We start from the raw sequence: 69293 nt of genomic DNA on the forward strand, positions 1-69293 counted from the left end.
CTAACTTGGTCAACAAATCTCAAGCAAACTTTGAGCTACCCTCTAGACATATTAATCTAAGACAAGTTTCTCCCACTCTCATGGTCAAGAAACAATCAAACCTATGCAATTCTAGACTTGTTCTCACACAGTAAAGAATCTACACAAGCAGGCATTAAGCAATACATCTCAAACCAAACAAGACCTCTAATCTCTTAGCAAGCCTAATGGTAAGCTCTAGATCTAGCCTTATCTATGCTTCCTAAACATTGGTGTGATGCTAAGAAGCTTGAAATCAGACTCTACCCTCTCAGATATAGAATCAGCATTAAGATCATCTACCCTAGAAGAGATCTACAACAATCAAGCTTGACCAAGTCACACAAACCACAAGATCAATCCATCCTAACCCATCCTCAAGATCCTAAGGAAACTACTCACAACAATACATGGTGATCAAAGTCAAAAACCCAGAAAATATTGAAACTTGCATTATTAGAAAGATTAAACAAAGATCTTCAATATTGATGAAAGGATGAAACTCAAATTCTCAATATCTTGAAAGTTATAGAACCAACAAAATATAAGAAACTAGTCTTCTTTCATAAGGAAGTACAAGATCTTAAAAATAAATATGCAAAAGGAATAAAACTAAAAAAGGTAAAAACTAGGTTTAGGGAATATCTAAAAAGTTGCACACTTTGGTGGCTGCATGTACAAGGCCTTATATAGGTGAGGAGGTGGAAGCCCTAAAAATAGAAAAAGTCAAAGTAGTCAACGGCTCGGTCAACTCGACCAGTGCTCGGTCGAGTCCATGGTCGAGCTGGCTTCTCTCGTGCACACTCCACACGGTCGAGTCCATCTACCCACTCGGTCGAGTCCATCTACCCACTCGGTCGAGTGCTTGGTCGAGTTGGACTCTGGACCTTGGTTCTTCAGCCTTAACTCTCTTGCTTTCCCTTCAAGATTGCTTCACTTCTCCTCAGGATTGTTTCCGTGCTCCTTAAGCTCCAAAATCACCTGTTTATGCATGAAAAGATGCAAATGCAATGCAACTAAACTCTAATGCATGATTAGTCCTAAAGCTACACAATAATGGCCTAAATGGATAGCAAAAGATGCAAAAGTTGTGAATAAACTAAGGGAAAACAAGGTAAAATATATGAACATCAACACCCCCAAACTTAGTCTTTGCTTGCCCTCAAGCAAATAATCAAGACACAAGAAGGTAGGTGAGGTTTGAAAGTGGGATCTCAGCTCCTAAAGCTTGCAAATAGACTATCTAGAATCAATGTCCAAGTTACTAGTACTATGATGCAAGTTGAATGAGCTATACTTAAAGACTTTAGACAAGCATATCACAACCTTCACTGATTTGAGCCTTAGACATCCACATGCATTCAAATCAACCATTTCCTTTAACATTCATTAATCAAGAACATGAATCAATTCTATGCAATGCTTAAACTCATTTGGCTTGGCAGTAAAAGGTTTAGAGACAATGATGGTCTCTTTTTAGAGTAGGGCTTATCAATATCAAGGTTCTCTCATAAAAAAAAAATGGATTGAGCTTTAGAAGAATGCTAAAGATAAGAACACTTAGACACATACAAGAACAGAACCTTGTCTACCCAAAGGCACCCAAAGTGTTTATCCTATCAATCTAAACCCAATTGGTCCTAGTGCTACCCTTTAACTTCTTTTCTTCTTTTTCACCCTTTTCTCTTTTGGTTTTAAAGTCTTAGGAGAAGTTTCTTATTTGATCTTTCTAGTGGAATGGGGGATTCTTACTTATTTGCTATGATTCTCTTTTCTTCTTATTCTTAAGACATATAAGCATTTTGCTAGACTTCTCTTTTCTTTCTTTCTTTTCTTTAACTAGAACCATCTTTAAACAACCTTATTCTTCCCATTCTTTCACTAGACTTTAAATTTTCTTAAACATATTCCCCTCCTAAAGACTCTAACCTTTTCTTTCTCTTTTTCCTCTTTTCTTTTTCATAATAGCCAAGTCCCAAACCCAACAAGTGAACCACCTAGTCCTATCTAGTTTGAAAAATGCAAACTAGAACTACACAAGGCTTTACTCTTGTCAGTTCAAACCTAACACTTTCTACCAAGCTCAATCCCAAAAATAGGCCTCACACTCACAAGAATAAACATGGCTTGAAAGAAGGTTTGGTTTAGGGGTAGGCGAACTGATTCTTAATGAGGAAATCAGCTACTTGGATCAACAAGAGTGGTAAAAAGGAAGAAGATGATCCAAATATGTATATGGTATCCATGAGTTTAAAGCATTGCACACATTGATAATTGAAAGTCAATATTAGGTTCTTATAAATAGGAAATGGTTTCAAATCTCAACATGCTTCAATTTAGACCAAATGCAATGTAGGAATTCAAGGCTTGGTTCAATCTTATTCTAACCACTCAACTAGCATCAAAGTACTATTAACTTGGGCATTGATCCTAGTCTAGTGAATAAACAAGCTAATAAGGGAATACTCATCATAGATCCCTAATGCAAGTACTATACAATCCTATATGAAACATGCTAAACAAGATCCTAATGTGCAGTGCAAACTACATGAACACTCTTTTTTTATAAAGATTTTTGCAAAAATTTTTAAATTTTTAGGGTTTTTCTATGTCTTAGATGCTATGCAAGTATTAACATAATTATGCTAAAAATTTGAAATAAGAATCACAAAACACAATGTCAAATGCTATCTCAAACTCTCCCCCAAACTTAAATCACACAGTCCCTTGTGTGAAAGAAATTTGCTTGAGGATTCAAGACTTAAAACAAAACACAACATATGAAATGCTATGGTATATACAATGGTAAGGTGATAATGTTACCTCAAGGATTGGAGAAGAAGCTGTCCACATCCTCCTGCATACTATCAAAGGTGTAGCTGGGGTCCTGCTGGTGACTGGAGGAAGGTGATTGGGGCAGCTCGACAATGCCAATCGACCGTGACTCGGTCGAGTGCATGTCCGAGTGGGGGGGGGGGTCGAGCTGGACCGCGAGTCTCCGTATCTTGAGTCTGGTACTGCTGGTACTGATGGTATAGTGCTGGATCCATAAAGTATTGGGGTGGTATGGGGGGGGGGTAACCTGGATAGCCTGGATAAGCAGCTGGAGGTGGGAAGCCAAATGGTGGTCTAGGCTGGAACTCGGTCGAGTGGCTCCAAGGTGCTCGGTCGAGTGGGTGCTCGAGTGACCCGGTCGAGTGCCTCGAAAACTGTTGTTCTCGGGTACTTGAGCTCCTCTTCCTCTGATTTGGCTCATACATTGAAGCTCTAGCTGGTTCCACAGGGTTTGCAACTCTTGAAAGTGCTCTAGTTGAGCCACTCCTCCTCAAAGGGCTTGATGGAGTTGGTGAAGAGTTTCCACTCTTCAAGTCAGCAACTTCCTTCTTCAAGCCTCTAATGGACTTAGCCATGTTGGTCACCTTCTTCTTGAGCTTGTCAAACCTCTTCCCATGCCATTTGTTCCACTTTTGCAGCAATGTCAACCTCTTGCTATGCTCTCTCACTCCTCTACTATCCCTTGGATTGGGCTCATAGTTCTCAAAGTAGAACTGCTCCTCTACATCACCCATCTCTACATCTCCAACTGCATCAACTCTAGGCTGTACTACTCCATCAAATAAGTACTCATCAGCTGGCCAAAAATCAATGTTGGCTCCTTCTTGAATGGTAGTGAGCTCTTTGTTTGGTAGGATCACTTGTTTCTTCCCAACTGTTGGCAGCTCAAAGTTAAAGATATGGTTTCCTTGATGCATCTCCTTGGCTAGGATGAGTGTAGAGGTTAGGTAGCTGGAATCAATCCATCTTGGTGAGACCCCTTCTCCTCTAAGTGGAATGTTAGCAGCTTGAAGAATTGGAGTAATGATGCCTCCAATGGTAAGTGCTCCTCTTGAACCCTTGTTCTCAAGCTTGCCTACCCAACTTCTCAAATATATCATATGGTCTATCAGCACCATTGCAAGATCAGTCTCCACAGTGCTACCAAGGATGATGGTTCCATTCCTTGCTTGAAGAAGAACTCCATTGAGAGCCAAGTCAATCATCTTTAGCTCTCTCTCATTGATGTTTCCAGTTTCCTTCCTAGCAAAGAAGGTGTTGGCAAGAGCTTTGTGGTAGTACCTCAAGACTGGGCTCCTAATCCTTGAGCTCTTGGAGTTGGAGGATGAGTAGAGCTTGTTATCCCCAATGGTTTCCCACACAGCATACAGTTCTTCTCTTGGAACCATCAAGCTCCTATTGCTCCCAACCTCAAAACCAAACACATCAACCAACTTCTTCATTGAGAGCTCATGCTTCTTCCCTTTGATTGTGAAAGAAATGTGACCAGCTCCTACTACAGCATCCTTCCTCACATATGTGTGCAGCTTGACAGTGGCTAGGAACTCACAGCTTTCCTCTCTATACCCCTCCATACAAAGCCCCATGAACTTGGTAAGGCTGCTCTTCTCAAAGAGACACTCCACATCTTCATCAATGGCAAGCTTCTCCATGGTCTCCTTATGTGGATATCTGGTTCCCAAGAACTCCATCCTCATGAAAGCATCATAAAGCTGCTTCTTTGACAATCCACAAGACTCAGCTTCTCCATCATCCATTAGTTCTTCTTCCTCACTTTCTTCTTCCTCACTCTCACTTTCACTCCCCTCTTGTTCAACCTCAACAGCTGGCCTCTTTCTTTTGGCCCTTGCTCTCCTCATAAACTCACTGAGTGTTGGCTCCCTTTCCTCCTCTGATTCAGTTCTCTCAGGATCTTCCTCAACAGCTGGGTTTCTGGAACTCGCACGCTGGCTTGGTCGGTCACTCGGACGGCCACTCGGTCGAGTGCATGCTCGAGTGGGACGTCGAGTGGACCTTCCAGCATCCTCTCTTGATTCTAAATCAACATCATGACGACCCTTAGAGATTGCAGCTGCTTGCTTGGACTTCTTAGTGATCTTGGAAGACATTTTTGAACAAAAACTGAGAGGAATAAACTCAAAGCTTAAAGTTAATAGGTTAGTGACCCAAAAACTAGAAAGAACTAAGCCTTGAGCAAAAGATGAACTTGAGAGAGACTTTAAAGCTTGAATTTAGATATTTTGAGCAAATGAGAGAGTGTGAGAGGTATGATCTCGTGCTAGGAGTATATAAAGAAGCTAAGGGGACAAGGAGACAAGGGTGGAGCGTCCATACCATTCAAATTTGAAATGGGAATCTTTGACCTGCTTTTCAGCTACCACTCGACCCCACACTCGACCAGCACGTGGTCGAGCTCCTTGACCAATTTGAAATTTCAAAATTTTTCTTCCTTTTCTCCCTCCACTCGATCGTTTAGAAGCTTTGGAAACCAAATGGGCCTTAATCCTTACCCAGCTCGATCGAGTACCTCTCGTGGCCTGGTCGAGTGGGCTTGCGAACCTCCTTGCCCAAGTCCAAATCTCTTCTTACCCAACTACATTCTTAATAAAAAGCCTGTCCAACAAAAACATAAAAGAAAACACATCAAAACTACTAACAAATTAAACCATATTTACAAAGGATACCTTAGGGACTTCCTCCCTAGTGAGCTTGTTTAAAGTCACTAAGCTTGACTTTGATTTCCTTCTTAGACTTGATCTAGATACCAAGGAGGTGATGAAATACTCCCTGGAACCTCTTGGTCACTGTGAAGTTGATCCTTGATCACCTCACCCTTAGCACACAAACCATATTTCTTCTTGATTTTGAGCCTTGGTCTTGCTTTCCTCAAAGACCTCTTGTTCAGCTTTACTTGAAGATCCTCAACCATACTAGTCAACTCTTGAACTGACCTCTTAAGCTTTTCCACAGAATCCTCTTGAAGTGGGAGCTCAGCTTTTGGAGTTGCCTTATCACTTAACCCTTCTTGACCACCTTTGTCCTTGATAGTAAAAGGCTGGTCATCAATGGTGGGAAGGTTGGTTGGATTGTAGATATTGAACTTCATAACTATATCTTCAGCAATGTTCAAGGTCACAAGACCTTCCTTGACATCAATAACTGCTCCAACAGTAGCTAAGAATGGCCTCCCTAGTAAGATTGGATCTTCAGGCTCCTTGTCCATCTCTATCACCACAAAGTCAGTGTGGATCCTTGCTCTTCCTATCTTGATTGGGACATTCTCTAACCTCCCAACTACCTCTCTATTTGTCCCATCAGCTAGGCACACATGGAGTTTAGTAGATTTGAAGTCAGTTCTCCCAAGCTTTTGAGCTATGGAATATGGCATGACACTTGTTGAAGCTCCCAAATCACAAAGGCATTGATTGTAGTGGAGGTAACTAAGTGTGCAAGGCAGATAGAATGGACCTGGATCCTTAAGCTTGATTGGAATGATAACTCCTCCAAGGTCCTCAAGATCCTTCTCATCTTGAGCTTCAGCCTTCTTCTTTGACAAATCAAGCAAAAAGTCTTTGTAGAGAGGATATGGATCATACTGTTCCAAGGCAGGTCCTCTCTCTTCTTCTTGGTAAGCAATGGTGATCTCTTGTATGGCCAACACTTCCTCAACCACAACTTTTTCCTTTAAAACCCTCTCTTCTTCTTGTTGCTTAGCCATCATCTCCTTTCTCTCAATGATTTCCCTAAGCTCCTTAATCTTTTGTGCTTTGAAACGTCCTGGGAATGGAAGAGGTGGCTTGTAAGCAGGAGGAGTGTACTTAGCAGGCTTGACAGCCTCGGACTGTCCAGCTCGATCGACCACTCGAGCACGCACTCGGTCGAGTGGCTGCTCGAGTCCATGGTCGAGCTCAGGTGCGAGCTCCAATTGCTTTTTACAAACATCACTTGGGGCTTCAGTAACTAATGAATTCCCCCAAACTTGAACTGCACTGTCCTCAGTGGCTTCTTCCTCATGAACTTGAATGGCTTTGGCTGTGAACTCCCTTGGATTTTGGACAGCTTTTCCAGGGAGTTGGTTGGGTTTTGGAGCTGAAGAAGAGGCTATGTTACTCTCCATGTACTTAACTCTGGAATTCAGACCCTCAAACTTCATATTCAGATCATTGTATTGAGATGTGAGCCTTTGGTTTAGCTCAGCAAACTGTTTGGCTTCCTCTATCTTCCCTTGTGTTTGACCAATCAACAGCTGTTGTACCATGGCTCTAAGGTCTTGTTCCTGGCCTTGGTTAGTCTGAAACCCTGGTGGGGGACACAACTGGGGCTGGAACACCTGTTGTTGTTGTTTGGGGACATAGTTTTGGTGCTGTTGAGGCTGTTGAGGAGGGTAGACTTGATCTTGTGGGTTGGCCACATTTGTGCTCCTATAGGACAGATTATTTTTCCTAAACCCTCCTTGGTTATAACCCTTGAAACCTCCTTGGTTTTGCATATAGCATAACTCAGCAAACTCATTCTCTCCCTCTTGAACTGGAGGCTCCTCTTCACTAACAAAGTGAATAGACTTTTGCTGACTTAGCAAGATCCTATCAAGCTTTTCATTCACCATTTTCAGATCCTTCTTGTACTTGTCTTCTTGATCAGTTGATGATGACCTTATGGTTCTGTCATAGTCCTCATTGTAGTTCCCATCAGACTGTGCAAGGTTCTCTACTAACTCCCAGCCTTCTTCCACATTCTTGTTGAGGAAGTTTCCATTGGAGGCTGTATCAAGAAGCATTCTGAACTTGGGAAGCACTCCTCTATACAATGTGCTCAACAAAGACTCCACACTGAAACCATGATGAGGACATTGAGTTTGGTATCCCTTGAATCTCTCCCAAGCTTCACAAAAGCTTTCATTACTCCTTTGAGCAAATCCAGAGATCTCATTCCTTAGTCTTGCTGTCCTAGCATTGGAGAAAAACTTGGCCAAGAAAGCCTTCTTGCATGCATCCCAAGTAGTGATTGCACCAGTAGGGAGAGTCTTTTCCCATAAATGAGCCTTGTCCCCAAGTGAGAAAGGGAACAACCTCAGCTTGAAACCATCTTCACTTACTCCATTGATCTTGGTAAGACCACAGATTCTATCAAACTCATCAAGATGATCTAGTGGATCTTCGATAGGCAATCCATGGAATTTATTGGCCTGAATCATTGAGATCAATCCACTCTTGATCTCAAAATTGTTGTTGGCAACAGTTGGTGGCACAATGCCAGCTCTTTGGTTGTGAGTGTTGGGTGCATCTCCAGCACCAATGTTCCTTGGTCTCTGAACCTGATCCTGTTGATCCATAGCTACTATAACCTCTTGTTGTTGCTGAACAACTCTCCTTTGCTTAGCTCCTAAACTCTTGGTCTTGTTGTTGATGTTGTCAATAGGCCTAAGAAGATTGTCCTTTCCTTTAGACCTTGTGTGCATTAACAAACACAAACGATTTTTGCTAGGCAAGCGACTGAGCACAGGCTCAAGTAGGAGGTCAAGTCGACTGGAAAATGATGGTTATAGAGATCCGGCTTCTGGCTCGAGCAGGTGCTCGATCACGACTCGGTCGAGTGGTGGTCGAGTGACTGGTCGAGTGGTACCTGAAATGGAGCTTCAACCCAGAAATAGAAGATTCGAGTACAACAACCTCACAAGCGTATAAAAGAACTTAATCTTAGACTAATATGGATCCTAAATGTCACAAAAACACACTCAAATGGGCAACGGCTCCAAATTGGAACAAGTTTATTTTGTGGTGTGAATGATGATGTATGCAATGGTGAGATATGAATGGAATGATGGATGGGTGTTTCAATTCCCCTTATGCTATTGCAGTACAAGAGGTATCAATCCTAAATGAGTGTTTGTGAACAATTAAGATATGCATATGAATCTAAGTTAAGACAAATGTAAAGATTGTTTGTCACTAACAATCCTAGGAAGAAAATGTAAAATGCAGAAAATAAACTACAAGAACTAACAACTAGATGCAAATGAAACTGAATGATTGAAACAGTGATAAAGCAAGAACAGAAACAAAGACTACTACTAATGAACTAATGCAAGATAATTAATGAACTGAAAACTAAATGTATGCAACTGGAATGAAACAGGAATGAAACAAGACAAACACAAATCATAGACACAGAGTTCTGGGGATGAACTCGAGCAGCACTCGACCGAGTGTAGGTCGAGTGGGTGGTCGAGCTAGACTAGACGCAGAAACAGAGCAATGCAATAAAAAGCAGAGTAATGCTAAATCCAATCAAACAACAAGCAAGCAACAGGATTAAGACTAAGATTTCAATAAACAAAGGAGGTCCTGAGGATGGATTCATGGGATGGACTAATCATTGTGGTTATCTAACTTGGTCAACAAATCTCAAGCAAACTTTGAGCTACCCTCTAGACATATTAATCTAAGACAAGTTTCTCCCACTCTCATGGTCAAGAAACAATCAAACCTATGCAATTCTAGACTTGTTCTCACACAGTAAAGAATCTACACAAGCAGGCATTAAGCAATACATCTCAAACCAAACAAGACCTCTAATCTCTTAGCAAGCCTAATGGTAAGCTCTAGATCTAGACTTATCTATGCTTCCTAAACATTGGTGTGATGCTAAGAAGCTTGAAATCAGACTCTACCCTCTCAGATATAGAATCAGCATTAAGATCATCTACCCTAGAAGAGATCTACAACAATCAAGCTTGACCAAGTCACACAAACCACAAGATCAATCCATCCTAACCCATCCTCAAGATCCTAAGGAAACTACTCACAACAATACATGGTGATCAAAGTCAAAAACCCAGAAAATATTGAAACTTGCATTATTAGAAAGATTAAACAAAGATCTTCAATATTGATGAAAGGATGAAACTCAAATTCTCAATATCTTGAAAGTTATAGAACCAACAAAATATAAGAATCTAGTCTTCTTTCATAAGGAAGTACAAAATCTTAAAAATAAATATGCAAAAGGAATAAAACTAAAAAAGGTAAAAACTAGGTTTAGGGAATATCTAAAAAGTTGCACACTTTGGTGGCTGCAGGTACAAGGCCTTATATAGGTGAGGAGGTGGAAGCCCTAAAAATAGAAAAAGTCAAAGTAGTCAACGGCTCGGTCAACTCGACCAGTGCTCGGTCGAGTCCATGGTCGAGCTGGCTTCTCTCGTGCACACTCCACACGGTCGAGTCCATCTACCCACTCGGTCGAGTGCTTGGTCGAGTTGGACTCTGGACCTTGGTTCTTCAGCCTTAACTCTCTTGCTTTCCCTTCAAGATTGCTTCACTTCTCCTCAGGATTGTTTCCGTGCTCCTTAAGCTCCAAAATCACCTGTTTATGCATGAAAAGATGCAAATGCAATGCAACTAAACTCTAATGCATGATTAGTCCTAAAGCTACACAATAATGGCCTAAATGGATAGCAAAAGATGCAAAAGTTGTGAATAAACTAAGGGAAAACAAGGTAAAATATATGAACATCAGTGTCAAACCAGGCTCTCGGAGCTTATTTAAGTCTGTAGAGTGCTTTCGTAAGACGACATACATGAGATGGTCTTTGTGCATCAACAAAGCCATGAGGCTGCAACATGAAGACTGATTCTTGTAGTTCTCCATGAAGAAAAGCATTTGAGACATCAAGTTGTTTTATCACCCAGTCTTTAGTTGTAGCAGCATCAAGAACCATACGTATAGTTGTAGTTCGTACAACAGGGCTGAAAGATAATCCAACCCTTCTTCTTAATCAAAGCCCTTGGCAACAATACGTGCTTTAAGTTTATCAACACACCCATCCGGTTTGAGTTTGGTTTTACCAACCCACTTGCATCCCAAAATGTTCATATCTTCTGTAGGCTCAACCGAATCCCAAGTATGCAACATGTGAATATTACTTATCTCATCATTAGCAGCATCGTTCCAACTGGGATGTTTTAAAGCTTCTATAATATTCTTCGGTTCGACAGGAGCAAATCTTGATGTGAGGAGAACATATCTAGTGTTAGGTTTATGAATTCCAGTTTTTGCTCTAGTAGTCATGGGATGAGTGTTGTTGTCGTTGTCTTGTTGCTCTTATTGCTCTTGTTTCTCTTGTTGTTCTTCTTGTTGTTCTTCGTCTGATGCAGAGTTATCTGTTTTATCAGTTGTAGAACTTTCACTCTCACTGAGAATGTGATTATTGTCTTACTCGACTGTCTCATTTAGAACCTGATTAGACACTTGCTGGACTGTTGTCTGACCTGTCGCATGATGAGGATAAACAGGTGGAGATGTTGTCTGCTCTGCAGGGGAATTTCTATTTGGAGTTACTGAAGCTGCTTGTCAAGCTTGAAGCAGAGGAGTTTAATAAGCAGGGATTAACAACTTGTACTGTTTGGTGAATGGAAAACAGTTTTCATCAAATACTACATGTCTTGATATGTAGACTTTACCCGTTGGAGGATATAGGCACCAGTATCCTTTATACTGAGTATGATACCCCATAAATACACATTGCAGAGATCTCAGATCGAACTTATGACTGACCATTAGTCTGAGACATGGATAACAGGCAGATCCAAACATGCTCAACATGTTGTAGTTCGATTTTTGATTAAACAGTAAGTCATAGGGACTGCAATTTTTTAGATTTGCAAAGGGAAGTTGATTAGAGATGAAGCTTGCTGTGAAGAAGGCTTCTACCCAGTGTTGGAGATCGAGGAGTATGACTATGAAACATCATTGATAGACAAAGCTCCACTAGATGTCTATGTTTTCTTTCAGCAATCCCATTTTGTTGAGGAGTGTAAGGACATGAGATTCTATGAATGATTCCATGTTCAGACAGATGTTGTTTAAAAAGATTGCTTGTAAACTCTCCACCTCCATCACTCTGAAAAACCTTGATCTTAGTCTTTAATTGATTCTCAACCATTGTTTGGAAAACTTTGAAGATTGCAATAAACTCAGATTTTGCTCGCATATGATAGAACCAAGTGAACCTTGAGAAATCATCCACAAAAACAACATAGTATTTAAATCCTTGATTTGATACAATTGGTGATGGTCCCCAAAGATCACAATGTATGCGATTTAGGGGACATAAAAATCAAGAATCCGAAGAAAAAAACTGAAGCCTACTATTCTTCCCCATCTGGCAAGGCTCACAAATGGAGGTGTTGATGCTCTTATTCAAAACGATCTCCTTGCTGTTCTTAAGTTGTTGAAGAATTTGAGAATTTGAATGTCCAAGTCTATGATGCCATGTATCATCGGAGGCTATACATTGACGGTTAGAGAACAAAGCTACAAATTCTTGATTCCCCAACACATATAACCCACTACTTCGAGGACCCTTTCCTACCACCTTCTGATTTGTTATATCAACAACACATACCTTGTTAGAATCAAACCAAACTCCACAAGGTAGATCATCACACAGTTTAGACACAAATATAAGAGACTTTTGCATAATTGGACATACAAGTACTTCATTTAACGAGAGTTTACTTGCAGTGGAAGCAATGGTAGTAGAGCCAACATGAGTTATAGGTAGAAATGTCACGTCTCCAACCTGAACTGTGTCATTCCCATTGTATGTTGTTGCTGACTGCAGGTTTGTAGCAGAGGAAGTGACATGAGCTGTAGCTCCAAAGTCAGTGACCCAATCATTCCCGTCGGAGATTTGCAGAGAGGAGAACACTTGAGCTACATCAGGTCGTTGGTAGTTGTGGTCAAACCGATTCCAGCAGTCAGTCACAATATGTCCAGTTCGACCACCAATCTAACAGATTGGTTATTCTCCAGAGGCTTGAGGGTTGGATTGATGTTGAGAAAAGCCTCTGCCGCGTGAAGAGTAACCACCACGTCCTCTGTTCTGTCCTGAAGATCTTCCTCTACCACATTAGCCTCCTCTCGACTTATTGCCATAGCCATTTGGTTAAGTATGAAACGCAAGATGTGGAGTAACAGAGTCAGGAACACTGTATGATCGAAGCTTGGTGTCAAAGCTTTCGACTTTAGAGACCACATCACCAAAACTTGGCGGATAGAGCTTGCTCAGAGAGCTTTGAATGACAGTCGTGATTGGATCATAATCACAACCTAAGCCATTCAAGAACCCAGATATTTTCAGGGACTCATCAATGGGTTTGCCAATAGAGCTCAAGGCATCACAAATGGCTATAAACTCACGACAGTAAGCAGCAAAAGACATGTCTTTCTTTTCTAAAACCCATAGACTACGGCAAATAGTAAATTTCCTAGCAATGCTACTCTTATTGAAGTTCTCAGCTAAAAAAATCCAAACATCTCTAGAGGTAGTAATGTTGTGAACATACCCGAGGACTTCTTCGGACAGAGTACCAAATAGCCACGACCGAATGAGTTGATCTGTGCAGAACCAGGCTTCATACTGTGGATTTGGAACTTCCTCATTGTTTGTTGTTGAAGTGGTACGAGGTGGAGCTGTGACAGCACAATTCACGAACCCAATGAGTTTTTGACATGACAAAAGAGACTCAAACTGAGTTTTCCAAAGGAGATAGTTGGTATTGTTGAGCTTAATGGTGAGGGTACTAGTGACATGAATATTATCAGGAAAATGGTACGAAATAGCCATTTATGGACCTGTTAAGGTTTACAATGGCTCTGATACCATGAAGATAAAATGAGAACTTTGAGAAAACTTGATTCTTTATTATAATCTTAGGTTATGTTACACTCTTGGAATACAATGACTTATATAGAGACAGAAGGAAAATTCTAGAATAAGATGAGTCATTGTGACAGCTGTGGAGAACTAGTCATCATCCTTATCTTGCAAGACACCAAATTTGTTATGGAGCAGAGGAGTTTCATGTACAGTCAACTTTGTCTTCACTTGAGAGTGTTGACTAGACTTCAATGGGCTTCCTCTTTGTTGAACTGTTTTGTGGCCCATCTCATATATATCACTTATAAATGCTTAGAACCTTTTGGTTACTTATTCATCAAGCAGGTTTTTTTAATTTTTATCTTAAACTCACTTTTTATTTGTTTCCAAATCAATTATCTTTAGTTACATAAAAATATTGGTTTAATTGAAATTGTATCTATATCATCTACATCTACTTGTCATGTTCATAATCTTTTTGCTCATTTTAGCCATAGGACCCTAGACGTGGAGTCAGAGCCTACCCTTGACACATGCAGGTGAAGCACATACTTGTGTCCTCCAAATAATATAGTGAATATTCAGCCCTTTTTCCCTAAAAATTTCATTGATTCACCTGGTTAAAAGGTAGGATAATAATTCCAAGGGTCAAAGGTTCGAATCTTTTTTAGTTATCGGCTCTGCGTGGAGTCGAAAAATTAGATGTTACTTTACTCCCTTTCCGATTGCTAAGAAATTTTCATTCCCTTTCATGACTTCAGGTACAAGATAAATACATGGTCTATGTAACTATATTCATAATCACACACTCTTCAATAAAGTATGAATGGATTCACCTTTTTTTTTTTTTTTTTTTTTTTTTTTAATTTCTACAATATCATATACTACTGAAAAAAACTATTATTGATGTGACAATGCTTTATCTCTCTTCATATACAATTACTCTTATACCCACTACATATATTACACACGTTATTTGTTTAAATATCATATCATTTTTTTTATTCACATAAACATAAATAACATTCTCTCTCTCACTCCTCTTTTATTTGTTTTCTCATGTCAATCACATGAAAACTTCTATCATTTTTTCTCTCTCTCTTTCTTTCTTTCTCACTCTCTCTCTTCTCTCATGCCCACTCATGTTGGAACTTCTGTTATTTTTTTTGGAACATGTTATTTTTTTGAACTACAAGTAATATTTAGAAAATTTCTCTTTTTTAACACGTTACTCTTTTGTGTAACACACTATTTTTATATGTTAAACGCTATTTAGTTCAATATAACATGTAAAATATAAATATTACATGCTATTTTTAAAAATCTCACCGAATCTTTCACTTTTTCTATCTAACACTAAAACAAAAAAGGTAATTATGTAATTTTACTCCACAAAAACATGGGCCCATTTGTATTTTCCTATAAAAAATGTTTTTATGTTATTTTGTTTATTTTACTCTATATTTGTGCTATTTACTAATATTACCTTTTTCTATATCATGTATTTTATAGGCATTCAAAGATGCATTTGAAATCTTAAGAAGGGAGGGAGGAATTGAGAAGTTTGAGTGATGAAGTATTAAAGATACTGGGAGAGGATCCAAAATACTTTTTTTGTTCATTTTTACTTTATATACTTTGACCATCAATCTCTACTTTTTTTTTTAAATAAAAATTTGAATTGTTTTCTTGATTACCCTACCAATATATTATTATTTTACTTGTTCTTCATATGATGGTTATCCAAATTCTCATGCTACAATAACTTTTAACTTTCTCAATTTACCATCTTTACTTTACCTTCCTCACATTTCTTTCATTGAATTCATTTTTTTCCACATTCTTAAATTTTGTATATTTCTGTGTGGCCGTATTTTTCTGCTTTTTTCATTTTTTCTATAATTTGTTTTATCTTTAAAAACTAAAAAAATGAACTTTAAATCTCGAATTATTTAATCTTTGTAAATTAATGTTGTTTCCAAATTAAATTTATTTTTTTTCCTATTCCGTGTGAATGTTTAAATGATGTTTAACAAAATTAAACTCAGATTTAATATTTTTTTCTATGCATGAATAATAATTAGACGCATGTCAAATTTGTATTTGTTCTAGAATTTTATTATATAAAGTTAGGTTTTCAAAGTTAGCCATTAACAGGATTTTGTCACGTGTCTAGTTATCAATTTGAGATTTTGACATGTGTAAAAGTTAATATTTAATAGAGGATTTATGATAACAACAAAAAAAACAATATATTTTGTTTTAAACAATATTAATAATATAAAATTATAATTATCTAAAAATTAAAAACATTAAACAGTGTTTTTTTAAAAATAATTATAAGGAGATTATATATATCTAATTCATTAAATTTGAAATTTTAACATTATTTACTTATTTTATATTTTAAGTTATTAATTCTACAGAAAAAGGATTAAAAAAATATACAGTAAATTATTAATTATAAACAATGTAAATAATCACTTCTATAGAAACATAGATATTCTCAGTATTTTTCATCTAACAAAATTCTTTATTCAAAAATATTGGTTTCAACTTTGTTCTATTGGTAAAACTTTTGTAATGAGAAGGCAAATTTTTCTTATTTTTTAAACCAAAATTTTCTCCTACTTTCTCCTATTTCAGTTTGGAATATGTAAGATTAATATGTTAATCAAAAAAAATGAAAGATTAATATTTGCGTCTTTTTTCTAATACTGTATTTTAAAATTTATTGTAGTGGTTTTAGATTGTTTTATTTAATTTATATTTTTATCTTTGGATTATTTGAGATTCATATATTACTGTGTTTATAAATTTCTACTATTTTTTTAATTATGTCAAATAATTTTGTTCTAATTTCTAATCCTTGATTGGTTGGTCATAGACTTTTTTTTTCCCAAAAATAATTGTTACTGTTGGACATAATTTTATCATCATAAATAAATAAATTTAGTCAATGCATATTTTATTGGATAAAGTCAACGTAAATATGAATTTATCTTGTAAAAAGAAAAGCTTCCTGATTGGTTCAATGAACTGAGAATCTCGTGACTGACTCTGTCACGGGACTGAGAATCTTGCGACTAACTTCGTCAATGGGCCGAAAGTCACGCGACTAGATCTGCTAATGGACCAAGAGTCTAATGACCGACATCGTTAATGGGCCAAGAGTCTCGTGACCGACTCTATTATAGATATGGTCGGCAAGCCCAAGACATATCCTAAGGGATTAGGGTAAAGGGATCTCTATATAAAAGGAGAGCGACCTCCACGAGAGAGATCATCGAGAGAAAAGCAAGAGACCTAGAACACAAGACACACGACTCGACTCAAGAACGCGGCTAGGGTTTATAGATTGATTCGTTGTGCCTTGAATTCTTGTATTTGAGCTCGAGACTTTGATCAATAAAAACAGCTATTCACCATCTATTTCTTGTTTCCGTAGTCTCTAAACGAATCGATTATTTTTGCCCAAACAGTTACCATTCATTCAATCCCAAAGAGAGATAAAAAATAGAAACTTATCAACCTAACGGTTGTATAAAATAGTCTAATCAAACACAAGCTTACAACAAATATAGATAGATAGATTGAAAAAACATAAATTGTTGTTAATAGATCCATAGGAGCTCGAAAAAGAGACTACATCATGGTGTGTCAAAGACACTTCCACATATACATTGAGAAAATTAACATTAGTTATTGTCAAAATATTTTGTAATGTTGGAAAAGGGTCTTTAGTTTCATCGGTTGCCGGAGCAAGCTACTTTGAGATAACTAAAAGACGTGAACATAGGAGGAGAGCTGAGCCGAGCCTAGGTTCGAGCTGAGGAGGAGGGTCGAGCCGAGGTTCTCTATGGTGGAGGAGGCTTGATGCTAGGTTATCTTTCCAAGGGAAGAAGGTGGAAAATGTTGGACCCAAGGTTATCTCCCGGAAGACGGAGCCAAGGTTCTCTCATTTGTGTAGGAGGTTGGACTCAGGGTTCTCTCCATAAGGGAGGAGGGCAGAGATGAGTTTCTCTCCATGGTTGGTCATATACTATTGTGATAAATTGATAATACATCATTGATTAGTATACTATGTAATATATAATTTATTTGAAATGTTTTATTTTCTAGGTGGTAGTAAAGAATATACTTGTAAAATACATTATACCTAGGTGTAAAAAATACACTTTTAATGGTAACATACATAAAAGATTTGTAAATGAATATAAATTAGTGTATTATACCAAAGAAAATTCATAAATAACGTACAATAAATTTTAATATATTTTGTTAAATTTAATTTTATTATAAAATTTTAAACCCGCACATCAGATGGATGAAAACCAAACTGCAACATGAACGCATAGTTATCCAACAACCTCTTTATACACTTATCTTCATAAAAACAATATAAATTATGATTTGTAAGCGGGAAAATTTCTTATTTGATATTTCATCCGTTTCATAATATAAGACGATTATAGAAATATTTTTGTTTTATAATAAAAAATATTTTTAAGTTTTTATATAATTTTTAGATTAATTTCATATTTTATAATATACAGTCTTGTTTATGATTGGTTGAACTTTTTAAAAGTAGTTATTTTTTAATATGCGTGTTTTAGCTGAAACATCATATATTTTGAAACGGATAGAGTAATTATAAATTTATATTAAAAAATATATTAATTCTAATGTAGTTATTTTATACAGCATATAATAAATCTCAGTTTCCAAAAAGAAAAAAATATTTATACAAAAAAAGAGAAAGAAAAAAAGAAAAAAAGGAAAAGAAAAAAAGCCGTAAAACGAAACTTTTCCAAGTTTCAATGGGCAAATCGGTCATTTGGAAACATCGTAAGTAAATTCTAATATCTCTAGTCAAGCGGCGAGCCTGACTGCAACCGTACTCCTCCACCGTCGCACAAAAAAAAACCCCAAGCCGCACGCGTGAGCTACACGCGCTTCCACGATCTCATCCTCTCTCCGATCATCGCATCGATCACCTTCTCCATCTCCTGTAACAATTGTTTCCGCTTCCCTCAGCTCTAGGACTACAATCACAGCGTCTCACAAAATCCTAATTAGGGTTTGTCACTGAAATCTATACCATCGTCGTCTCGTCGCTGCAGATTTGACTCTCAAATCGTAACATGTGAGATTTGCTGGTTACAAAACCACGAGCAAAGATGGTTGATAAGAGTACTAATAATAAGAAGAGGCTAGAGTTCATCAGTGAAGAAGACATCGCCACTCTTTTGCAGAGGTCTCTTTTCCAAACTTTCGTTTTAATATTCCGATTTCAATTTGAGGCGGCTCGTGATTTTAAACCTCTTTTTTTTTTTTTTTTTTGTTTGCAGATATGATACTGCGACGATACTGAGGTTGCTACAAGAAATGGCTTATTATGCTGATACTAAGATGGATTGGAATGAGTTAGTGAAGAAGACTAGTACTGGAATTACTAATGCTAGAGAATATCAGTTGCTATGGCGGCATCTTGCTTATAGAGATTCTCTTCTCCCTGTGGAAGATAATGCTCAACTTCTGGTTTGTCTAATGTCTTTTTGTTTGCATTAGTTCTCATTGTTTTTTGCATTCTATGTTGACTGTATAGTTGCATTTTTCCTAGGAGATAGTATCTAATGAGTAGCTGTTATTCTTAATATTGATGTGAAAGTTCTAATTTTTTTGCGAGTTAATTTGTCGGATGATATTGAAACTTCTTGCTGAGTAGCATTTAGGTGTAAGGTAGAATGAATTTATGTATCATGTGATAGACGTAGTTTTGCAAATTTTAACGAACTTGCTTGTGCAGAATGATGATAGTGATATGGAGTGTGAATTGGAAGCTTCCCCTGCAGTCAGTGTTGATGTAGTAACAGAAGCTGTTGCGCATGTAAAAGTAAGAAGGAAATCACACAGAATTTTTGTTAGATTCTTGTTTTTTTCGTCTTAATGTCCTTGTCCAGCTTCCAGAGAAGAGCTGATTCTCTATAATTTTGCTTCATAAGTCCTGTTTCTCTGTGACATTTTCTACCGAGAGATATTTCTGATCCTGCTGTATATCTATTTGCCATGCATTCAGGTCTTCTCTATTAGTCAATTTTTTGTAGATTTATGTAGGTGGTTTTAGAGATTGTATTTTAGATATTCAGCATTGGTTTGGTGGATTCTTTATTGAGATTTGTTGACTTGATATCCCTAGTTATGAGAGATATAGCAGATTATGATTGCGTCTTCCTTTTCTTGGATTTTTGGGTTTTCTTATTTGACAAACAGTTAAGCACATGAAATGCAGTAGAATTTTTTTGTATTATCTTCACCAATAATTTGATTCTTCTGATGGCACGGTGCTTACTTTTGTATTATTTTTCTCAAATGTTTTTCTATTATAGTGTGTTTAGACTGTCCCTTTGACCCTTTACTCTGTTATTCTTGATATTTCTATTTTGTTATATGCTTAAAAAATTGCTGATTATGTATGATCATAATCTCAGTTAATGTATAGCAATCATTAAGTGGTGGTTATTGATATCGGCTTATTCTGAATTCAGAATGATCCTGATGCTAAGTTTCCTGTTTTTCTATCATTTTCAAGGTGATGACTGCTTCCTATGTGCCAAGTGAGTCCGATATTCCAGAAGACTCAACTGTTGAGGCTCCCATGACCATTAACATACCATACGGCCTGTATAGGGGTGCTCAGGAACCATCAGACTCGTATTGGTCATCAAGAGGAATGAATATCACCTTTCCCGTTTCTCTTCCGAAAGCAGCTGAGGGACATACTGGAAACGGGTTACCCAGTAGCATGGCTCCTCGGAAGAGAAGAAAAAAGTGGTCAGCTGAGGAGGATGAGGAGCTCATTGCTGCTGTGAAGCGACATGGTGAAGGCAGCTGGGCCCTTATTGCTAAGGAAGAATTTGAAGGAGAGCGAACACCCTCACAACTCTCACAGGTTTTAATTTCACTGGGCTGATCTTGTTTCCTCATTTTCCTCATAGCTTAAAATTATCTCTTCAGGAACATTATGCATTCTTTCCTGTTTATTGTTCTGTGTCACATGCACGGTCTTTCTTTGCCATCACACGCAGAGAGCTATTTTCGTAGTCACAGAATTATGGTAAAGGAATTTGAGCTCAATGTAGTGGCTCTCTAATTTCTCTATAACTAAAATGGGTATGAACTATGATTTAGAGTGTACTGCAGTCCCTTCCTCGTCTTTTTCAGTTAGTGCCTTGTTCTGGGTATTACTACCTGCTTAAAAAACCATTATCTGAGTGTCACTTTTTTTCTAGATGCAACTAGGTGGCATTATCACTCTCTTCTTTATCGAATACTCTATCAACAGTGTGGTCATACTTTAGAAATAAATCCGTTGTCATCTAGTTTGGTCTTGATGTGGGGTTCCCCCAGTTTTCCCGGGTTCAAATCCCGGCAACGGATCTCTAAATGATATGAAATCTCTCAAAAACATAGAAGATAGCTGTAGAATGAAATAATCTTCTCTGTCCACCATTTTTGTAGATATTTTATGGGCATATGTGATGCTTTTTATTAGCATACATTTGCAATTGAATTGGTGGTTACAAATTGAATTTTCTTTTTTGCAGCGGTGGGGGGCTATAAGGAGAAGGTGTGATACTTCAAACACTTCTACCCAAACTGGCCTACAGCGAACAGAAGCACAAATGGCAGCTAATCGTGCATTATCTTTAGCGGTGGGAAATCGGGTACCCGCAAAAAAACTTGCAGTAGGTACGAGTAACAATCTATCCTTTCCAGCTTATTATACTATATATTAGTTCGTGTATGCTATGCTATATGCTATACTTGTTTAGATTGTTTTTTATTGCAAAATTGAAATTGTTTAAGCCCCAACGCTTTTCTCAATTAGATTTGTCAATTTGACTGTGTTTGTTTAGGTACACCTCCATTGCCTTCATCTGGTACCATCACAGGAGCACAAGCCAATGGTGCCAACAGTGGTACATTGCAAAGTCAACAAAAGTCTCAGCCACAAGTTCAAGCTTTGCCACGGGCAGCTACACCAGCTCCAACTGCAAAATCTCGAGTTCCTGCAAAGAAGACAACAACAAATTCCACATCGAGAGCAGCACTAGTAACAGCTAATTCAGTAGCTGCGGCAGCCTGTATGTCTGGCCTGGCAACTGCTGTATCAGTGCCAAAGACTGAACCAGGAAAGAATGCTGTTTCTGTGTTGGTGCCGAAGGTCGAACCCGTAAAAACCTCTTCCACGGCCTCTTTGCCTCGTCCTTCTGGTATATCATCAGCACTGAATGCTGAGCCTGTAAAAGCCGCTTCGGCAGCCTCTGTGCCTCGTCCATCAGGTATCATTTCTGTACCAAAGGCTGAGACTGTAAAAACCGCCGCTTCTGCAGCCTCTTTACTTCGTCTCTCAGGTATTATACCAGCACCAAAGCCTGAGCCTGTAAAAACCACCACTTCTGCAGCATCTCGTCCATCAGGTATTCAATCAGCACCAAAGGCGGAGCCTGTAAAACCCGCTGCACCTGCAGCCTCTGGTCCCCGTCCAGGTATGATACTAGCACCAAACGCTGAGCCTCTAAAACCCGCTTCTGCAGCCTCTTTGCCTCGTCCACCAGGTATTATATCAGCACCAAAGGCTGAGCCTGTAAAAGCCGCTCCTGCAGCCTCTGTGCCTCGTCCATCAAATATTCTATCAGCACCAAAGGCTGACCCTGTAAAGAGTGTTTCAGCTATTGCCAGTAACACTAAATCATTTGGAACTTTGAATTCAAGGCATGCAGTTAATGGAAGCCCAAACCACACAATATCTTCATCACCCCCTAATAAACCTTCACTTATGGCTCCTCTCTCCAAAGGATCTACAATCCAGAATAATTCAGTTCCTCCTAGTTTTGCATCGTCAAGGTTGGTCTCTACACAGAGAATTCCTGCAACTACTTTAATGCCACCAAAGCCAAGTGTTGGAGCGGCAGTTAATACATTTGCCAAGCCGGTTGGTGTACAAAAAGAGCAATCTCAGGGAAACAGAACAAGCCCGTTGGTTACAACAACTCTTCCGGCAAATAAAACCTTCCCAACAAATTCAGTGATTAGCACATCAAAAGTGGAGACTCCTCCTAGTCTTATGCCTAAGAAAAACCAAGTAGTTGACATTTGCACCGATAAGAGTTCGTTGGATAAACCACCTGAAAAAGAAAGTATTACCACGGCGTCAACTCTAGTTGTAGCTACAGCTGAATCAAAATCCAAAGATGAAGCAAGTAACAGGGAAAGTCAAGATGTTGCAGCCGTGACAGGGACCAGGCAGAAGGAGTTGTAGTTCATTTACTGCATTGTTTTGGTGCTTTCATTAATGTTTTTTTCTTAGGACTCAGACAAGAATATGATGATGTACAGTAGGACCTCCTAAATATAAGGTTCTTACTACTAATTAGTAATATGGGTTTTAATTTACTTCAAAGTCTCCAAAGAGATATTCAAAGTTCAGAAAACAGTGAAAGCAAAAACATACACTTTGATTTGCATCTCATTGGTTCTTCCACAGGTACAAGACAGAAAAGCTAGAAAAACAACGTACTGAAAAATAAGATAACAAAAGACATGATTGATGGATTATTCTGGGAGCTTTCCAGGTGGCCTACTGTAACTAGACTGCTTATGCAGACCTGGAGATGGACTGACACAAGAGAAGAGGGACGAAGAAGATTGCTTCTGTTGTCTATTCTTCTTTAACTTGACACCAAACAAGAATGACCGTAATGGAATCCTTGGTCTTCCACTCGACGAGCTCTTACTCGGAGTTGTTCTTGCTTCGGTTGCACTTGATATCCCAAGATTCTCTTCCAGTTTACTCAAAATTCTCTCTACTTCAGTTTTCAACGCTCTTACACGATCAAGACCCGATTGAAGTTCAGTCAAGACCCTTTTGTTCTCCTGCTTCATGTTAAGTATCTCTCCATGGAACTTTGCAGCTTGATAACCACTAATCTCTGAATCACTGACTTTACTGCCACCCGATTGAGAAGTGACTCTTGCGATCTCTTCTTGAATATTAGCTAACGATGCATACCTTCCCTGGAGTTCATCTTTAAGAACTGCGCTGTTCTCTAGCCATAACTGTAGAGCTGTTCGAATCTCTCTTAGGTGTCTATAGATAGGCTTTGCTTCTGATGCACCTGCAGTATTACTACTACTTCTCGGAGATTCCAGCTGTTGCTTGTTTTCGATTCTCAGTTTCGATAGCTCTGACTTCAGATCTTGAACTGTTGTCTGGTACTTCTGTATCTGATGTACTGATGTGCTGAATCTTAACCAGAACTCGAGATTCTCTTCCAACACTGCGTCAATATCAGCACGTACTTTGTCTTCAACAGTTGATATTCTTGTTCTCGGGCTGTCATCAACATCTGCAAATTTCACTCTAACCTCATTAGGCTTTGTTCTTCCAGGTGTTCTCTTCACATCTCCTCCTTGATGATGCGGCGTAGTGGAAACCGAAAAGTTAGAAGTTGGGGAGATGCTCACACTTTCGTGCTGTCCTTGATCATGTTCCAACTGGTTATTTCCTTCTGTTTGATGTGGTGAATCTTTCCCTGGCGAGTTGAGTTTTTGGCGTAATGAATCAATCTCTACGTCTTTGTACACAACAGCATTCTTGAGTTCTCTCAACTGTAATGCTAGCTCAAAGAATCCTTCCCGGTTCTTCTTCTCAACGTCACCTAACTTTCGCTTTACTTCTCTATAATCCCTTAGCACTGATGTGTATTCATCTAACAGAGCCTTTTCTCTATCCTCCATGCCATCTGGTAACAACTGCCTCCAGTTTGGCGTCTCGTCATCTTCGTCTTCCGTCACCAGATCTTCTGCTTCTGTTCCGAAACAAGTGCTCGCGGTTTCTGATAAAGCAAAAGAATCTTTCATCTCTGATTTCTCTTCTTGAGATCTTCCACCACCGTCTTCACCCTCTCTAACTACAGTTTCTGCATCTTTCTTCCTACCCTCCATACTCCTCCTCACTCCAGTCTCTGTTAAGATTGACTTCAATTCATCGCGAGAATCTTCTGATCCTGAAATAACTGGCAGTTCCTGGAAAATTCCAGCTCCTTCGACATCTTCATCCATCTTCACATCTTGCAACTTGCCAGATAAATCTTCAGCGGTCCTATTGGCTACCTTGAATTGGTTCTGTAGATTCTTGTTTTGATCTTCCACTTTCTGGAATAGTTTTCTAACATTTCTCAGCTCCTCTTCAAGCACTGTTATCCTCTGTTTCATTTCCGTGGAATCTGAAATAAGAGACGCCTTGTCCTCCTCTAGACCACGGATATGTTCATGTAACTCATCTGTCTCTGATCTTAATGTCTTCACCAATGCAGTATGAGACGAGGCATTGGTCTCCAATGAAACAACCCTATGCACAAGATCATCAATCTTCTCTGCAAGTTTCACAATAGTAAAATTCTCGTTTGATTCTTCTTTCTCAGATTCATAGCTCGATTCTTGAACCACAGCACCTTCTTCTGTTTCTGTCATAATAACCTCATCATGATCATCGCTTTCTGATTTCTCAAACTTGTTCCTCAATGCATCAAACCTTTCTTTAGCAGTCTTGATCCTTCCCTTCTCAATTTCTGCTTCTTCAACAGACTGCTTCTGTCTCTCCTCTAGCTTAGCAAGTGTGTCCTTACAAGAGCTCAAGGCGGTGCTCGCCATCAAGGTCCTAGCATCACTATCAGCAATCGCAGCACCAAGACCAAACTCATCTTGTAAGTTACAAACCTTCTTCTGCATCTCTGTCACTTCCTTTTCCAAATCCCAATACCTCTCATAAGACTGCTCATAAGAGCTCCTCACAAACTCCTTCTCAGTCTGCAATGCCAAAATCCCCTTCTGAAGCTTATCAATCTCCTCCAAGCCCTCTTCTTTACTCAATCCCGAACTCACAACCGCCGCTTCCCGCTTAGCTAGTGCAGAAGATACTGTCCTCAGACCAGCTGGTCCTTTTCTAGACAACATCATAGACTGACTCCTGAAATCTTTCTTCATTGGAATATCCGGGACTTCAGGTATGTTGCTTCCTTTGGGAATAAGATGAAGATGCTTAGGCGGTCTCCGCAGATTCCCTTCATAATCTTCGTTATCATCACTATCATCTTCCATGGGAAACTGAACATGTTCAGGGAAAGCTGTGGCGATTGTGCGGTTTGCGCTTTGAAGCTCCCTAGATAAATGATCATAACGTTCAGCTAATGCCCGGTACGATCTAAAAGCTTCCTCCACGAAATTAACAATCTCTGGCCTTTTAAGGTAATACATCTCAGCTCTTTTGGCAAAAGTGTCTCCATCTTCATCTATAATCTTAAGAGTATATTCTACCTTCTCTTCCATATCTACAACACACCAGCGATTATTTCTTTGTTAATGACACAAATGCTCAGGAAAGATTGGAACATACCTTGAAGATTGTGTTCGAGCCATTTGGATTGCTTTGTACGTATGTGGCTGGCCCACCACCACGAATACGCATTGCTCGCTGCTCTCTGCAACATCTTTTTTGTCCTAATGAAGAAGAAGAAGAAGAAGAAGAAGAAGAATCAAACATGACCGATTCATCAACTTGATGTAGGTGTAAAAAACTGAAAACTTTCTAAGATCAGACAAAGAAGAGAGAAGAAGCTTTTGTCCGTGTGTAGTGGACACATGTCCGAGTATTTTGGTGAATCCTTTGATCAACCTCATTTTTAGGATGCTACCTTTGACCAATCAAAAATAATGTGAAAATTTATTATTTCTTATCTGCATTGTAAAAAAAAAAGGGAAATTTAGAAATAAAGGAGGTTTTTTAAAAACTTTGTCAATATACACTTTATTTTTTGAGATTGTTATTTGTGACGAAAATACCCTTACTAATAGATATAGTGAAGTTTTTAATAGTTTTAACAAAAAAAACAAATAGAAAACCCATGTTAGTATACAATTGTGCAAACAAAATTTTGAAAAAAAAAATTTTGGGTGTCAAAAATCAGTTTGTAAATTGATGATTTTTGGTCTAAATTGTTCAGAAATGATTTTCTACGATTTTTCCAAGTTCTGAAACATTTAGACCATTTATTATACAGTTTGTACATGTTCTACGAAGTTTAGACCGAAATTTGATCTAAAAACTTCAAAAACGTGAATTTTGTATGTTCTACAAAATTAAGAATATGTATTCTACATTTTTCTTCATTCTACATCAATTCAAAATATAGTTTCCACGTTTTACCCTGTATACTAAAAGAAGTAAAAGATATATCGTAAATAATTTAGAATTTATAATCTGTAAAACTTAGAATACCATAGAAATAGAAAGAAAATAAATTAAATAAGGAAAGTGAATATTTTTTGAATAATCGTAATTTATGGTTACGATTTTGTATTTATTGTTTAGATATGTTTTAATATATTTTAGAATGTGTATTCTAAATAGTTTAGAAGAAAGACAAAAACAGCAAAAATTGACATTCGACATAACTTATGATATCGTGATCGGTTGTTTACCGTCTCTTCCACCTTCCACGAAAATTTCACTTACCTGTTTACGATGCAAATCTACGTTACTTGTGGTGTATGGACACTGGATGCCAACAAGAAGTGGAGATTTATTGATGATGAAGAAAAACGTGTGAGATTACTGACTTTGCAACCCACTACGTCTCTTGAAGAGTTGAAGGTGATGGTTTCAGAAGACAATGAAATAGAGCAAAGTATGTTTGATGTGGAATTCAGTTATTTACCCACAGAGGTTAAAGTTGATTTTCCTCCCGTTGTATTGACAAATGATAGGGGAATGAAAAATTTTCTTGCATATCTGAAAAGGAAAAACATGATTCAGTTGTGTGCTACATTCAAAGGAATAGTTGATGATGATAGGAGTAAAGTCCATTTCGATCTGAATAAGGACCCACATGATACAAGTGATGGTGATGATGTGGGAGTTGATCTGGGAAAATCAGTAGCAATTATGTCAATGAATTCACATAAGCTGAATGATGTTGTATTAGAAAAGCCTATTGATGCTAATCTTGGTGATGTTGCTGGTTCAAAGTTGGAAGATTCAATGGTAAAGAAGGACGAATATTTTAGCAGTAAGGAAGCTTTACAGGCTACTATGGAAATGTATGCAATGAAATATAACTGCGACTACAAGATTACAAAATCTGATAAGAGATGGTGGTGTATACGCTGCATTGATAGTGCTTGTAATTGGAGGCTCCGGACTGAGTGTTTACAACCATCTACATATTTCGAAATCAACAAGTTTGTGGGTAACCAGACATGTGCTCCTTCAAAAAAAAAATCATTTTGTAGGACTCCATCTGCAAGAACAATTGGACATCTCATTAAGCAAAGCTATGAGGGTGTGAAGGAAGGTCCTAAACCGAGTGATATAATTAATATTATTCATTCAAGGTACGGCTGCGAGCTAACATATCACCAAGCTTGGGAGTCTCGGGAGTATGCAGTTAACGAAGTTAGAGGAATTCCTGAGAAAAGTTATGCTAAGATACCAAAATACTTGCACATGCTACAAGAAGCGAATCCTGGTACGTTCACGAATTACGAAATTGACTTTGATGGAAGATTCAAATATCTATTTATTTCTTTTGGTCAATCAAGAAGAGGGTTCTACAAGGCAATGCGGAAATTGATAGTAGTTGATGGAACATTTTTGAAGAATAAATACAAAGGAGTTCTACTAGTTGCTACAGTTGTAGATGGTAACTCCAATTTGTATCCAATTGCATTTGGAATTGCTGATTCTGAGAATGATTGTTCATGGGAGTGGTTTTTTATGCAACTTAAGATGGTTATAGCTGATGAAGAAGGTTTATCATTTGTGTCAGATAGACATACATCGATTGCTAAATCAATTGGAAACATCTACCCATTGGCTAAACATGGTATTTGCATCCACCACTTGATTAGTAATGTGATAACATATAATAAGGGCAGAGGTGTCGCTGGTATGGTTGCAAAAGCATCAAAAGCTTATAGAGTTGCTGAGTTTGAGAAAGAGTTTGCGCGAATTAACAATATTAGTCCTGCTATTGAAAGTTATCTAGAGGAAGCCAATGTGAGAAAATGGGCTCGCTGTCATTTTCCGGGTTATAGATATGACATTAACACCAACAATGCGGCTGAGTCAATCAATGCAGCTTTGAGGTCACCCAGAGAGTATCCAATAATTCCTTTGTTAGACAGCATCAGAGAAATGATGACACATTGGTTTTATGAGAGTAGAGAGTTAAGTGCAAAGCAAAAAGATTCTTTAACTGTTGAGGTGGAGAAAAAGATTTCAAGAAGAATAGAGAAAGGTAAATTCATGAACGGTTATCCGATGAGCAGATCCATGTTGCAGGTTAAAGGTAATGGAGTAGATTACATTGTTGACTTAGAAAGAAGGACTTGTTCATGTGGAAAGTTCAGCATAGGAAAACTCCCTTGTAGACATGCTATAAATCTACAGCCTAGCTTTTTCCTGTCTTTCCATGAGATGGCAATTCACCTTTGGCATAGCCTAACAAAAGTTTATTCCAAGTGTGGGTTCGTCCTGCCGATCTAAACTTGAAGTACTCGCTTTTGATGTGCAAGCTAAACTGACAATTCATGAAACCAACACGATCCAACTTTAAGCGGCCTAAAGATGTATGCTCCCGAAATATATACATCATTGCATCCATTTCCTGAAAATATTTAAAGAAAGAGGTTTGTACAACTTAAAATAAGGTTTGACGTTCTTTTGGAAAATATAAAGTATGATTTTTCAAAATATTGACACGTACCTCGTTTCCAAGCCATTTGTTGTCCATCATGACTCGGTCAAACAATTCTCGATCAAGTAAGGTTGGACCCAATTAAATGTTTCTGTAAACGAAAAACAATTGTAAGGTTACAAAATGGTCAAAAGCTACAAGACCCCAAGGATAACTCCTAACCTTCTCAAGATCCATGACCAGCTTGATGTATGAATGTGGTATAGCTTTCTTCTCATCCTTAGCCACTACCAACCCAGCAATTACACAAACATACACAAACCGAATCTTATCTTCTTTTTTTCTCCCCGATGGAGCTTCTTCAAGGTGGGTCTTCATCAAACTTTGAATGGTAATGATACCACCTCTCTTCAACAATTTACTCCAAAACCCATTATCATCTGTCCATTCCTCTGAATCACCACTAAAATCATCATGAACTTTAGCCCAATAATTGCATGAAATTCTTGCATCGAAAATCTAAGCGGCTTCTTACCAAACACAAACCACAGCTCATGTCTTCGCTTAGTCACCAACTGCCTACACATGATGTTGTGTATCAACCGAGCTGAGTACCCAAGACCATTCTCATACAATGCAAAAATACTTGTGAAAACTGGATCACCCTTCACAATCTCATACTCCTCTGGTAATGCATTCTTGATTTTTTTCAAAATAGACATTCGACATGAGTTATTAATCTGCCCAACTTGTGGCTCACTTCCATTTTCCATAAGCCGCTTAGGATACTTCAATTGTTCCATTCCTGCCGAATATAGTAAAAGATGAATTACTATAAACTAGCCACAACTGAAATAAATCAACAAAGATATGAGACTTCAATTTTGCAAAACAAAAAAAACAGATTACTACAAGTATGATTTAAGAACAAGAAAACTATGACTACTAATCATTTAGATGCAAACAGGAATTTGAAAAAAAAAAAACAAGTTTATAAATGTAAGTTATAATAAATTATAACCAAACGAGATACAATTTTTATAACCAAATGAGATACGACTTTTAATTAGACAATCAGACAATCACAGTTGTATTAAGAAAAAAACTTTACTTTGGCTCTTACTTGTATGAGATTCTGATGGTGCTTTTGTTGAGGACAATGACATTTGCGACTTATGATCAGAACATGCTCTCAGCCATGGTCAGTCTCTGAAGAATATAATTGACTGCAAAGAGAATATGAAGAGGGTCATGACTGATATAGAGAGGTTTCCTGAACTAAGAAGATCAAATATTGAAATCGAGTTTTTAAAAAATTACATAACCTTATGAAACTAAGGAATCATAAAAACTAACATTTCCAATTTGAAATAGAGTTTTTTAAAAATTACATAAGCTTATGAAAGTAAGAAAGTATAATAATCAGCATGCAAAAAAATTGAAATCGAGTAAAAAATCTGGTTCAAATCTGGACATGATCGCAAGAAACTAATGCATCATATCTGACATATCTATAAATCATGATCGTAAGATACAAATCGAGTAAACAAATTGACATAATGGCAAGAAACTAATGCATTATAATAATCAACATGCTAACATATTTAGACATGATAACTGGTTTTAAAAAAAGCATGTAATAGAATTCTACATACCTGTTAAGCGGTGAAGATGCAAAAAGCAAAGTTGTGACAAGCTAAGAAGCAATGAGAGAAGAAAACACCTCTGAAATCATAACAAAAATCAACAAAGACATGAGATTCTTACTCGATTTCTTGAGATAGAAAGAGTCAAATTTTCAAAAACAATATAATACGAATTCTTAAAACTATGAATTAAGAACACAAAACCTTGATTACTAATCAGTTAGATGCAAAACAAGAATTCAAAGTCTTATACAATAGTGAAAAATCAGAAAATCGAGAGCTTCATCCTCATCATTATCACATTATTAAGAAAATCATTGAAACGTTGTTAAGTGTACTTATAATAATACAATTGTGGATTCAAATCGAGATTACAAAAGGATAAAAGTTAAACATACCAAAAAATTTCCACAGTTAAACAAACAATATTCGATCAACATGGATAAATGTTCAAGAGAAATCCATACTGAAAATTTGCTAATTTACTTAAAATTATACAATTCTAGGTTGAAATCAAGATTAAACAAACAAAAACAACCTCGAAATTTTGGTTTTCCCGATTTGGTAAAATTGAGAAATTGACCATTTAAAATTTCATACTTTTCATCGAAATTGAGCGATTAAAACTAACGAAATCAAGATGAGAAAACTTAAAAGATTTACACTGCAATATGAATACCAATTTCATATGATGTGAACAGAAGCAAAGGACATTAACCGATTAAAGGGAGGAAACAAAAAAATTGATGAATCGCAAGAACAAGAGAAAGACAAATCAACAATAGGACAAAACAAGAATTAAGCTTCGTCCAGATGAGCAAAGGAGGGAAAAAGACTCACCGCCGTCGATGAATCACGACAACAAGACGAAGATGTCACCGCAGTCGCCGCCGTCGATGTCACTGATGTTCGGTTTGTTTTTTTACGACTTCCTAAAAGAGAAAATGAAAAAAGGGCTTTAGTCTTGTAGAAATCTCTCAGTAAATTAGAGGCTTAGGTTTCTATTTTGTTTTCTTACTTTTGGACATAAATTTACTTTCAAAATTTATTTATATATTTTTTTTTCGTTTTGAACAATGAGGGCAAAATTAGATTAAAAAGCAAATTAAAACCTATATGACCAAACCTACAAAAAAAAGTGTAGATAGACAAATGTTTAAAAAAAAGATCATTTTCTTTCTAATATTTGCATAGATTGTGAATCCATCGAACTATGTTTCATTTTTGTCGGGTACAAAAACTAACATTGCAAAACCTGTTCTGAAGGTCCAAGATCCAAATGTTTAGGAATGTAGTCAAAGAAGAACATGAATTAACAACAATTCTAGGCTGAGTTGAGTTTAAAAATTCTCTTAGAGTTTCATACACAATGGTGAAAGTTGAGTTAAACAACAATATCAATGAAGCTTCTTTATACTCTCTCCTCTTTTTGGACATTCTCATAAAATTTCATACAAAAATGAGAGTTAAAGAACAATGTCAATGAAACCACTAAGCTAATTTCTTCTTCCTCTTTGTAGACCTAGTGCAAACTGGTCTCTTTCCACTAGAAGAAGACTCAAACTCATCTCTCCGTCGCATGGCTCTAGTCTTCACTCCCACAACAACAGCACTCGAAACCAAACTCTCATCCTCAACAACCGATTTCTTCTTCTCATCAGATTTAGGACAAACCATATCCCTTAAACTAGCAACAACATCAACCAAGATCCTGTCTTTCAAATAACCATCAACGAAACTAAGATCCTGTATCCTATTCACAGGAACATCATTAAACGAAACAACAAAACCTCTATCTTCATCAACAACATTCTCCTCATTGTAATCTTCCCAGTTAAACGGAAACCCTAAAAGGAAACGATTACAAACCTCCTCAGAAACACCGTTCTCCATACTACGAGCTCGGTTGATGAAACCACTGATGGAAATGGTAATCCCATCTACTGATTCGAGAGTTACACTGTTATGCCTTTTGAGTATTGTTCCTGATGAAAAGAGTCTCACGTCAGATTCGAAACCTGTGATACACAGAGCTTTCTTCTCCTTATCTTTTCCTTTTCTTGTTAGCCACCAGTCGGATAATGTGACGGATTTTGTTTTTACGATGGGTGTGATTGCTCCTAGTGAAGCCGGCGTCCGTGGAGTCGGAGGGAAATTGGGTTTTGGTAAAGCTTCGGGGTGAGTACGCGGCGAGGGATTGGTTTCCGGTAGCGGTTTGGAGCGGGTTCGCGGCGAGGGATTGGTTTCCGGTAGTGGTTTGGAGCGAGTTCGCGGCGGCGAGGAGCAACGCGCTGAGAGAGACTGGGGTTTTGACTTGGTCGCCATCGCGATTTTTTTTTTTTCATTCAGTGGTGTGACTGAAATTTTTTTGTGAATTGAGAGATTTGGTAAATATGTTTCCGGTTTAGTTTGGTTAGAGTTTATTTTTCTTTAGGTTTGAAACATTTTTGGTTTAGTTGAAACATTTTTGGTTTACTTTCCGGTTCAACAATTTTTTAAGGATACATTATACCTGATCAAGTTAGTACTATTTTAGTATAAATAAATGTATTTCTTTATGTTTTGAGATAATATGATCTAAGTTCCCTCGTATTTTACACATTTACAAACTAATTAAGTAAAATAATCATGTGAGAAAACATAGGGATGAGCATTCGGTTTGGTTTCGGTTCGGTTTTTTCGGTTTACGGTTTTTTTGATTTTATAAAAATTGAACCATATAGAAACCATATGTAATTCGGTTTGGTTACGGTTCGGTTTTTTTGGTTTTATCAAAATGAAACCATATAAAACCATACCTATAACAGTTTGGTCCCGGTTTTTAACGGTTATTCCATATTTTAAAAAATAGATAGTTGATACATCACTAAAAAATAAGCATAAATGTAAAATCTAAACATAATTCAAAAAATAAAATCCAAATATAGTTTTGTAAACCCAAATAGTTAATTAAAATTTAAACTTTTAAAAATTAAAGGCTATTGAAAAAGAAAATCAGAAAAAAAAACTTGGAGATCAATAATTATAAGCCCAATAAAGGAAAAAAATTATTGATATTGTTATACAATATAAATTTATAAGTTGAAGAAACTAATTATATCTAATTATCTAAATTTTTTATAAAAAACCAAAAAAACCATTCGGTTTTACGATTTTTAACCAGACCAAACCTAAACCAAATGGTTAATTAAAATAAAAACCAAACAGATTTTTAGACTTAACCATAACCAAACCAAACCATTTATTTCAGTTTGGTTTGGTTCGGTTTTTGTGCCAACCCCTAGCAAAACATATCTAATCATCTTCTATGGTTAAGCTGATTTTATTCGAGTGTTCCATTTTGGACACAACACCTTGAAAATTCCACTAAATTTTCGATCTAGTAAGTAATAACTTTGAGAAAAAAAAAAAAATGTATTTTTTCATACCATTAATTATATGTATTTTTATATTTTATTATATAAAGTTTGATTCTCAAATTTAGTAACTCACCAGATCGTAATACGTGTTAGTTTTAACGATTAGATCAAAATTAAAAACTCACCAGATCGTGACACGTGTCAGTTTTAATGATTAGAGATCAAAATTAAAAATTCACCAGATCGTGACACGTGTTAGTTTTAACGATCAGAAATCACATATCAAAGTTAGTAACTCATCATATCGTGACATATGTCAATTTTAACGATCATAAATCACAGTTTTCAAGTTTGGTAAAACGATGCATAATATAATTGTAATCTTTTTATTTTTTAAAAAAAACTTTGTTAATCCCAAAAGGAAAATGATTGTAAATACACCCTATATAAGCAAATAGATGATAACATATTTTTACCCAATATAATAATTTCGACTAGCTTTGTTTTTCTTGGTAAAATTTTCTTCTTTGTTTGACACATCATCGTTCTTGAACAAGTCTCGAAAGTAATTTGTTTGTTGTCTAATCGAAGCAACTATATATATAAAAATATTCTTTGATATTACCACATGTTTTCGTCGTCGTTTTTTTGAATTTTGTTTCGTTTCTCAATTTCATAATGCATACTACGCAATCTTTGACTTTGAAGTGTTAACAAAGTTTCTTATGCATAATAACTAAAGTTTTTGGTATTAACAAATTTCTCACGGTGTTATTATCATTTCTATTAATTTGTAGGACATGTAGCATAAAAAAAAAGATTAATACACAAACGCAAGATAACAACAGAGATTATATAATACTAGATCGACTAAACAGAAAGCGTTCTTATCGTCGAACGATAGTAGTGGGAAGCAAAAAAATTTTAAAAAAACAATGAGCTCATTAGAATAAATTTTCTCATAAAATAGAAAAAGGATTAAGGAAAATATACAGAAAATTGTTAATTCTAAAAAAAATGTAAATATGAACTTCTATATAAACATAGATCATCTCATATTATTCATCTAACAAAATAATTTATTCAAAAATATTGTTTTCAACTTTGTTCTATTGGTCAAACTTTTTTAATAGGAAGACAAATTTTCCTTATTTTTTTAAACCAAAATATACGCCTACTTTCTACCTTTTCAGTTTGGAATAGAGATGATTAATATGTTGACCCCAAAAAAAATGGAAGATCAATATATGCATCTTCTTTTTCTAATACTGTACTTTAAAATTTATTGTAATAGTTTTAGATTGTTTTATTTAATTTATATTTTCATCTTTGAATTACTTGAGATTCATATATTTACGTGCTTATAATTTTCTATTATTTTATTAATTATGTCAAATTAATTTTCTTCAAATTTCTCAACCTTGATTGGTTGGTCATAGACTTTTTTTTTGTGCAAACATAATTGTTACCATTCGTTCAATCTCAAAACAAGATAAAGAGGAGAAGGTCATCAACCTAATTGTTGGATAAAATAGGCTAATCAAACACAAGGCTACAACAAACATAGATAAATTGGAAAATATAAATCGTTGTTGATAGATCCATAGGAACTTAGAGATAGAGGCTACATCATGGTGTGTCAAAGAAACTTTCATGAAATACATTGGGGAATTTAATATTAGTTACTATCAAAAGATTTTGTGACGTTGGAAAAGGGTCTTTAGTTTCATTGGTTGCTGAAATAAGCCACTTTAAGATAGCTAAAAGACGTGAACATGTTCTCTCCACATAGGAGGAGGGTAGAGCCGAGGTTTTCTCTATAGTGGAAGAGGTTGGACGCAAGGTTATCCCCCCAAGAGAGGAAGGCGAAACAAAGGTTCTCTCCATGGTGGAGGAGGTTGGACGCAAGATTCTCTCCATAAAGGAGGAGGACAGAACCGAGGTTCTCTCAATGGTTAGTCATACACTATTGTGATGTAATTTATTTTTTATTCAAAATATTTTTTGAGCCACCAATTTTAGTGATTAAAGAAACTATGCAAAAGTGAAAGTAAAGAGACATATAATAGTTGACTTAATTTGTTCATATAGACATTTTCTAGGTGGTGGTAAATAATATATTTGTAACATATAGTATACCTAGATGTAAAAAATATACTTTTAATGGTAACATACATAAAATATTTGTATATAGATATAAATCATTGTATTATATCATTTTTAATAAATAATGTATAGTAAATTTTAATTTATTTTTTACTAAATTTAATTTTATTTACAAAATTTAAACCCGCACATCGGACGGGTCCTTATCTAGTATATATTAAATTTTAGTTAAATCAATTTGGGTAATACAACTCTCAGGTTTAGTTTACTAATCTGGTATACTGTAAATGTTTTATATTTATAATTTGGATTTGGTATGTTAGTGATATAATAAAATAACTAGGTTTTACCTGCGGTACACCGCGGAACTAAATTATAAATTATTGTATTTTAGATAATAATTTTTAATTTATTTAGTTTTTAAATTTCCAATTAATTAACTTTTATCTAATTAATTTAGAATTTTGTTTATAATGTTTTTTTTTCTTCTTCCGTTTTATACATTTTATAACCTAATTACATTAAATTTATTATTAGATAGAATATAAAATTTTAAAACACTTAGTTTTGTTTTCTATAATTTAACAGAGATATATGCATATATGGTATGTTAGTGTATATTTTTATGTGTATACAATATTTTTTTTTTTGGAATATTAAGAATGTGTTGTAGTATGTGTAATATTTTGTAGTTCATATATTAAATAATTTATAATTTTATTTTCCAAACTATGACTACAAATCTATAGTATATGAAATAAACTAATAGTTTTAGTGTTGGTTTTGTAGTCCAAACCCGCCATGCTAGGCGGATCACACAACATGTTCAAAGATTTTTAATCCGCAAAAACTTATCGTATGAAACCCGTGAAAGTAAAATATAGTATGTGAGGCTAAAAGTCACTTTTTATCAAAAAAATTGAAAGAACCATAGCTCTTCACTCACCTCCTTATAAAATAAGGAAATAAAATCTGTATACATTTACAATTATGTTTGTTACCTTTTAAAACACTTAGTTTCTATAAAAAAAATCGAATATAATTAGAGTTAATTTGTTTATTAAATTAATTATTTAATTCTAATGACATGCTTGTAAATAAGTGCCAACTTCAGGATTTATTTTATAAATGTCTCCAAAAATGTATATATAGATATAAAAATAAAAATACCTTAAAATAGTATTAAAATAAGTTTTATAGATATACATTCTTTGACAATTTTTTTTAAAAAACTTTAGATTTGGATTTTTTATTTTATATTTAAAATATAGTTTTGAAGTGATAAGATTTAGTATTTAAATTTTAAAATTTTATTTTAAACTATAATATTGTTTTTTTTTTGTCGGCACACTTTCATTAATTAAGCCCAAGATGGGCATGAGTTACAAGGTGAAAACGGAGCCCAACAAACTAAAGCTCAATCATAAACCTAATAGTCTAATACAAAATACAGCAAAGCACAAAATAGGTCAAGAAAGGGACATGTAGTGGATACGTGTTAATTTAGGAAGTTGGGGTAGAAAAAACAACTGAGTCACGCCGCTCTTCACCGGAGCTGAGTCTCCGATCAGATCCAAAAAATTCCTGCCGAAAATTCATCTTTTTCGCTACAGAGATCCATCGATCTTCAGCTTTTTGCCCCGAATCTCACTACCGGAGCTCACCACTTTCCTTTTGCATCTTACTCCGAGTGTTAAGAAACAAAAAGCCCCGTGAATCCTCAGATTTGTGAAGCAACGAAAAACGGGAGATGGCTAGATGTCAGATTAGTCGCAAAACTTTGCTCTCCTAAACTGCTCTTCACCCTCCACAAAATTCCTCCCAATTCCCAAACATTAAAAGAAACCATCATACACAGCCAATTACGGCCACTAGGAAGGGTATGAGGATTTACTCTCCTCTTGCTTGGAATCGAGCAATCTGATGATCTAAAACTTCTGAATCACCATTCGGCTTTGATCTCTTTAACTTGAAAGAAATCTACCTGACTCTGCAAAAAGAAAAGAAAACACAAAACTTAGTCATAAGGGCTAAGAAGAACTCGCATCTAAGCGAGAAATATAAATCAGACTTAGCCGGAAACAAAAAACAGACGACAAAAGTCGTCGAAATAATATACAGCTGCTTTCTCTCTCTAAAGTTTTCTCTCTCTCAAAGATTTTAGAGAGAGAAGAGAGAAAGCATACAGTCATAACTATAATATTGTTTTAAGAACAGTAGAAATAATATGCTAAATTTGTAAATACAACTTTATTTTTGTGCTATTAGTGGTCAACTAAAAACTTATAATTGGGTTTGGGCCTAAATTGGTCGGTGGAAGAATAAACGACGGTCCATTTACAATACATCACGTGGAAAGTATTTATTTCGGATAAGAGAGTGAAAAGCTTCCGTTTGGTGAAAATCGTAAATTTGCGGGACCACGCAAAATCATTTCGTCTCGTCTAATCCCAAAAACAAACTCGGGAGGTGAGGTGATCGTTACTTTTTGATGAGTCAGTCGTCTGCCACGATACGAAGAAGCGTAGTTTAGAAAAAGATAACACGTCAAAGCTCCTCCTCCTCCTCCTCCTCGCCGCGCACGTTAGCTCTAGGCATGTCTTGTTGTTGGTTATTCTCGTAACAAAGAAAGAAACTAATCATCAAACAACTAGAAGAAGAAGAAGACGTAGAAGCTCACTTCTCTCTCTCTCTCTCTCTCTCATCTTATCCGGATCGCTTCTTGCTTCTCGTCGTTCGCTTCCGATCACTCTGGGTTTCTCAATTCCGTAAGTATTATTAGGTAACTTCCGCGAAATCTTGTAATTTGTGGCTAAAACTACAATTAGTGAGGAATAAGTGTGATTCGGACTTGATTTAGTCAAGGAACGGCTTCAATTAGTGAGAATTTCGGATAATTCGATGAAATTGAAATCGTCCTCTGTGTTGCAGTGTGGAAGTTAGAATTATGCAAAAGTGTTTCGTAATTTTTGAATTGTTTTTGGTAGTTTGAAGCTGATTCTTTATTTTGTGCAGGATTATTGATTTCGTACACTTGGGATGATGATGCGTACTGTCTCTCTACCATTGTCTCATGATCTCAATGTTCATAAGATCCATGAAGCTTCTGGATACCATAATGTATGTTGTTTTTGTGTTTGTGCTGTTTCCTGCGTTTTGATTACTTGGTGTGTCTAATTTCTCTTTCTTTCTTTTTTTTTTTTCTTTTTCGTGTAGAGTAAAACTCGTGTGTCTCTGACTCGGACTTGTCTTCTTTCATCATGTGCCACGGTATCATCTGTGCTCCTAGCATAGTTCAATGGTTTAGTTTCTTGCTCTGTGTATCTGTTGGTGCTTCTGTTTGCTTTTCTTGGAGCAATGTTGTTGGTTTAACTTTAGCAGTTTTTTTTTTTTTGGTTTGCGATTCTCATATTTATGCTTCTGGGTTTGTTTTTAGTGTATTTAACTTTTGTGTGTTTATGTGTCTAATAGTTATATATAGCTCTCAATTAGAATAGATTATAATAAGACGGTTGTTAGCCATGTGTTTGCTATCTGTCTCCCCTCTGTAACGTAGATTCATGTTTTAAGTAAAGTTTTAGGTTTTTAATTAGTATAACCTTCACGTGGGCTTCAATTAATGTTTTCTTTCGTGCTGTCTTAGAGACAAGACGTTTGGAGTTTTCAGCTTCTGGAAAGCTTGAGTGGTTCAACAGTACCTGTATCATCTAGGTGTAATGCATTCGTTTGTCGGTCAGCTCTCTTTCCCGGGAATGGAAATGAAGGCCCTATCCTTAAATCAACTGCAGTAATATTCACAAGGTTCTATACTTGAACCTTAATTCTCTTAATCCTACTAAATGAGTTGGGTACTTGGGTGTCGTAAATTGACGAAGTATGCAAACACATTACATGCGTTTGCTTATAACTGAGACCCAAAAAGCGACCAGTAGTAGGATATCATTCCACGTTTGGTCTGTCTATCAAACACATATACAGGTTTTCCCTGAAATGTTAGTTATTGATATCAGGGCATACGATGCTTTACGAGGAAATCCGCATTTGATGAAACTGATTCCAGCAGTTGGGATTCTCGCATTTGCTACATGGGGTCTGAGACCCCTTCTGCGCCTTGCCAGAACTACCATGTTCGAGGTGAGATACTGAGACAGTCATTCTTTATTATTCGTTCCTACACTTTCTGTTCCTGGAATACCTGCTATAGTTTACTTTGCATGGATGTGCAACTTCAATCTCAGAAGGGGAATGACGCAAATTCACATAAGAGCAGCACGCAATACATTGTTGTGTCATATCTTCAGCCTTTGCTACTTTGGAGTGGAGCAATCCTTTTATGCAGGTCAATAATACTTTTTTTCTTAACTGGTTAAATATTATATGTTTTTACTAAAACCAAGATGGAACTTGTTATCCCCAGAACATTAGACCCAATAGTATTGCCTTCAAGTGCCAGCCAGGCTGTTAAGCAACGCCTTCTTAGCTTTGCTCGGTCCATGTCAACGGTCTTGGCATTTGCCTGCTGCTTATCAAGGTGAGCAAGAGTTTCTGTATACTGTTACTATACAACACTGCTATGTTGAGCTTGACTGTTAAAGTACTTGCTTAAGAATACAAGTCTCAAAAGACCTAAATGAGCTTTCTGCAAGTTCAGCACTTAGGTTCTTTCAATCATTTCTGCTATCAGTTTCCTACATCCTTGTATGTCTGTCATACTTTATTGAGTTCCAAATGTTTGTTCAATTCCAAATGACGGAATGTCTTTTCTGCAGCTTACTTCAGCAGGCGCAGAAATTTTTTATGGAGACAAATAATCCTGCTGATAGCAGAAATGTACGTCTTCCTATCCTTATAACATATTTGGTCACTTCAATTTCTATTGATGGTTTTGGGTCTTCCTAATTTACAACATTAAGTGGTAACACAATACCTGCAGCTACCTATGTGTTATGTTGCTTCAGCTATATGGCTGAATTGTGTTTAGTCACTACCTCTTAGGAGAAGTTATCTTTTGTATTATGTCTAGTTCTTCTAGTAACTAAGGTGATACAATATATTTGAACTGTACTTCAGATAGTGATTCTCATGTATTCTTTTTGTGAATAAGCAATTTACATTCACTTATTTTAGTTGTTCTGAAGGAATAATCTACTTCGACATAGATGAATAAAACTCAGTTGGCTGATGCACAAGTTTTATATAAGATTAGATGCTGATATCTTTTATGACTCTCCAACTAAGGGGGTTTACGCGGAAATATGTGTATTGTTACGCAGATGGGTTTTAGCTTTGCTGGAAAGGCTGTTTATACTGCTGCGTGGGTTGCTGCTGCTTCATTGTTTATGGAACTGTTGGGTTTCTCTACCCAAAAGTGGCTAACGGCTGGGGGTCTGGGGACAGTACTGCTAACTCTTGCTGGTCGTTGTAGGAACATTGTAGGAACATTCCATCCGCTGACTTAGGTCAGCGAACTTCTTTGCAGTATCCATGGAACCGCTAGCTTGACCCTGAAGAATTTGTTGCATCATCTGCTTCAGTTCTTGATCTGGGGTTGGTGTAGGCTGAACTGGTTGAGGGCGGAATCCTGGCGGTGGTCCCGAGGGAGCTTGGTAACCCTGCTGGAACTGTTGTTTTGGAGCGAATCCCGGATTGTAAGGCACAAAAGGTTTTTGTTGCCCTTGCTGTTGTTGTTGAGGAGGGTACACCTGATCTTGTGGATTAGCAACATTGGTACTTCGGTAAGACAAATTGGGATTCGTCTTGTAGGGGTTGTAACCTTTGTTGTAGCCACCCTGATTCTGAACATAGCTGATCTCTTCACTCTGCTCACCCTCCCCATCTGGAACTTGGAAAGGGTCGTCCTCAGAGACGAAGTGGACGCTCCTCTGCTGGCTCAGCAAGATACGGTCAAGCTTCTCATTTACATTCTTGAGGTCCTTCTTGTACTTCTCTTCAGACCCAGCGTCGCCGCGAAATGTGCGGTCATAATCCTCATTGTAGTTGCCGTCTGACTGGGCGAGATTCTCAACCAATTGCCATCCTTCCTCAACCTCTTTGTTCAAGAAATTACCGTTGGAAGCAGTGTCAAGCAGCATGCGGATTTTTGGAAGTACACCACGGTATAGAGTGCTCAGCAGTGACTCGTTGCTGAAACCATGGTGTGGACACTGGCTGTGGTAACCCTTGAAACGCTCCCAGGCTTCACAGAATGATTCTGAGCTCCTCTGAGTGAAACTGGAAATCGCATTCCTGAGACGTGCCGTTCTGGAGTTAGAGAAAAACTTGGCCAAGAATGCCTTCTTGCAGCCATCCCAGGTGGTGATTGAGCCCTTGGGAAGGTTTTTCTCCCATTGATGAGCCTTGTCTCCCAGGGAGAAAGGGAAGAGGCGCAACTTGTAACCATCCTCACTCACGCCGTTGATCTTGGTGAGACCACAAAGACGGTCGAACTCGTCCAAGTGGTCGAGTGGATCCTCCATAGGCAACCCGTGAAACTTGTTTCCTTGGATCATGGTAATCAGACCACTTTTGATCTCGAAGTTGTTGTTCGGCACGGCGGGAGGGACGATTCCAGCACGTTGAGTGTGAGTGTTCGGTGCATCCCCAGCACCAATGTTTCGCGGTCCCTGATGTGGTTCATGCTGTTGTTCCATAGTGACGTGTGCGAGATGCTCAACGGGTTGACGAGCTTGTCGTGGGCGTTGCAACCGGTTGATTTCGTCGATCACAGGAAGGAGATTCTGATGCCCTCTTGATCTGGTGTGCATGCAAGGTTGCAATCAACAGGTTCCTGAGATGCAAAACAAACAAGCAAACAACCAAAACAAGTCAGTACTCAGAATGATAAGTGTAACAGAACTTAATCTTGCAAAACTTGAAATCTCAAATGTAACAATACGAATCCCAAATGGCAACGGCGCCAAATTGATACTAAGATTTTTGTGTCTCCTAGCAGGTTCAATTAACCTTAAGTGTTGTAGTATTTAAGGTGTCAATCCAAATGGGATGTTGCTAGCAATCAAGATGCAATCAAGGAATCACAAGTTAAGCCAATTCAAAGAGTGTTTTTATCTAAGAGTCCTAGAATGATCAAAATGCGAAATGGAAATGAGTCACAGAACAAGAAACAAGAATGCATGACAAGAAGCGAAAGTGAATAAAAACGCAAACGATTCTAAGCATGAACAAACGAAACAGTTCCAGGAATGTAATAAAAATCAGAAAGAAAGAAGTCCTAAGGATGGGGTAATTGATGTCGGTGGAGTATTCTAGTCTAAGGAGTGTTTAACATACCATAAGCAAAGTATCCCTAAACAATGAACATCACAACTTAGCTAATCCAATCTCTTGGCAAAAGCTACTCAGACGCAACCACTTCCATACCTAGCTCTCGCTAGAGAAACGTGGTCGAGTAGGCATGACAGACAAGTTCATTCGTGTCAACAAACATCCTAGACAACTAATCTCTTAGGCTAGGAACGTAAGTCTCTGGCACTAGTTGGTCAGACATTTCATCAAACACCTTTTGGGTGCGGAAATGTCTCGAACCTAGTTCCAATTGATCAGAGAGAAACAAGTAATTCTAACTCTAGTCCAGAAGGGAATTTTACAATCAAAGCTTAAACACTCTACATCCTAAGATCCTCCACCTAATCTATCCCATCCTCAGGAACTACCACACTACTCAGATCCGAAAATCATAGTCAAGGATGCAAACACAGAAATCATTGAATCAAGCATAATAAGATAGATAAAAATAAGATTAACAACTTTGTAGAAGGAATCAAATGCAAAATCTCAATAAATCTCAACGATATCGGAATACAAGTCTGAGAACGTGTTTTGGATGCTAGGTTAAAAACCTTCTGGGAACGAAAACGAGATTAAAAGATAAGATGTCTCCGCAAAGACTTAACAAAATGTATATATAGTAGTCCAACATGGAAAGCCCTAAAACTTAAAACGACAAGGTAAAGCGTCGGTTCGGTAATCTCCTGAAGCATGTGAAACCAAACGTCTTTCTTCCCGACATGTGCGATCAAGTCCATGTGCGTCGAATGGAATCCAATGTCATCATAGCTCGGATGGAAGGCTGAGGAGCATGGCTTGGACGGATAGCTCAGACGGAACGGAGATGGTGACAATGGCTCGGACGAGACGGAGATGGTGACCATGGCTCGGACGAGAATGAAGATGGTGACCATGGCTTGGACGAAACGAAGATGGTGACCATGGCTCGGACGAGAATGAAGATGGTGACCATGGCTCGGACGAAACGAAGATGGTGACCATGGCTCGGACGAGAATGAAGATGGTGACCATGGCTCGGACGAGAATGAAGATGGTGACCATGGCTCGGACGAAACGAAGATGGTGACCATGGCTCGGACGAGAATGAAGATGGTGACCATGGCTCGGACGAGAATGAAGGTGGCGACCATGGCTCGGACGAGAATAGCTTCCAACGTTTCCTAAATACCTGAAATACTCCAAAATGCACAATGTATGCAAGGATGATGCAAGAGCTACCTAGACATGCAAAGTGTATAGAAAAAACTAGAAAACGATGCAAACCAATGAGTTATCCTAGCTAAATGCATGATAAAAATAGGCTAAGGAGAGACAAAATATAGACATATCAGTATCATATGGATATGTATGTATCATTATGGAATCTTATGATGAACCTTATAATATGTCATGAGGGTATGTCATAGACATTTGTATTTTTGAACAGGAAGCAGTGCTCTTGGATCTTCTTACAGTAATAAGGCATCACGGGGCACGTCTAGCAACTCCCATTCGAACAGTACAGAGGATGCGTAATGAGGCTGAGGTGGACAGTGCAGGATTTTCGGACATCATTTTCAACCAAGCAGCGATGAACCGTCGACTCATGTTGATTGAGCCATCCTATAAAATCAACAGCGATGACAACACAAAGTCTTCCTCACCCAACTCAATGCCAAAGAGTGAAGAGAAGGACCTTCAAGAAGAACGATTGGAAACCAAGGCTGAAACAGAAAATAACGGCAAAAAAGAGAAACAGAAAGTGGCTCTTGGTTTCAACTCCAGTACAGGCACTAAGGGTTCACCAACCTCAACATCCGACCAGCTGGTAGCACAAAAGTCAGAAGAAAAGAAGAAACAGAGCGTGGGAGATTCAAATAAAGCAGAGAAGGATGAAGTTTCTGATGGCGAAGGTGCAACAGAGCAGACATTGAAATCAAAAGCAAAACAAGGGACTGAAAAGAGCAGTGGAGATTCGAAAGCTCGAGATGGTGGTGGATCAGGTACCAGTTCTTCGCTAGAGGAGAACATTGTTCTTGGTGTTGTGTTGGATGGCTCAAAACGTACACTCCCGATTGATGAAGAACATAAGGCATCTGGTGCGTTAATGGATTCTGAAGAACTCGGTATTGGATTGGAATGAGCGAAAGGAGAAGTGGTATAAAGAAATTTGGATGCATCTGTAGAAAGTAACAAACAGATATGGAGGAATGAGCGCAACTCTGTTAATTTTTTTTAAGTGTAAGGGGTTGCGCCATTTCACCTCTGTAAATAATTCCTAGCGATTCAAGAACTCAAAAAGTAGTTTGTTTCAAGTGACTAGTTTTAAGGTTTTTCGTGTTTAGAAGATTCATAAGAATCAAAATTTGACTATTTAAATCCAACGGGAACACCTCCTAAATGATAAAACCAAATGAACTCTTGACCTTTCGAAGATCTTACAAACTGAAAAAGTTTAAATCCGAATGAAAAATATGCCAAATCAAACACATTTGAAAAAGTTGATAAAAACATCAACAAGGCGAAACCATGTTCGGCGTGAAGGTGAATCAAAGCAAAGAAACACAATAAAGGCCATCCACGTTACACCGTAGGTGGCTGCAAGGGTCCAGTAAAAAGTCACCAGATCGATTGATGTGTCGTCATCTCTGCTTTGAGAATCGAGTTCCACGAAACCGATAGTGTTTTTATCATCACAACTCTTGTTTATGGCTGATCCCCAAAGACGAGGATTACCTATGTAGTTGGTTTCATCCAATGTAGAGAATTTGCCTTGAGTAGGAATGGAGCCTGACAGGTTGTTGTACGAAACATTGAATATAACCATATAGTCTAGCTTAGATAATAAATCTTGTGGTATCAGTCCACGCAAAATGTTGAACGAAAGATCAACACTCTCCACATCAGTTAGATTGGAGAAGGTTTTAGGTATGAAACCTGACAAGAAATTGTGAGACAAATTCAAAGCACGTATTCTTTGAAAATCTCCCAGCTCTCTCGGGATATCACCACTGAATTCATTATTTGACAAATCTAGTCCAAACATGAATTCAAAACTTCTTTCGTCATAAGAATCATACCTACTCTTCGATGCAAATTCAACCATGAAATCCAACTTGTTTGGGTAGTCTCGAGAAAAATGTTGCGGTAAAACCAACAACCTAGAATACACTTCCTTTTCTCTATCACCAAATCCATAACTATAAAATTGACCACCACTCTCATATACTAAGCTTCTTCCAATGATACATTGTTGAGACAAGATGGTATAGACCCATTCAATCTGTTGTTGGAAAGATCCAAGATCCTTATGCTTCTTAGACTGCATAGATCAGTAGGAATATGACCAGTCAATCTGTTACCCCTCAACAAAAGAGAGAGGATAAACTGGTTCTGGACAAAGCGCGGGATAGCTCCGGATAATCTGTTATTTCGCAGATCGAGTACCAATAAATCTTTTATCAATGTACTTGGAATCGTCCCACTGAACTCATTGTCGTGGAGGTACAACAAACTCATATTCAGACCATTAAAATGCGACGGCAAATTCCCTGATAACTTATTCCTAGACAGGTCTAAAAGTTTAATGGTGGATATGTTAAAAATGGTTCTTGGGAGAGTACCTTCCAAAAGATTATTCGACACAGAAAGATAAAGTAACTCAGTCTCGCCAAACCAACTTGGAATGACACCTTGTAGATAGTTATTCGACATGTCTAGCACATATAATCTTTTTGAACGAAGCAATCCATCTGCGATCCTAGTAAACAAGTTGTTATTCACAATCAATATAGCCAGCCTTCGAAGATTTGTTGGTTTTGGAAAAACTTGGCCACTAAATCTGTTGTATGAAAGCTTTAAAATAGCCAAGAAAGAACAACCAATGCGGAATTTATGTGGTAGCGTGCCAGAGAAGTTATTATGAGATAGGTCCAAGAAGTCGATCTTCTTCATCGCACCGAATGAAGATGGCAAACTCCCATGAAACTCATTATTGGAAAGATTCAAGTGTTGTAAATAACGAAGTACCTTTCCAAAATTCTCTGGAAGCCGTCGATCAAATTTATTGGTTGATAAATCCAAAACCTGCAAGTTGTGCTTAACTAGTCTTGGCAACTGAAGCACGCTGAGAGAGTTGTTCTGCAAAAGCAAAATCCGAAGTTTTGGACAAAAACCAAGAGGGAAATGATCCAGTCAACTTGTTGTTAGAGAGATTAATTACGCGCAAATCTTTCTGGTGTTAAAGAAAGCTTGGAAACTTTTCCAAGTTGCAATATTGTAATTCCATAACATTTAACTGAAACTTTGGTTGCCAAAAGACTTGCGTTTTAACCTGCAGCAAACTAGATCTGGATGACAGTTTGAACACTTTAAGCTTCGAGAGGTTGGCAATTAACTCGAAAGAGAAGAAACCTTCAAAGTCATTATCTGATAGAGATAAGTATTCGAGAGAATCAAGATTGCTGATAATAGATGGAAGTGTCCCATTGAATTGGTTTGAAGTAATATCAAGAACTTGGAGTTTGGTCAAACCAGCAAAACACTGAGGAAAATGTCCAATAAATTTGTTTTGACTCAGATCGAGCTCCAACAAATTCTTTAATTGACAAAGTCCTGCAACAATCACATGCAAAAAGCATAAGACGACGAGATCATTTCCATTAAGGAAAATAAAAGTTTTATTTATTAACATACCTTTCGTTTCCAATGATCCAGAAAATCTATTATTGCTCAAGTCCAAGCCTTGAAGGTTATGAAAATTTGCCAAGTCTGTGGTAAGGCAAAGTGATATAAAGAGAGATCAATTAAAGAAGTGTCCAAATGAATATTTTCGATCTATATATGAATAGAATAGGAGGTAAAGAAAAAATTTGCTAGCTAGATTTAAGATTTACCTGGCACTGGGCCAACGAACGCGTTACTAAGATCCAACACTTCTAGATTTCTCAAGTTTTTTAGCTCTGATCCAGAAGTTTAAAGATGACAAAGTACGTACTCTCTAGATTTTGATATTGAGCTCTATAAAAACCGGAAAGTGGGGCGTACCTGTCACTGGGAACGTACCTTCCATATAATTCCCACGAAGTACTAAAGTTCTAAGCGAAAAAGCTGTATTTAGAAAAGGTAAAATACTAATATTGACGCCGCTGTTTTTACTAAAATCGAAGATCTTAAGATTTTTCAATCTCCCGAGACTTTTATAACCTGAAAATCAAAACCAATGGTGTGTGACTAGTGAGTGAATTTTTTCGGATGGAAAATAGACTACAAATATGATAAGAAATGGAAGTAAATAATAATATACCATAAATATCATTGAACCAGCCTTGGCAGTACCCGAGACCACTCAAATTTAGAGTTTGTAATTCTTCAAAGGGATAGAAAACGGAAAGATTTAGTAGGGGAGGAGCATCGTATGTATCACTCAAGACGAGGCTGATCACACGCTTGCTTTTAAGATCACACTTGACTCTTTCCCATCTGCAACAATCGCTGTCTGTGTCATTAGGCCAATCATACGGATTCATGGAGTTGTTGAAATAGGCCTTGAGCTCTAGCAATCCTTTCCTTTCGCTTTCAATGCAACGGTTATACCCATTCACACGCAGTGATACCATCATCATCATCAATACCATCACCGTGATACATGATGGGGAGAACATCAACATTGACTCATTGAGTATTTCTAATTTGACATTACAACTCTTCCCGAGTTTTTTCTTTTGTTTTTAATAAAAGAACTCTTCCCAAGATTTTAGATTATTATCAAGTTGACAAAGAATAATATTGATAGTTTTATGCTCAAGACGGCCCGAAACTCAAAATTGACTTAAGTCAACTTTACACCCTAAGATATTCAGCATCTTTTTTATTCTCCTCTTTCCCAACGTTTCATGGCTGATTAATCTTACTCCTACTAATAATTTTGAACTGTTAAAATTTCTATACGGTTAGTTTTTGTTATTGCATACGTTCGAACTTTATAGCAATTTCTTAGTTTCTATATATAGTAGAACTCTACTTGTAGAACACAAGTCAAAAGAGAACTAGAGAGCGAGAGAGAGGGTGGGAGATTCAAATAAAGCAGAGACTGATGAAGTTTCTGATGGCGAAGGTGAAATAGAGCAGACTTTGTTGAGTTTTTTAAAACCAATTCAAGTCCCATTAGTATGATATTGTCCGCTTTGTACCAAGATGGCAAAGCCAGCACGGATTTTTTATTGGGCTCCTTTCCAAAATGCCTTATACTAAGTAGGTTTATACTTTTTCTAATTTTCCGATGTGGGATGTTGGTTTGTACCCGACAATAAACTTTGAAATCAAAATCAAGATAAGCGACTTAAAAACTTGGTATTAATTTGACTAGAAATGAGTGGAAGAAGAAGTAGAAGAAATTTGTTTTCCAAAATCCAAACAATTTAATGCATTTGTTGGAAAATATTGAGGGTGACTCTGTTAAATTTTTAAGCATAGAGGTTTGCGCCATTTAATCTATGTAAGTAATCATTAGTGACTTAAAAACTTAATATGTAGATTAAAAACTCTGAGCATGGATTAATTACATGGATGGCGTTAATTGTGTTTTTATACTTTGATTCACTTTGGAGCTGAACAATTAACACTATCCATGAAATTATAAGATATACATGTAAACATCTGTTTGGGGGATCAAGATGTCGACGACATGTCCGGCGATCTCTCATTTGTTTTTTGCGGATGATAGCTTTTTTTTTCTGTCGCGCCACGAAGGAGCAATGTGAGGTTATTTTGAGGATTCTGAAGTAATACGAGCGTGTTTCCGGCCAACAAAGAAATTTCCAAAAATCATCTCTTCCATTTGGGCATACGATGGATTCCCATTTACGCGAGGAACTTAAAGGTATTTTAAGGATCACAACTTAGGTATCACGGAGAGCTTGGGTGGTTCTAAAACAAAAATCTTCTCCTTTGTTCAAGATCGGTTACATGCACGAGCCGGGGGCTGGCCTGCTAGGCTATTGTCCAAGGGCGGGAAAGAGGTCATGATTAAGTCTGTTGCTACGGCGGTTGCGGTTTTTGTTATGTCTTGCTTTCGTCTTCCAAAAACGGCTACGCGAAAGCTCACTAGTGCGATTTCTAATTTCTGGTGGAGCTCATCTGGCCAATCACGAGGACTCCATTGGGTGGCTTGGGATAAGATTTGTCTTAGCAAGACAGACGGGGATTTGGGCTTTGGGTGTTTGGATAATTGTAATACGGCCTTAATGGCTAAGCAACTCTGGCGGTTGATTACGGTTCTGGATTCCCTATTTGCTAGGGTTTTAAAGGATGATATTATCGACATTCTGATCCTTTGGATCCAATTAAATCCTACTCACCGTCTTATGGATGGCGGAGTATGGTTTCTGCTCGCTCTCTGGTTAGTAAAGGACTCATTAAACGGGTAGGCTCTAGGGACACTATTTCAGTTTGGACTGATCCCTGGATCCCTGCCCAATCCCCGAGACCAACACTATGCATTCGGTCGGTTCCTGATCCCATGCTTCGAGTAAACTCTTTCTTTGACAGGACTACTAATTCCTGGGATATGGCTTTGCTTTCGGCCACTTTTGAACCGGAAGATGTTGCCATTATTTCAGCTATACCTTTAGGATCTCCGCATTCTCCGGATATGTTGGGTTGGCATTTTACAAAATCAGGCGTATATACGGTTAAATCTGGATATAACATTTTACGGCAAGGTTTTTCAGAGAGGAATACCTGCGGTACGGATATCACACCCCTCCAGGCCTTTGTTTGGAAGATCAGGTGCCCTCCAAAAATACTGCATTTCTTATGGCAAGTTATTACGGGATGTGTAGCTGTCACATCAAATCTTCGGCGACGAGGGATGAGCTGTGATGCTGAGTGTGCGCTCTGTGGTTTTCCAGCAGAGACCATTAATCATGCTCTTTTTGAATGTCAACCAGCGAGGCAATTTTGGGCTTTATCCTCCTTCCCAACCTTGCCGGGCTTTTTTCTTTCAGAGTCCATCTTTGCCAATATGGATTTCTTATTTTGGCGAATACAACAAATAATGGATCCGGAGGTGTATCTTTGGATATTGTGGTATAATTGGAAGGCTAGGAATGATAAAATCTTTTCTAATCTGGATTCAAATCCGCTTGCGATTTTGCGTATGGCGGAGGAGGAATCCAAGGACTGGTTCAAGGCACAGGCGGATGACATGGTTAACACTTTTTCCGTTGTCCCATGTGTCCTCCTTGGCAGTGGGGGTGAGCGGCCGGTTGATAACATTGTAACGCGTTATCATTGTTTTATAGATGGTTCTTGGAAAGCAACAGAACAATTTGCTGGTCGAGGTTGGTATTGTACGTCTTCAGGAGGCGACCTTCCCACTATGGGTGCATCCATCCTTCGTCGTAGTCTTACGCCTCTTCACGCAGAAATGGAGACCCTTGTCTGGGCAATGAGATGTATGATTGGCGCCGATAATCAGGATGTAGTTTTTCTTACTGACTCCTCCGACTTGGTGAAGATGGTGTCTTCGCCTTCAGAGTGGCCCACGTTCAAGCCGTATCTTGAGGAGATTGAAGTGGATAAGGAGGAGTTCAGTTCGTTTTCCTTAGCATTAATCCTCCGTACTCAGAATGGTAAAGCAGACAATCTGGTACGCCGTGTCCGTTCAGTTTTGCATCAGATTACCTATGTAAACAATGTTCCTTCCCATTGACTCTTTTGAGTCAATCTGCTGTTGTTAAAAAAAAAAAAATCTGTTTGGGGGACTAATATGTAATTAGCTTTTCCTTAATTAGCTTTTCCCTAATCCTCCTTCTATATCTCAGTGTATATATATGTGTATATTACATTCTATATGGTATCAGCAACTTTGGAAATCTTGAATGTCATGTATGTTATATGGAATGTCATATAAGTAATGGTATCTGACTGTTAAGTGTCTAAGTTTGTGTGTTTTCTTTTATGGATGTATTATGCTCTAATGAGTGACTTAAACGAGTCTCTCACGGATCGAGATGTTTTTTCACCAACGGTTTGTAGAAGACGATCACTTCCATTTTGTAAAAATTTGGAGGATTGACAGTCAGCAAAATATACTCTCATTTTACAGTCTTAGATTTGGTCAATAGTAAAACTTGCGCTTGACGTTTTATTTTGGAAGTAAAAGAAACTTAAACATAAACATAAACATACAAACATGTCATGTCCTCATCAAACCAAATGAAAGAAAAAGGTTACACTTTTAATTTTAATGATGAGGCTAATTAAAACCCCTTATATCTTTCGGTAGCAATGGCAATGTTTGGGGGACGTTCCCTGAACTGCCGCCCAACAAGGTACACTAGGTGAAGCCGTGTATATGGCTTTGCAACAGATACAACAATCAGCATCTGTACCTGTGTATGGGTTAGTCCCGCAGTCGCCTAAGAATTGACGTTGACTGGCTAGAGAGCATCCGGTGCTGAGATGATAAGTTTTTCATTAGAAAACAGTCAAATTTGCTAAGTAAATTCTGATTTGATTTGCACTCATGAGTCATGTCTTATTCTAGTTTCAGAATGAGAAAATCCTTTGTAATCATATTTGCTACATTACATAGACGAGAGAGAGAGAGAGTCATCGGTATCGGTTTGAGATTAACTATGCCAAAGTGAACTTAATATTATTGTAGCAACATGATTGCATAATTATGAATGAAGAACAAACTAAACACGTGTAAGTAAAAGTAAATATACATAGGAAGATAATTTAACATCTTGTAAACTGTGCAACGAGTTTATTGTTTCATCAACCTTAAAACAGAGTCAAAACAATTAAGAACTGGAATGAGTTAGCACTGATGTGGACATACCCTAATATAGGAAGGTGGTGAGGTTACTTGGATAAGAAGTTAAGATCCCCCATGAATTTAAAGGAAAAGATCTTAAAATAGATAGAGGCATGGCGTAAAGAAAGGCTTAAACAAAACAGCAAAGCCCTTTATAATTTCAATCTAACTCTCTCTCATCTCTTGCGGGATACAAAAAAAAAAAAGAAGAGGAAAAACTTAAGCCTGAAGAAATCAGCCAACAGAAATCAATTTAACAAAAACCTCTTTCTGCTCTCTCTCTCTTTTTCAAATCCCATATGTTGCTTCCTTGAGTTTATCTATGAATTGGAAGCAACATCTGAGGATCCATTGATTACCAGACAAAACTTATATTTTGAACAAAAACATATTATTTTTGTGTGTGTGAGCGTTAATGATGAAATAGCAGATTGAGAGCAAGAAAGAGGTATATTAGTTGATAACCGCGATATGGAGATACAGAGAATGAGGCAGTTGATGTCCCTTTGGTCTAATTTGAAGAGTAGCCGCGTATCTCTCACCGGTGGGAATCATACTGCCGCTAGGTTCTGCACTCGCTAGGCTCGCCTCTTCTCTCGCTCGCTCCCTTTTCTTTCTTCCTTTCTTACTTCCTTTGGATTCTCTTTTAGCTTTCTATTCTCTTCTCTTCTCTCTTTCCTATTCTTTAACTTTCAACTGCGCTTTTTTCGCATCCTCTCTCTTTGTCTCAGCTTTTTTTTTAAGACAATAACAAAAAGATATGGTGTTTGTTACTGTCCAAGACTTTCACTCCATGTGCCAAAAGCATTTTCACTACCTCTTGAAAAAGAGAGACCATTCGAGCTCATCTTTAAGCTCTACGGATTCTTTCCTCAAGGCTTCTCGTTCTGAAGTCTTAAGTCTCTTTATGAGATCAACGCTTTTGGCTTTGTTGTTTCTGTCATTTACTTGGTTGAGTCTCCTGAAATATGGAGCTACTTCTGCAACCGATCCAGCTAAGTCGGTTGAATCTGACCTTCCTGAGCTACTGCCTTTGCTTCTCAACGATTTGGAGAAGGAAGGTCTTTTTAAGATGGGAGACAAAGCACTCTTCCTAAGTGGTGGAGATGATGAGGTCACTGTTTCTTCATACTCTCAAACAGTGATCGAAACTGATATGCTTCTTGTATCTGCAAACGATCAGGAGATGCAGAGCATGGTCCCAAACGAGACCTTTGATTTCGCCTTTGCGCATTCTCGTCACATTGACTCTGCTGAATTTATAGACAGGATTCTCAAAGTTGGCGGCATCCTGACCGTCCAAGTCAACCTTCAAGATCTTCCTCCAAGTTTCTTGAAACATCCAAACTACGAAATAGTCTACGTAAAGAGCTCTGAGTACACGGTAATGAGGATGAGGAAAATAGGGGAAACAGAGAAAAAGCAGAGCTTAGCCGCCACCGGGAGAAAACTTCTCGGCATCACAGAAGAAGATGCCAAAGAAAAAGCTTTGAGAAAGCTAGAGGATGTTCTCCTTGAACCACCAAGAGCAGCTTCCAGGAAATCAAGAACATATTTCAAACGGACAAGGTACCTCCCCGACCTTATGGGAGACAATATGGACCTCGAGAGCTACTCGAGGCGAGTGTTCATCGATGTGGGCAACGGAAAAGGAAGCAGTGGAACGGAATGGTTTATTCAAAACTACCCAACAAGGAACCAGAAGTTTGAGATGTACAAGATTGAGACGGTGAACGATGAGATGAGCCTAGAATCTGAGAAAATGGGCATGACGGAGTGGCTGAAAGATAATGTGAAGGAGGATGAATACGTGGTGATGAAGGCGGAAGCGGAAGTGGTGGAAGAGATGATGAGGAGCAAGTCGATCAAAATGGTGGATGAGCTTTTCTTGGAGTGCAAGCCAAAGGGTAGAGCTTATTGGGAGTGTTTGGCTCTCTATGGCAAACTCAGAGATGAAGGAGTTGCCGTGCATCAATGGTGGGGTTGAAGTTAAAGAACATGGAGACAGAACTGAGAGGGAATATTCACCAAACCAGTCTCTTTTAATTCTATTGTATGTGTCTTTTCTGTTTTTGTTTTTTTTGTTTTTTTTTTTTGTTATTGTTGTTGTTCTTATGTCTGATTTATTTATTTTGTCTCTCACCTTGTATCATCAATGTGTTGTTGTGTATTTTGGGACTAATGAGCTTAATTACAGATCTTTAGTAAAATCCTTGTTGAATTTTTTCTTATAGATATTTCTACTAAAAGAAGATATCAGTGTAGAATTTTTAGCTAAACAACAATTTACAGATTTTCGTCGCATGATATGTTGAAATCAATTTATATACTATTATCTATATTATTCGTTTATATATACATCATTGTAACATTCTTCATTCACTTTTTTATGAAATAAGAAAACAACATTTGTATATATGATTGTAAAATTAAAATCCAAACAGACTTAATTTTATTATAATAATCATTATATTACAAAAGTTGAATTAAATAAACATTAGAATGATCTTTATAATGAATTTAAATAAAAATGAATAGAAAAAAAAAAGTCAATTCATAGTTTATGTTATTTCAGTTACAATTTAGTATTCAAGTGTGGATTAATGTACATGGATAATATTTATTTTTAATAGAAAAATATTGTATAAAAAAAAGTATATTATATTTTTAGAAATTAAATGCTCAATGGACCAATAAGGAAATAGTGAAATATACAAGATGGGTCTCAGCCGGCTTCTGGTTATAGGGTAAATGAAGATTTGGTGCTTAATAGGTAAGCAACCAGTTATCAGTGTTTTGTGGATGGATCTTGGAAGGCGACTGACCAGTATGTTGGTAGAGGATAGTACTACATTTTCCCTATAGGAGAACCCCCACTATGGGTGCAGCTAATCTCCGACGAAGTCTTTCCCCCCTACATGCAGGGGTCGAAGCTCTAGTTTGGGCAATGCGGTGTATAATTGGTGCGGATAATCAGAATGTCGTCTTTTTTACTGATTGCTCTGACTTGGTGAAGATGGTGTCTTTGCCCTCTGTGTGGCCTGCATTCAAGTATTATTTGGATGAGATAGAAGTGGATAAGAAGGATTTTCTCTCTTTTTCTATAGTTTTAGTCCCTCGATCGCAGAATGGTATAGCGGATAAGCTGGTGCGTCGTGCTAGAGCATAATCACATCAAATTACCTATGTAAACAACTTTCCTTTAAATTGGCTCGTTTGAGCTGATCTTGTACTTTGCTGACCAAAAAAAAAATAGTGAAATATTATATATATATATATATGATTAGTACTTATTACTTATTTAGTAGTCCCTCATGAACTCACACTTTAACAGATCTGAAACTTCACTAAGGTCTTTCTTTTAGTGTATTCACAAATCACAAATGGAAGATCCATCGGGTACAAAAACAACAATCTTTACTGATATGATTATTGATAGAAAGAATTACTCAGATATACTCCAAAAGCTAGTTTATTCCTGATATCTATAAATTTTCTAAAAATTGCTCAGATATTTAGTGTTTTGGGTGTAATTACAATAACACCCTAGGTTTATTTTTTATTTTTAATTCTGAAAAAATTTAAAAAAGTACACATCAGCAAACGATTCCACGTCATTATTGACAGTGAACGTCTGATTTATATTACTTCACGACTGAGTTATATAAACGAAAGGTCTCGTAGATTCATATGACGGATGAGTTATAATGCTTGGTGGCTGACTTATAACAAGAAATAAACCGAAAGTGAATGTCTGATTTATATTACTTCACGGCTGAGTTATAATATTTAAGGGAAAACGAAAGGTCTCTTAGATTCATATGACGGCTGCGTTATAATATTTGGTGGCTGACTTATAACAAAAAATAAACTTAAAGTAAACTTGTCATGCGTTGTTTCCGAATCTATCTGCACAACTCGACACCCTCTATCATCGGTGTTAAATACATATTTGTGTTTCTTTACCCAATTACCGGAAACAACAATTATCAGAACTGGATCTATGAAAGAAAACGAAGAAGAATGAGGAAAATTAATAAGAATAAGTGTAATTAAGAAGTGAAAAACAAGGAGAAAAACAAGGGGAAGAACAAGGTGAAGAAGAAGGTAGAAAACATGTAAAGCCTTCACTATTGAACCAGTTGAAGAACAAGAGTCGAAGGAACGACGTTTCGTATTTCCGGAGATGATGATGACATGGAATGATGACATGGATGATGCGTCCGAAGTGGTAAGTCAGCAACCAAACGAACATGTAAATCAGCCTAATTAAATCAGCCATCAAACAAGATTATAACTCAGCCGCAATATGAATACTATTACTGTAACGCCCCGACCGCCACCTCTTAGTGGGACCCATATCCAATCTCAGTCCATGGGCCCACCTTCCTTAATGGGCCTCACGTCCTCTCACTAGGCCCGTGAGCCCATCAATATCTGACGGCCGGTTTGCTACGTCTGGGAGGCTTTAAATACTTGTTACCGTCCATACAAATCACCACATGATCTTTTTCTGTGTTTTGTCCTCACTCGCACAAATCCATCAATCACTTCCCGAAAGGTCACCCATCCTGAGACTACTCCAGCTCAAGCACGCTTAACTCTGGAGTTCTCTCAGGACCCTTGACCGAAAAGATTAGTGCACTTTGGTGATATAAGTGGCCAAATCAATTCTTTTAAACCTCTCCGCAAGTCTCTGAAACCGGGATGTCACAATTACAGTAATTAAAAAGCAAAAAAATGGCTGCCAAATTCAGCCGCTTAATGTCATAACTCAACTGAAAATTTGTAACTCAGCTGTATCGTTTAATAAATGAGCCGTAACTGAATGATATTCTAGTAATTAATCTTTTGCTACTAAGTCAGCCGTAAAATGGTCGAGTTGTCTAATAAGTCAGCTTATCACGGCTGAGTTATAGTGTTTAACCATAACTCAACTGTAACGACATCTCATAAGTCAGCCGTTGTTCATAACTCAACCAGCCGGAAAAGTTAATTCAGTCGTGTCGTAGTGATAACTCAGCCAAAATTTTGACAACTCAACCATCGGGTGAAAACTCAGCCGTAAGGACGGCTGAGTTATGGCATAACTCACCTAGATTTCATTAAGTCAGCCGTAACGCTTGACTGAGTTATGCTCTAAGTCAGCCGTTCGCTCTTACTCAAATGTTTTTTTCCATAAACCAGCCCCAACATACCAAATTCAGTCGTCATTACCTCTGTAAAAGCGTTACGGCTGAGTTATTTAATACACGTCAGCGATTTCTAACGTGGCGTCTGACGTGGCAATGACATTATTGTAATTATGTTTTCTCCTGTAATATAAAACAAGAACACGCTGGATATTTTGAAAATACTCTATATATCCTAGTAAGAAAAAAAAAATTTGTTGGTTTTGGTAATATTACCTAATTTGGAATACATCTTAGTAAATCTCCCTTATTGATATATCATCAGTTTTGGTTTTTTTTCTTTTTTCCTCATAATTTAAACAAACAGATCTGACTGATATAATTAACACTCTATAGTCTATACCATCAGGTTCATATCCGTTACCAATGGCCCAAAAGTTAGACGCAAAAGGTGGAATTGCAAGCAAGATATGGGATGATGGAGTCCATGAAAGTGTATCACCGATCTATATAGAAGAAGGTTCTACAGGTGGTATAGCGTCCATCAAGTTCGACTATGTCAAGAATGGTCAACCTAAAGCTGGATCAACCCATGGTGACAAATATCAAAATTTCACCGAGTGTGTACGTCGTCTAACTCTATCTTTTTGGCCTTTGCTTTCATCGATTTTATCAAATCCTAATTGTGTTCTTCACTCCTTCGTCTTAAAGAGGTCTTTGTAATACCAATGTATATAGTTTTTTGTTAAATTCGGTTTAGACTTGGTTAGTCTTTTTAGTTTTTATGTGTAAATGTTTTATTTGATTACAGTTATTATAAAACTGAATTGTTTTGCAGTTTGATCAAAACCATACCTGCGATGAGCATATCTTATCTGTGAAATGTTACGACGATGAAGGTGAGATACAAGGACTTGTGATCAAAACCAACATCAGGACTTCTGCATACATGGGATATAATATAACGTTAGTACTACGTTTGAACTTGCAGTCAAAGGTAAGAAGATCATCATTGGGTTTCATATGGATCTTTTGACAAAAACCTTACCTCTCTTGGAGCTTACTTCGCACCGATTTCTCCTGCCTAGTAATTTGCTTGATCATGACTCACGAGCTTGATGATGTTGCTTCAATAAGTGCGTGAATTTGTACAACTTTACTAACATATCATAGTCTATATGCGTCTTTGGATTGTCATATTCATTATTAAGTTTAATTGTCACTTGGAATAAATAAATGTTTCTTTGCAAACAAATTTTGACTTATTATATGAGAATATATATATATATATATAACTAACTATATCTTCTGGCTCCATGGTTAATTTCATGTTACTTGCACCATTACATCAGTCCACTGAAATATATTTCGAATTTTCAGTATGAGATGCTAGTCTAACCATCATCTGATGACAGGACATAATGCAAAATTTGATACATAATTGCCATTGTTACTTTCTAAGCCATGAGATTGTAAAACTCCCAAAAAGTTTAGTTTCTTGCAGCATCCTAAGAAAAGCCATGTTCAACATATTATCTCCAAAGTCATGTTATATATTTAAGGACCCGCCCGATGTGCGGATTTAAAGTTTTGTAAATAAAATTTAATTTAATAAAAATATATTAAAATTTATTGGACATTATTTATAATTTTTTTTGCTATAATACACTGATTTATATCCATATACAAATATTTTATGTAAGTTACCATAAAAAGTGTATTTTTTATAACTAGGTATACTGTATGTTACAAATATATTATTTATCAAATGTCTATATGAACAAATTAAGCCAACTATTATATGTCTCTTTACTTTCACTTTTGCATAGTTTTTTTAATCACTAAAATTGTTGGCTCAAAAACCATTTTAAATAAAAAATAAATTACATCACAATAGTGTATGACTAAACCATGGAGAGAACCTCGGTTCTGCCCTCCTCCTTTATGGAGAGACCCTTGCGTCTAACCTCCTCCACCATGGAGAGAACCTTTGCTCCTCCTTTGTCTCTTGGAGAGATAACCTTGCGTCCAACCTCCCCCACCTTCCTCCCTTGGAAAGATAACCTTGAGTCCAACCTCCTCCACCATAGAGAGAACCTCGGCTCTGCCCTCCTCCTGTGTAGAGAGAACATGTTCACATCTTTTAGCTATCTCAAAGTGGCTTTCTCAAGAAACCAATGAAACTAAAGACCCTTTTCCAACATCACAAAATCTTTTGATAGTAACTAATGTTAAATTTCCCAATGTATTCATGGAAGTTTCTTTGACACATCATGATGTAGCCTCTGTCTCCAAGCTCCTATAAATTTATCAACAACGATTTATGTTTTTCCAATCTATATATATTTGTTGTAGGCTTGTGTTTGAAGACGCCTATTTTATCCAACCATTAGGTTGATGACCTTCTCCTCTTTATCTTCTTTTAAGATTGAACGAATGGTAACAATTATGTTTGCACAAAAAAAAGGTCTATGGGTAACCAATCAAGGTTGAGAAATTAGAAGAAAATTAATTTGACATAACTAATGAAATAATAGAAAATTATAAGCACGGTAATATATGAATCTCAATAATTCAAAGATGAAAATATAAATGAAATAAAACATTCTAAAACTACTGAAATAAAATTTAAAATACAGTATTAGAAAAGAAGATGCATATATTAATCTTCCATTTTTTTGGGGTCAACATATTAATCTTACCTATTCCAGACTGAAAAAGTAGAAAGTAGGAGTATATTTTGGTTTTAAAAAATAAAGAAAATTTGTCTTTCCAATAAAAAAGTTTGACCAATAGAACAAAGTTGAAAGCAATATTTTAAAATAAATTATTTTGTTAGATGAATAATATGAGATGATTTATGTTTATATAGAAGTGAGTATTTACATTTTTTAGAATTAATAATTTTCTGTATATTTTCCTTAATCCTTTTTCTATTTTATGAGAAAATTAATCCAATGAGCTCATTGTTTTTTTAAAAATTTTCTTGCTTCCCACTTTCTTGTAAGACGTACTATCGTTCGACTATAAGAACGCTTTCTGTTTAGTTGATATGGTGTTATATAATCTTTGTTGTTATCTTGTGTTTGTGTATTCATCTTTTTTTTATGCTACATGTTCTGCAAATTAATTGAAATAAAAATAATACCGTGAGAAATTTGTTAATCTTAAAAATCTTAGTTCTTATGCATAAGAAGTGTTGTTAACACGTCAAAGTTAAAGATTGTGTCTTATGCATTATGAAATTGAGAAACAAAACAAAATTCAAAGAAACGACGACGAAAACACGTGGTAATATCTAGGAATATATATATATAAAGTTAACTTTGCTCACTTCTCCTTCCTCCACATCAGCATCCATCTAATCAATTTCTTTTTTTTTTTGCATTAAAAAAATACTATTTTAACATTCATTCATTGCATATATATTACTTATAATTAATAATAGTAAAAAATAAATAAAAAACGAATTAACTAAAATTAATTAAATTTTAAAATAGTATAAACAATAATATATATTTTTAGTAAATAATAAAGATAAAAACTATCTAAAAATGAATTAGGTAAAATAAATGAAAATTTTAAAATAGTAAAAATAATACTATAAATTTGTTTTAGTAATAATGTTATTATTAAAAATATAATCAAAAATTTATTATATTATAAAATTTATAATGGGTTAATGAGTTTTAGAATGTAAGTAAGATTTTAATGCATGGTGGAGTAAAAAAACAAGTTATGTAATTGTATTTACAAAATCTAGACATAAAAATAAAATTGAAGTGAAACATTAGTTTCTAGGAAACATATACCATAAAGATTTATTATTAAATTTTTAACTTAACTTAAAAGTTTTAATCTAAAACAAAGACATTGTAAGGGGCACACCACTTTTTTTTGGGAAAACTATAAAAAAGAATTTTGAAAAAAATAATCTATTTTAAAAAATAAATTCAATGGTAAGAAAATATTGAAAAAATGATATATAAGCCGTTACAAAAAGTGGCATGTGATTTGTCTAGCATATCTCATAAGGTATATTATCAACTGGAGCTACAATTTTATAACATGATATAAAACATATATAACAAACATAACATATATATATATATATATATTATCAAATGATTTTAACCCAAAACATTGGCAAAAACAACATATTTAAAGTACACTATGTTTTTTTTTAGAGGACGAAGCTAGGGTTGCATCACAAAATTAAAATCTGCAAATAACATATGAGATTTTAGAAAAATATGTAACTTGGATTAGTGAATAGATATTCATTGTGGGGTTTAAACTTTTCATCATTTAAGCATTCTTGACTTAGTCGGAAATTCTATTATGGCAGATGATGCATTTGGACAACCTCATTGTAGCGACATAGCACTAAAACTGTTCATGAAATTTTGTATATTCGCATTTAATGTAGGATATCGATATATTTAAATGTTCTCTATAGTTTGGTCAACGATCAACATTGACGTTAGAACTTTTAAAATTATGTTTTCATGGGATATGAATATGGAATGAACTCTTTTAAAGATAAAAGGTCAAAAGATTATCGACAATATTATTGCGACACTAGACAATATATGTTATATATATATTAGTAAAATAAGTACGACATTTATATAGATGTATCTTTTAATCTTCAAATTATATTCATATTAAATAATTCTTATTGATAAAATTTTAACTAATATCCCACGTAAATCGCAAATAGATATAACAAAGAAATATTACTTCAAAAATATATATGTTGTATATCACTAAGTAAAGTAAGTTTAATATTTATATAGATTTATACTCAAAAGTTGGAATGATTATATTTGAGCTCAACAATTTCTATTGATAAGAAATATTTTAAATAAAAATCCCGCGCGTGCGCGGGTACAAATTCTAGTATTTTTATAGTTGTTTCGATTAGATAACAAATAAATTGCCTTCGAGACTTGTTCAAGAACAATGATGTGTCAAACAAAAGGTTAATAAAAAACAAAGACGAAAATTATACCAAGAAAACAAAGCTAGTCGAAATTATTTTGTTTGGTGAAAAATATGTCATCATCTGTTTGCTTATATCGATGGGTGTATTTACAATCCTTTTAGGATTAACAAAGTTTTTTTTAAAAAATAATAAGATAACAATTATCTTATGTATCGTTTTACCAAGCTTGAAATCTGTGACTTATGATCGTTAAAATTGACATTTGTCACGATATAATGAGTTACTAACTTTGATATATTATTTCTGATCGTTAAAATTGACACTTGTTACGATCTGATGAGTTACTAACTTGGATATTTAATCGTTAAAACTGACACGTGTCACGATCTGATGAGTTTTTTTTTACTTTGATCTCTGATCGTTAAAACTAACACATGTCACGATCTGGTGAGTTACTTATTTTTGAGAACCAAACTTTATATAATACTCCCTCCGTTTCAAAATATAAGATGTTTTAGAGAAGTTTTTTGTTTCATAATATAAGATGTTTTCAATTTTCTATGCAACTTTTAGATTAGTTTAGTATTTTATATTATGCAGTATTGTTTTTGATTGGTTGAACTTGTTAAAAGTAAAAACTTTTTAATTTGCGTGCTTTAGTTAAAATATCCTATATTTTGAAACGGAGGGGGTAAGATAGAATTTTCCAATTTTTTTTTGTCAATTTAGTGAAAAGTAATAATTAATCTATGGTCATTGTTTCAGTCCATGAATATTTTCCCTATGTTCTTACTTAGTGTAAGAATATACATAATTCAACAACGTTCTCCATAAGATACCATCATACCAACATCATTTTCAGTGAGTTGGAGCAGGTACACCAACCCCGTATATTATTACATATTCACACGACCTTTCACTTTCTAGAATGTCCTCTCCTCCATCTATAATTATGTCTACATGCACCAAACCATAAAATGCAATTGTAGCCACAAAACCCACTAAAGTCCATCCTCTCTACTCTACAGTCTCCACCATGGCCAGTTTTCTCTCATTGTTTCTTATTTCTTCTCTAACCCTAGCCGCCGTCCTAATTTCCGTCACAGGAGAAACCCTCGAATCTGTTTTCTTGCATCACAAGAAAGAGAAACTTACTCATTTCAGAGTATACTGGCACGACATCGTAAGCGGCCAAGATCCGACTTCGGTACCAATCTTGAATCCTCCAAAAAATTATACAGGGGCCACGGGTTTTGGTCTAATGCGTATGATTGATAACCCTTTAACGCTCGCCCCAATATTAAGCTCCAAAATGGTGGGAAGGGCACAAGGCTTTTATGCGGCTACATCTAAAGAAGAGATAGGGTTATTGATGGCTATGAATTTCGCGATTTTTGATGGGAAATACAACGGAAGCACGATCACAGTATTAGGAAGAAACTCGGTGTTCGATAAGGTGAGGGAGATGCCGGTGATCGGAGGAAGTGGACTTTTCCGATTTGCTAGGGGTTATGTTCAGGCAAGAACGCATGTGTTTGATCTCAAGACAGGGAACGCTGTAGTAGAGTATAATTGCTATGTTTTGCACTACTGATTCTTCTTCATTTCTAGTTTATAATACTTTTTTTCTTTTGGTTTGGTTTTTTCCTTTTCACATAGTGGTGGTGGGAGACAGTGTCTTTCGTCACTTTAACTAATTTTCCTAGATGCGTGAATTTATGATTTTTGCTTTCTTAATGCTTACGTACTCATCATACTATACTAAAGATGAAAAGGAGACCCATCAAAGCGTACGTAAAATAAAAAGTCCACTATTAGAATAGATAAACAATCTCATATTAGCATTCCATTCTTCAATTTACACAATCTGGAGAGAAAGGAATGCTCGGTTACACAACTCATCCTCGCCTCCACCAGCTGCTCTCATATCGGATATCAAGAATACAATTAGGTGTAGACTTGATCCATTCTCTCGGGCTGGTTTCACTTGTTCCAACCTAGACTTTCTTCTTCTGTTGCTCTTTGTTGTTGGATTTTTATTCCCAACTTTGTAATCGTTTCATATATAAAATCATATATATGAAAAATAAAATAAAAGAACAATCTCACAAAAAAAAAAATAATAATAATCTCACAAAAAGAAGCATTCATGTAATTTATCAGTAAACCATATAAGTTCCAACAACAAAATCCCAACTTGGAAGGCCTCATATTGATCTAAATGAAACTGTACAAATATTTTCCGGTCACACCTGATGCAAAATTGCAACACTAGTTGTACCATTAGTTTGTTGTTGCATTTGTTGTGGCACTATACATATCTAATTGAAACATAGTTTCTCTTATGCTATATATATTTACCGATATAGACCGTTAGATCAAAAAGATTATTACATTTTTTTCTAGGATTATACTTTTACCTCGGTCCAATTTACCAATTAACCAAATTCAATTAATTGTATTTTACTATTTCACAATTAGAGTAATTTTTCCCAAATCAATTTTGGTTTCTAGGAATTTGAAACCTTTATGCCAAAGAGGGACAAGTTCTAAATTGAATTCGGGATAACTTTTCAAACTTGGGTATACTCTAATCGCGAAAAAGTGATCCCAATTTTACGTTTTCAAATTTCAACGCATTTAATTGAATTTGGTTAATTGTAAAGAATTTTATAGCTGGAATATGTGATTCTATTTGAATGCTTATAATACAGGGGAATTGCTATATGCAGTCCTATATAGTCCCAACATAAATAAAAATAAATGCACTAAAGTGCTTACTGCTTAGTAGACCAATTAACCTTTATTATATTCCCTTATTACAATATTTTAATTTTCTTTTTTCCCCAATTGTGTAAATATCATTTCATATGTACAAAGATACATCTGAACATCAGGACTTGGGATTGCTGTTCTATATTTACTCAACTCCAAATCTCTCTATCTGTAATATGGAATCCATTTTCATTCTTGTCTAAACTTAGTCTCCACTTCTCAAGACTACAATCTGACAAATTGTAATAACATCCATGAATCTTGACTTCACCTCTCTTCACTCTATCTCTTATCCATGGGTAAGTTATCAAATTCATCACAGAATCCTTTATAGATTCCTGTTACAAATACATACAAAATAATCCAGGTTCAAGTACAAGAGACCTGAAAGTAATTAAAAGAAAAGATGTTTTAAATTAGTTAGTTACCTTCTCACAGTTTCTGCATTGTTCATCAAAGCTTAAGTGGGATGAAGCTAATTGTGTTCTTAACTTAGCGGCTTTCCCATTCATAACCCATCTCTCTACCAAACTACATTCACAAGAGTAGTTTCAACAATCAAGAACAATATAAAGAGTGTCTGATTTTTTATTTATTTTTAGACAATTTAAAGTAGTTTCAACAATTTAAAGAGTTAATATATCTCTACCTAGAGTGTTGCTCTTGGTGACTTTGATGATTCATAAGCGCTGCTATTCCTCCACAATTGCTATGACCCATTACAATAATGTTTTCAACCTATGCAGAAACAGAATCAGCTACACATCCTTTTCTTTTGCTGCGATGTTCACTTTATATTATGTATAAGCTTACCAGAAGAGTAGTAACTGCAAACTCAAGAGCTGAGTTGGTTTCTGTTGGTCCGTTCTTTCAAAATAGAAGAAAAGAACATCAAAAAAAGGGTTTTAGAAGCTTTCTTGGTGAAAACTGTATGAAAACAAAAAGAAGTTAGCGTGAAAAGCACCTGAACCGGGGTAACGAGGTTAGCGACATTTCGTATTGTAAAAGCTTCACCAGGTTGAAATCCTAATACATAAGATGGACACACCCTTGAATCTGCACATCCTATCACCATAACCTGTTTCTTTTTCTTGTCAGTTTGGTTTTAAATTTTGATAGTTTCTTTACCATTTAGTCTCATAAAACCGCAATCTTGGAGTCAGTTAAAGTTTGAAGAAAGAATAGGAATAATTTTGATGATGCTCACCTTTGGTGATTGAGCTATGGCCAAAGCTTGAAACTTCTCTATCTCTGGTCTGATTTTTATATTTCATCCATCAATTCAAATCGAATCAGAGAAAAAAAAACAGAGCAAAAAAACAGAGTTCTTTTCTTTTGGTTATTAAAAAAATCAAGAACATGAGTTTCTTGCTTACAAATACTTTTGTCTCTTGAATCTCAGAAATCTCTGTCTCATCTCACCAAGAAAATCATAACTTGTCTCTAATTCTCTGTTTGGTTGCATAAATTCTTCTCTCATTCCCAATTCTTGAACCATGTTCGTCCTCCTACAATACAAAAAACAGAGTTATCTCTCTGTTTTTATTCTTTGATTCACATAGTTTCATTTAGTGTTTCCCAATTGTTAAAAGGTATCAGTTGCAAGGAATTACAAAGACCAAACTCTATCTTATCACCTGGGTAACAATCTTATTGCTTTTGCTTCACCAAGCTGAAACCGATCCGATCCTGTTTGCTGCAGCTTCAACAAGTAAAGTGAAATTTGAACGAATATAACAATAAGTAAGATTTGAATTTATGTGATCAAGGTGTGTGACTTTTACTTTGTGTAAACAACCATTTTGATGAACTAATGTTCCATAGACTAAGCGACGAGCTCTTCCACCTGAAAACAAGGAAATCAAACGATGACGTTTTAGTGAAATAGGTTCAGCTGAACTGTGTGATCAGATTTTGGTCTTTAAGACTCTCACCTAATGCTAACGCCATTTTTGTGGAACAGTCTTTTTCTTGTTTTTGCTAAGGTCTTTGATCTTACTATTATATATCAATAGTGGAAAAAATTATTCCTCTTTTGGATTAGTTATATAACAGTTTATATATGACTTCGTAGGAAAAAAAAAAGTAAGAAAATATGATTTTTTCATATGACTAAACCGATGTTCTTATTTCAATAAAAGAGGAATGAGGTGGCAAAAGCTTATCCAGAGAAGAGGAAAAGTTACGCAAGGAATACGTCTCTCATTGCCTGGTCACAAGTCATATCCATTTGTCAATGTAATCCGAGACCAATCATTTGTTGAGGAAAATAATTAAGAAAAAGAATGGGCTGTAAAGCCCAATTTCACATGTGTCGTAGGCGTAGACTGCACTGTAGTTTGTTTGTGGTATTAATAACCGTTGAACCCATTAACAAACTCCCAGTTATCTGCCAAAATCTCCTTAAATCAAGAGAAAACAACACAATTTCTCTATATTGAAATTGAATCACGTAATAGTTAGAATCGAGTATTGGAAGTTTAAACGGACCAACACTAGTATATTAGTTTGAGATAGTGTACGCTAATCCACTTATTGTTAGTTGGTTTTGAGTTGGAACCTTATGATAAGTCCATGTAATTTAATATAATCGAATAAACGTTCTACGAACGCGTATTTAACTTCTCATATGTTAGATTTTAAGTGGAAGAAATCTTCAACTTTCAATTAGGAATCACACATTTGAGTTACAAAAAAATTAAGAAGATAAAGATTACAGTTTCTTATATTTTTTCGTAAAATAGAGACAAAAAGAGAAAAATAGTAGCTAGGAATGATTTTCAAAAAATCAAGGTCTATTTTGTTTCTTGCCATCCACAAGATGTGAAAGTTTATTAATAAATCCGATACACCGGAAAGTTAGATTCAAGCTCAACAACATAAAGATGGAGAGAATCCAAAGGAAGAAGAAGAAGGAAGCTTCATTCAATATAAAAGTTT

At 36.4% G+C, this 69293-nt stretch overlaps 9 protein-coding genes, 2 non-coding genes and 2 pseudogenes across 34 annotated transcripts; 8 read left to right on the plus strand and 5 right to left on the minus strand.

The window, feature by feature from the left end:
* The first annotated feature begins 7685 nt into the window (after positions 1 to 7685).
* LOC147941134 (small nucleolar RNA R71) lies at positions 7686 to 7792 on the plus strand. Its single transcript, XR_015563050.1, has one exon. It is a non-coding gene; the product is annotated as a small nucleolar RNA R71 (small nucleolar RNA).
* A 10464-nt stretch (positions 7793 to 18256) lies between these two features.
* LOC104704505 (uncharacterized) lies at positions 18257 to 22972 on the plus strand. Of its 2 annotated transcripts, XM_087458813.1 has the most exons (7): positions 18335 to 18770; positions 18865 to 19054; positions 19323 to 19409; positions 20106 to 20465; positions 21121 to 21265; positions 21433 to 21858; positions 21931 to 22972. In XM_087458813.1, exons 1-7 carry the CDS (start codon positions 18694 to 18696, stop codon positions 22836 to 22838), a joined length of 2193 nt encoding a protein of 730 aa, XP_087314939.1. In that variant the 5' UTR covers positions 18335 to 18693; the 3' UTR covers positions 22839 to 22972. The 2 variants fall into 2 exon arrangements, with proteins under 2 accessions (XP_010418881.2, XP_087314939.1); XM_010420579.3 differs by having other exon boundaries at positions 18257 to 18770; positions 21433 to 22972.
* On the minus strand, positions 22950 to 26255 carry LOC104700858 (protein NETWORKED 2A). The gene is made up of 2 exons (XM_010416454.3): positions 25974 to 26255; positions 22950 to 25908 (listed from the first exon to the last, which is right to left on the minus strand). The coding sequence occupies exons 1-2, from the start codon at positions 26065 to 26067 to the stop codon at positions 23132 to 23134; spliced, it is 2871 nt and encodes a 956-aa protein (XP_010414756.1). The 5' UTR covers positions 26068 to 26255; the 3' UTR covers positions 22950 to 23131.
* Positions 26256 to 27101: 846 nt separating this feature from the next.
* LOC147941135 (uncharacterized) lies at positions 27102 to 29123 on the plus strand. Its single transcript, XM_087458392.1, has one exon. It carries the CDS (start codon positions 27102 to 27104, stop codon positions 29121 to 29123), a length of 2022 nt encoding a protein of 673 aa, XP_087314518.1.
* LOC147941136 (uncharacterized) lies at positions 28855 to 31869 on the minus strand. The gene is made up of 7 exons (XM_087458814.1): positions 31761 to 31869; positions 30930 to 30999; positions 30398 to 30500; positions 29810 to 30079; positions 29497 to 29726; positions 29344 to 29425; positions 28855 to 29244 (listed from the first exon to the last, which is right to left on the minus strand). Exons 3-6 carry the CDS (start codon positions 30438 to 30440, stop codon positions 29396 to 29398), a joined length of 573 nt encoding a protein of 190 aa, XP_087314940.1. The 5' UTR covers positions 30441 to 30500; positions 30930 to 30999; positions 31761 to 31869; the 3' UTR covers positions 28855 to 29244; positions 29344 to 29395.
* A 385-nt stretch (positions 31870 to 32254) lies between these two features.
* LOC104700860 (protein EMBRYO DEFECTIVE 1674-like) lies at positions 32255 to 33278 on the minus strand. The gene has a single exon (XM_010416455.3). The coding sequence runs from the start codon at positions 33243 to 33245 to the stop codon at positions 32412 to 32414; it is 834 nt and encodes a 277-aa protein (XP_010414757.1). The 5' UTR covers positions 33246 to 33278; the 3' UTR covers positions 32255 to 32411.
* A 5497-nt stretch (positions 33279 to 38775) lies between these two features.
* LOC104700862 (mechanosensitive ion channel protein 3, chloroplastic) lies at positions 38776 to 45987 on the plus strand. 21 transcript variants are annotated; one of them, XR_015561816.1, is made up of 10 exons: positions 38778 to 39167; positions 39401 to 39505; positions 39602 to 39655; positions 40029 to 40186; positions 40396 to 40519; positions 40624 to 40724; positions 40803 to 40916; positions 41155 to 41215; positions 41659 to 45038; positions 45120 to 45987. XR_015561816.1 is itself a non-coding variant. In XM_087458114.1 (9 exons), the coding sequence occupies exons 2-9, from the start codon at positions 39425 to 39427 to the stop codon at positions 41842 to 41844; spliced, it is 879 nt and encodes a 292-aa protein (XP_087314240.1). In that variant the 5' UTR covers positions 38778 to 39167; positions 39401 to 39424; the 3' UTR covers positions 41845 to 45987. The 21 variants fall into 21 exon arrangements, 18 of the variants coding, with proteins under 18 accessions (XP_087314250.1, XP_087314240.1, XP_010414763.2 ...); XR_015561817.1 differs by having other exon boundaries at positions 38781 to 39167; positions 40627 to 40724; XM_087458114.1 differs by having other exon boundaries at positions 41659 to 45987.
* On the plus strand, positions 42533 to 42639 carry LOC147941137 (small nucleolar RNA R71). The gene has a single exon (XR_015562958.1). It is a non-coding gene; the product is annotated as a small nucleolar RNA R71 (small nucleolar RNA).
* Positions 45988 to 46004: 17 nt separating the features above from the next.
* On the minus strand, positions 46005 to 49432 carry LOC104700861 (receptor-like protein 9b; annotated as a pseudogene). The gene is made up of 5 exons (XR_015561815.1): positions 48978 to 49432; positions 48719 to 48877; positions 48568 to 48633; positions 48368 to 48442; positions 46005 to 48286 (listed from the first exon to the last, which is right to left on the minus strand). The product of XR_015561815.1 is annotated as a receptor-like protein 9b (transcript).
* A 4239-nt stretch (positions 49433 to 53671) lies between these two features.
* Positions 53672 to 55708, plus strand: LOC104700863 (uncharacterized). Its single transcript, XM_010416464.2, has one exon. The coding sequence runs from the start codon at positions 54259 to 54261 to the stop codon at positions 55483 to 55485; it is 1227 nt and encodes a 408-aa protein (XP_010414766.2). The 5' UTR covers positions 53672 to 54258; the 3' UTR covers positions 55486 to 55708.
* Positions 55709 to 59038: 3330 nt separating this feature from the next.
* On the plus strand, positions 59039 to 59718 carry LOC109125421 (jacalin-related lectin 15-like; annotated as a pseudogene).
* A 4813-nt stretch (positions 59719 to 64531) lies between these two features.
* On the plus strand, positions 64532 to 65315 carry LOC104700864 (dirigent protein 19). The gene has a single exon (XM_010416465.3). It carries the CDS (start codon positions 64615 to 64617, stop codon positions 65170 to 65172), a length of 558 nt encoding a protein of 185 aa, XP_010414767.1. The 5' UTR covers positions 64532 to 64614; the 3' UTR covers positions 65173 to 65315.
* A 1047-nt stretch (positions 65316 to 66362) lies between these two features.
* On the minus strand, positions 66363 to 68548 carry LOC104700865 (beta carbonic anhydrase 6, mitochondrial). 2 transcript variants are annotated; one of them, XM_010416468.3, is made up of 10 exons: positions 68288 to 68548; positions 68138 to 68199; positions 67991 to 68049; positions 67730 to 67861; positions 67561 to 67609; positions 67318 to 67431; positions 67167 to 67220; positions 67003 to 67091; positions 66782 to 66884; positions 66363 to 66691 (listed from the first exon to the last, which is right to left on the minus strand). In XM_010416468.3, exons 1-10 carry the CDS (start codon positions 68301 to 68303, stop codon positions 66503 to 66505), a joined length of 867 nt encoding a protein of 288 aa, XP_010414770.2. In that variant the 5' UTR covers positions 68304 to 68548; the 3' UTR covers positions 66363 to 66502. The 2 variants fall into 2 exon arrangements, with proteins under 2 accessions (XP_010414770.2, XP_010414769.2); XM_010416467.2 differs by having other exon boundaries at positions 67991 to 68055; positions 68288 to 68497.
* Positions 68549 to 69293: the final 745 nt, after the last annotated feature.

This window comes from Camelina sativa, chromosome 7, assembly GCF_030686135.1.
Source record: "Camelina sativa cultivar CO46 ecotype springtype chromosome 7, ASM3068613v1".
Lineage (NCBI taxonomy): Eukaryota > Viridiplantae > Streptophyta > Magnoliopsida > Brassicales > Brassicaceae > Camelina > Camelina sativa.

Excerpts from the sequence above, each read along its gene's own strand:
- LOC147941135 (XM_087458392.1), top strand. The coding sequence starts at position 27,102 with ATGCAAATCTACGTTACTTGTGGTGTATGGACACTGGATGCCAACAAG.
- LOC104700862 (XM_010416461.3), top strand. The coding sequence starts at position 39,425 with ATGATGATGCGTACTGTCTCTCTACCATTGTCTCATGATCTCAATGTT. Across the intron at positions 39,506-39,601 it reads AAGCTTCTGGATACCATAAT|AGTAAAACTCGTGTGTCTCT; the intron begins GTATGTTGTTTT and ends TTTTTCGTGTAG. Across the intron at positions 40,520-40,623 it reads CCAGAACTACCATGTTCGAG|AAGGGGAATGACGCAAATTC; the intron begins GTGAGATACTGA and ends CTTCAATCTCAG.
- LOC104700858 (XM_010416454.3), bottom strand. The coding sequence starts at position 26,067 with ATGTTGCAGAGAGCAGCGAGCAATGCGTATTCGTGGTGGTGGGCCAGC. Across the intron at positions 25,909-25,973 it reads GCTCGAACACAATCTTCAAG|ATATGGAAGAGAAGGTAGAA; the intron begins GTATGTTCCAAT and ends GGTGTGTTGTAG.
- LOC104700865 (XM_010416467.2), bottom strand. Across the intron at positions 67,610-67,729 it reads TTCAAGAGACAAAAGTATTT|ACCAGAGATAGAGAAGTTTC; the intron begins GTAAGCAAGAAA and ends TATAAAAATCAG. Across the intron at positions 67,432-67,560 it reads CCATAGCTCAATCACCAAAG|GTTATGGTGATAGGATGTGC; the intron begins GTGAGCATCATC and ends AAAAAGAAACAG.
- LOC104704505 (XM_010420579.3), top strand. The coding sequence starts at position 18,694 with ATGGTTGATAAGAGTACTAATAATAAGAAGAGGCTAGAGTTCATCAGT. Across the intron at positions 18,771-18,864 it reads ATCGCCACTCTTTTGCAGAG|ATATGATACTGCGACGATAC; the intron begins GTCTCTTTTCCA and ends TTTTGTTTGCAG. Across the intron at positions 19,410-20,105 it reads AAGCTGTTGCGCATGTAAAA|GTGATGACTGCTTCCTATGT; the intron begins GTAAGAAGGAAA and ends ATCATTTTCAAG.
- LOC104700864 (XM_010416465.3), top strand. The coding sequence starts at position 64,615 with ATGGCCAGTTTTCTCTCATTGTTTCTTATTTCTTCTCTAACCCTAGCC.
- LOC104700863 (XM_010416464.2), top strand. The coding sequence starts at position 54,259 with ATGGTGTTTGTTACTGTCCAAGACTTTCACTCCATGTGCCAAAAGCAT.
- LOC104700860 (XM_010416455.3), bottom strand. The coding sequence starts at position 33,245 with ATGGCGACCAAGTCAAAACCCCAGTCTCTCTCAGCGCGTTGCTCCTCG.
- LOC147941136 (XM_087458814.1), bottom strand. The coding sequence starts at position 30,440 with ATGTCATTGTCCTCAACAAAAGCACCATCAGAATCTCATACAA. Across the intron at positions 30,080-30,397 it reads ACCATCAGAATCTCATACAA|GAATGGAACAATTGAAGTAT; the intron begins GTAAGAGCCAAA and ends TATATTCGGCAG. Across the intron at positions 29,426-29,496 it reads TGGTCATGGATCTTGAGAAG|AAACATTTAATTGGGTCCAA; the intron begins GTTAGGAGTTAT and ends TTTCGTTTACAG.